The following is a 70631-nucleotide window of genomic DNA, read 5'->3' on the forward strand; positions in this document are numbered from 1 at the left end:
AGTGCTATTGCCTGGCCCTTCCCTTCCCGCTCTTCTGCCTGGGGACCAAGACACTGACAGTATCTGTAGCTCTATCGTTGACAGGAAATAAGTGCATCCTTTTGGGGGAAAGACTACTTTAGGACCTTCAGGGCCGGACCCGGGCTCCGTCTGGAGGAGAGAAGCGGCCTCTCCGCCATTTGGTGGATGCTCTGTCTGGACCGATTGATTGACAGGCACGTCCCGCAGATATCCGAATCTATAGGGTACATGTAGACGCCTCCTTTTCCCTGGCTGAACTCCACATCGTCCTTACCACTGAATGGGGCGGCCGTGAGGGCAAAGACTCGGGTTTGGGACTTGGTCTACAACTGAAAGTCCTCGCCGTTGGGAACTTGTTGGGGATCGGGCGCGGTTTATTTACTTTGAGGAGCTGAGCCCAGCGCTCTCCGCAATACGGTAGGCGGAATTAACAAGTGGGTGGGGCTTCCCGAGGCAAGCGCAGAGCTCCACCCACCTCTGGTCACCTCGAGATTCCTCCATCCCAGCCGAGGGGACTGATTCCGGTCAGCCTAGCGGAAGTCCGCAGTCTTCGGTCAGGGCCACTCCCTATGGTTGCTTCTAAGGCAGTCAGGCGGGCCGCAGCGACAAACTACAAGTCCCATCATGCACTGTGACCTCAGAGAAGGCGGAGAAGGTGAGAGGCCACGCCCCCTTGCCTCTCCCAGAAGGCCGCGGGTGGAAGTTCGCCAGTGGATCCCGGGCGCTAGCTCGGACCTGGGCTTGGGGTCTAGCTTGCTCCGCCCCCTCCCAGGTCGCTGAGCTCCGTCACGGCAGGGAGCGCCATTAGCCGGGTCGGTTGTCAGCTAGCCCCGTCGGACCCCCGCCGAGGGTCTCCGTCCCCAACTCTCCATCGCTCGCGCTCACGCAGCCTCTACCTCCAGCAGTCCGACCCGGCCATCAGCGCTTTGGACTGGGCCGACTGGCGGAGACTCCGCCGCTGCCTGGGGCCGCCTTGCTGCTGCTACCACCGCCGCCACCGAGGTAGGTGACCTCCCTTCTTTGACAGCCGCCGCCGCCGTGGGCAGGGAGTTCTGGGCCCGGGGCGGCGGGGGCGGCCACCTTCGTCTCCCCTTCCCCGGTTCCCCTCTCCCCAATCCATTTCATGGGGCGGGGCCTGCGGGGAGGGGGGCCGAGGGGCGGTACGAGGGGTCACCAGGCCCTGCCCCGAGCCGCCTCCTTCCTTCCTGCGCCCGGGTCCAGCCTGTCCGAGATGTGGGCGGGTGGGGGCGTCTATGCCCCCCCCTTAATTCAGAATTAAAGGGGAAACCTCGGAATCAGGCGCGGGCCGGGCAGTGGCCGGCCAAGTAAGGGTTTCTGAAGGGGCTGGGGCTGGACTGACGCTCCCGCTTGCTGCCCAGACCTAGGGGCATAGAGAGGCGCCCATGGCGGCGGAGGGCCGGCGTGGGGATTCTGGCCACCCAAGGTTTTCCCTAAGAAGTGACAGACAGGCTGACTTCTAGGCTATGAGCCTGGGGGACTCGTGGTAGGAGAGGTGAGGACTCCGGGCTGTGCTCTCCAGTTTCAGAGGTTTATTGGACCCCCCCGAGGGCGATCCGAGATGTCCAGTTGGAGGTCCGCATAGAGGGAGACCCTACTGGAGCATCCTCAGCCTGCAGATAGTAGACCAGTAGATCCAGAGGAGCCGAAGTAGTCTGGAGGGAGAAGGGGGCAGGACCCTGAAGGACACCTGCCCAGGGGCAGAGAAGAGAGGTAGGAGGAAAATCAAGAGGAGAAAGTGTCCAGGAGGAGAGGTCAAGGAGGGAAGGGCTGAAAAAAGGGCTCCCTGATCCCTTTAGAGAAGGCCGACTGTGGAGGCGTTCAGAAGGGAGCGGAGAGAAAATGGAGGCGCCTCTTGGAGATATATAGGCTAATAGTTCACCGGGGATGGGAGGGTTGTCTGGAAGTGGTGGGGCGTTGGGCAAGTGGAGGGGGCCGCCTTGGCCAGGAGTAAGGCCGGCCACTTTGTCAGGTGAGGAGCAGGAGCTCCCGAGTGCCTCTAGAAGGGGAAAGAGGAAGTCAGTTTTTTCTTGTGAGCTATGAGGCTGAGAGAGTAGGGGGAGGGGGAATCATGAGGAGAATAAAGGCTTGGGAGAGGGCGAGTGAATGGATGAGGAAGGCAGAGTAGGAGGGCCCCCAGGTGAGGTTGTAGGATAACATCAGTCTGCAGTGGGCCCGCTCAGAACACTTGAGTGATTTTCCCCACCTTTGTTCAGTGCCCATGTGAGTGGTGGGAATGATCCAAGACTAAAGCTTAGCTGGACCAATCCGGGTGAGGGACCACCCCCAGAAAGGCCAGCAGAGAGTTGAATTGATTCACCAAGATGGAGAGAAATCAAGAGAGTGGTTAGGGCAAGGGAGATGACCTGGGAGAGAACTGAGGGGTTACTGTGTGGATGAAGAAGAGAATTTGGTAGGGGAAGGTGTTGGGAGAGGCAAAAAGCCAAGAGGTTATGATCAGATTAGGGGACTTCTGAATTCCCAAATGTACATTGACAGTGGGTACCACTGACAGCAAGATCCAGGGTATGACCATCTCTGTGTGGGGCTCAGGAGGGTTAGGGAGTTTGAGGGGGAGTCAGTATATTGGTTGAAGTTCCCTAGTATGGAGTCGGGAGTTGGAGAGGAGAAAAAGACTGTGAGCCATGGACCCAACTCATTGAGGAAGGGGAGTGATGGGGAGGGGGGTCGTGTGGACAACAGTACCAGGATTTTGATTGGGGGCAAAATGTAGATTGTATGGACATCAGTAGTAATTATAAGCACGTGCTTTGTGCTAATAGCAGCCCTTTAGGAATATTACTTCATTTGATACTCACAACACTCCTGGAAGGTGAGGTGAATTGACTTGTCCAGGGTCACACAGCTCAGAAGGATCTGAGGGTCCATTAGAAGTCAGATGTTCCTGACTCCAGGCCAAATGGCCCAAAAGAGAAAAGGTTACTGAGGGATGGAGATGGATGAGAACCTGGAAGTGGCCATCTTTTGTCTCTTTCCTTCCTTCTGCATAGCGTAATCTAGAGTCCAGCACCGTTGGCCTCCTTCTCCTGTACTGCTCCATCCCCAGATTGCCTTTTCCTGGTTGGTGCCCATGCCTGTGATGGTTTCCTTGACTTCCTGCTGCTTGTCCCTGGGTCCCACCCCCACTGTCCTACTCCATTTCAGGATAAACTTTTTGAGAGTAGGGATTGAGTTTTCTCCCTTAGTTTTACCAGCTTGGCACCTAGCTAGGGTTTGCTAAGTGTTTCATTGGTTGATATTGATTGAATTCTAAAACATTTCTTCTCCCCCCTCCCACCTCCCCTCATGGTAGTTTATTTATTTATTTATGTAACCCTTATCTTCTGTCTTAGAATCAATACTGTGTATCCGTTCCAAGGCAGAAGAGCGTAAGGGCTAGGCAATGGGGGTCAAGTGACTTGCCCATCTAGGAAGTGTCTGAGGCCAGATTGGAACCTAGAACCTCTAGGTCTGCCTCTCAATCCACTGAGCCACCCAATCCCCCCCCCCCCAGTAGTTCTTTAAAAAATACTTTTGGTGATGCCAACACTTGCTCAGTCCCATCCCTTCCATGCTGGTATCCATGGCAATGGTTGTATCCTTTCAGAAAAACAACCAAAGCTTGAGCTGACTAGACGGCTTATGTAGCGCCCCCCCCCCCAAACTCTGTAGTGTTCAGTGTTCAGGACCTGGCGGGAGTGGGGGCACAGGACTCAGTTCAGTAGAGTGGTCGAGTGGTCGCTTGCCTTGAACAACTTGGCTAGCTTCTAATGATAAGGGTGGGCTCTGTTTGGACATCTGAACAGAAACGTTGGGTTCTTGTCATTGCGGTGAAAGGCCAGTTTTGTTCTACAGACCTGAATGTTGGCAGTGTTTACAAACCCATTCGAGCCCTTTCTGAATGGCTATGGTGGGGAAAGACATCAAGAGAAGCCCTTTTAATACACATAGCAGACCAAGAATGGCCTGCCCACCTACTTGGCCCTAAGTGACATTTGGCCACTATTTGCGGTGCTACGTGAGCTTTGATGTGCCTCGGAATCCATACTGCCAGCTCTTTAAGTTACAATAAATTCACTGTTTCTTTCAAAGCTCTCTTACGTGTCTGTGTGTCTTCATAATGAATTTCCTTCTCTGCATTTAAAACTCGTTTCAGTGGCTAGTTTTTGCCAAGCTTCCATCTTCTCTCCAATACCCCCATCCCTTATTAAAAACAAAACTAGTGGGGGCAGCTGGGTGACTCGGGGAACTGAGAGCCAGGCCTAAAGAAGAGAAGTCCTGGGTTCCAATGTGGCCTCAGACACTTCCTAGCTGGGTGACCCTGGGCAAGTCCCTTCACCCCCATTGCCTAGCCCTTTCCCCTCTTCTGCCTTGGGACCAATGCCATCTCTTTTAAGACAAGAGGTAAGAGCTTTAAAAAAACTGGTAACCGATGAGCATACTCCAACAGAAGGAATCCCCACCAGGGTCAGGTCTAAAGATCAGTGTCTCCTCTGAAAGCACCTTTTCCATCCGCTCCACAGTTCATATTGGACTCTTTTTGCAAACATTCACTTTAACCACTCATTTCAGTTAACTTCTGCCAATGGTCTTAAAGCCACCGAGTGCCAGATGCCCAGGTTACAAAGAAATGAGAGGTTTTGCCCAGCTTGCCATCTTCCCGGGGGCCGGCATTTAGAGGGTCCGCAAAGTTAGGCGCAATAATTTCCGAACAGGGTGAGTGTGCCTTGTGTCAGAGGTGATGGAAATGGATGGGTAGGAATGGACGAATGAAATGAAGCTTTATGAAGAGCTTATACTGAAGTAAGTCCTCACACATGGGGATTTCAGCATACACGTTGATAGCCAATAAAAACACGTTACTCCTGGTTTCTCAACTTATTTCCTAGGACCTACTTCTCTACCCTGCCTCAGCTACCCAGAGATGGCCATGCCCTTGACCTTGCCGCCACCCACAAATGCCCCATCTCCATCTTCACGAATTCCTTTTTCTGATCCCAGTCGCCTATCATTCACCACCCTAAGCCCCTTGCTACGACCTCTTTTCCACACTTCCACCTTTCAGTTCTGTCCTAAGCCATCGGCCCTACACTAGCTCCATGCTCCTCCCTTCCCCATCATCAAAGCCCCCTTGGGAATGAGTTTAGCTCTCCAGCATCCTTTTCTCTTGAGTCCCTTGCTGCTTACAAAGCTGGAAAAATTTACAACCGTGCCTTGAACTTATGTCCTATAGCCTCAACTGGCCCTTCACTGCTGCTTGGCAACCCCCTCTGTCCCTCCCTCTCTATACAACAGCTCTTCCAAACTTTCTCATCTCTCTTCCAATCTCCCATGGTGCCTCCTCCCTCGTTCTCAGTTAAGAATACTAACGTGTATGTTACATTTCCTGGAAAAATTGAAGCCATTTTCCAGGAGTCCCCTCTTTTCCTCTCTCCTCAACTCACATGTCCCACATATATTCTGCCACTACTTCTGTGTCTACGAGTCTCCTGTGAAGAGGTGTCCCCTCTCCTGGCCCAGGCAGACCTCTCTACATGCACCCCTGGTCCCATTCTATCCTGTCTTCTCCAGCAGGTTGCATTCCCCCTCCATACATCTCTCATCTCAGTCTCTCCTCATTTTCTAATTGCCCTTGCTTTGCTGCCTTCAGGAAGCCCTCACTTGATCCATCTATGCCCACGAACTGTCATTCCAGATCTCTCTTCCCCTTTGTGATGACACTCCTGTATATGGTAGTTGTCTCAACTTCCTTTCTCTCACTCTCTTCTTATTCTCTGCAGACTTGCATCTGCCTAATGGATGTGTCCAACTGAACATCCTGTATACATCTTAACTTTAACAAGTCTAAAAAACCTTTAGCTTTCCCCTCTTCCTGACTTCCTTCTTACTGGTAAGGACACCAGTATCCCAGTCACCAGGACTGTCAACTCAGGAGTCATCTTCACCTCCTTTCTTGCTCTCAAATCTGTCGCAAAGTTGATTTTATCATCATCTTGTGCTCTGAAGGACTCCTTGTGTTTCTAAGCCCATTTCTTTGTGACTTAGTCCAATTTTTAAAAATTACATAAGTGAAAAAAGGAGAAAAGAAAAAAACAAAGTGAGGCAACAATAGCTATAGTTTTTCTTCTTTGATGCACATTTAAAAATAATAGCAACTGGAAAAGTACCTTTAATACATAGATATATTTAAAACTCTTTCAATAACACTTATAAAATAAGTTCTTATTGATAGTCTCTATTTTTATATATCACCATAGCTAACCCAAGAATCCCTCTCTTTATGCTTCCCCTCCCAGAAAGCCATCTTGTAAGACAGATAGTATTTACTAGAAAAGGGAGGAGGGGGAATCAGTGCAGCTGATCAATACATTGAAAAAGTTGGAAAACATATTGTGTGTGTGTGATACCTGTGGCCCTCCCACCTCTACCAAGCTTTTCTGTTAGACTTATCCAATGCCGAGAGAAGGATACTGACATCTCCTGACACTGTCATGTTACTACTGTGTCTTCTTGGGGATTTTTGAGGGCATAAAAGTTTATCACCAATATTGGTTTGTGACCTATGGTTCCTTTCATAACATAAAATAGTTCCCTTGGGTTTTTTGAAACATTTGTTTTGATTTGCCTGATAGCAACTCCTACATTTTTGGATTCATTTGATACATTAATTTTTTTTTCCTATCTTCTCAGTTTCATTTTGTGTTTTTTATTTCATTTTGGAAATAGCATTGCAGGGCTTTGTTTTCTTTGTTTTATCAGATTGTTTAATCCCAAGGCGTTTATAAGAGTTTGGGTTATATTTTTCTCCCTCTTTTTATGTAAACACAGTCCTCGGGCCTGGAGGTACTTACTTTAATCACTTTTAAGGTGCCCTATTTCTTATTTCTGCTGGCTCTCTCCTGTCTGTGTCGAATTACCTCCTGCCATACACTGGAGGGTTTTTTCTTAATCATTTCTTTTTCTCTCCTGCTTTTTTCTGATTGAATAATCTCACTCCTCTTTTTTTCTTCTCAGTCAAGTAGATTCTGCCTCCCTCTTCTCCCCTTCAACTATGAGCCCCTTTCCAAAAAGAATTGCTCTCATTTTCCACATTATGCATCTTCTTCTGTCTCCCCTAGATCCTCATCCATGGCCCCTATAATCTATGATCCCTGGTCTCTTTCTTTTCTTTGTATTCTTCATGCAGTCAGAGTTTTCAAGGTAGCCATTCTAGGCTCTGCCCTCTAGGTGCCTTCTGCTATCACCTTGTAGGACTGCCCTCAAGGATTTTCCCTTTCCTTGTACTTCACTCCCAGAACAATGCCAATTATTGCAGGGGTCTGAGAAAACACTGCTCTATTTTAGGGCTCCTCCCCAACTATGTCCATCGTTATAAAGGCCATCACTTACCTATACCCTCCCACATTACCTTTTTTCCTTGGGTCTGTGCCCTCCCACTCCCCCAGGTGCCCTAGGGGTTCCATCTCCCTCCCCACCTATGTAGGATATGTAGATTTCTTCCTAGCTCCAAATCTCCCAGGCTGCAAGACCTGGCACATGGTCCCAGAATAGCTTTCACCCCCAGGAGCATTCTTCAGTGGTGCCCCCTCCCACCTTCAAAGTGAGACCTTCTTCCTTTCCTCCCAACTTTTCAGTCCTCCCCTGCCTTATCTACTCCCCTGTAGGCTACTCTCTTTTTGAGATCCCAAGTCACCTTTCCCTTGTTGCTAGCCCTTGATTTGGCCTCAGCATGTCACCAGCTGATCTCTATACTCCCCCCCTCACCCCCCCCTGTGTAGCAATGTAGCCCCCCAAACTACAACAAAAGAATTCACCTGGAGGAGGTGACGTATTTCCAGGTTCTGTCCCAAATGCCCACTGGCCCCTCTTCACTGATGCCTCTACTAGATTTCTGCCTTTACCCATTTCTCCTGCTGTTACTATGTTACTGTTGCTGTCCTTGGCTGCCACATTTATTGACTCTTCTTGTATTGTTTGAGAAGCAAACTTATCTCTTCGGTTCTGGTTTTCTTTCTAAAAATGTATTTGAACATCTCTTATCATTGAACCTCCTACCTTCATTCACGTATACTTTCTCTCCGATTTGCAGGGAAACTCACTGAGTTATGGCTCTTCAGGACCGTCTGTCTAGCCCTCTTACATTTTCTAGTGGGTGCAGAACAGCCCTGCCTTATTCACCCTTCCTTTGCCTCGCATTTGAAGGCCTTTCTCCTGATTCCTTGCAGAACTCCTTCCTGAACTGAATCACCTACATACACTAGGTGTAGCCTTAAAGCTTGGGGTTCCATTTTTCTCTTCTGGAGACAATTTCTGAGTCCTTTTTGTTGGTACTTCATTGTTCATATTCAGCAGTTCTGCTCAGTTGTCTCCCACTGTTGTCTGCTTTTGGCTGTTAAAGGTTTTGTCCTGTTGTGCTCTTCTGAGAAACCTTGCCTCTCTCTCTGTGTCCTATCTTTAAGGTCCAGGGCTCGCTTGCATAATGAGCACATTTTCTTTCAATGTTCTTGGGTTTTGCTTCTCTTCTTCTGGGCCATCTTTCACTTCTCCTTTTTTGTGTTGCCGATCTATTGTTCTCTTGTTTCTTTGGGGAGGCTGCCCATGGCAGATTCTACTTATCCTTATTCTGCCTGTGATTTCTGCTGTGCAGGCCATCAGTTCTGCTCTCATAATTCTTATTTCTCTTTTGAACCACTCAGGGCCTATGTTCCTAAACTCCATAGGTTCCTCTGCCTTGTCCAGCGTCGGATTGTTTTCCTTTATTTTGCAGGATTTGTTCGTGGATGGCCGAACTCACTTACTGGATCTGAGGACCATCTCTCTTTTTGCTGATTTATCTGCTTGTGTTCAAGGCCTTTGAGTTTTCATCTTTCTGAAATCTTCGATAAGTTTAGTCTCTTTTTTAAAACCCTCTCTGTCTGTCTTAGAATCAATACTGTGTATCAGTTCCAAGGCAGAAGAGCAGAAAGGGCTAGGCAATGGGGGTTCAGTGACTTGTCCAGGCTCACCCAGTTAGGAAGTGTCTGAGGTCCAAATGGAACCCAGGACCTCCTGTCTCTGGGCCTGGCTCTCTAGCTACTGAGCCACCTACTTACCCCCCCCCCCCATTTCAGTCTTTTTTTAAAAAATAAAAATCAGAAGACCCTTACTCCCCTTGCATTCACTTATTGACTCCTGTTAAATTTAATTGTGGTTGGACCAATATAATTAATTAGTGGTGGTCACCAGGGATTTAATTTTTAAATCCCAAAATGAATTACTAAAGGAAATATAATTTATGGTAGTTTATTTACAATAGAGAAGATATTAAGGAATGAGGGACAGAGAGAAAACTCCAGCTTCCTCTGAGCCAGGTAGAAATTTTAAGGCCCTAATCAGGGAGAAGAGTCTCAAGATGATGGGCCTTTCTTGAAGGTTCATGCCTCCAGAAAGGCGGAATCACTAAATCAGCCTTTCACTCACCAAAGGTGACCATCTAAAAGGAAAGCAGTCTGAGGTCTCCTGCACAAGTTCCCCTAGGGGTCCAGTTCCATAGCCAAGTCCGAGTGTCTGTCTTCCAGTCTCTCCTCAAGTGTCTGTCTTCCCTCCAGCTCCGAGTGACTGATCCTTCACTCCAAGCCTAGGTGACTGATTGTCTCTTCAGCCTTTGTTTCCTCTATTTAAAGACCTTTTTCTCTTGTGTCACCTCCCCTAAATTTCATGTCTACCAATCACAGCAGATTCTCCAGGACTGCCCACTCTTTCACATGTGGGTCACAGACCTCCCACTCAATGCATGAAATGGGTGTTTATACCTTTTTGTGGTTAGTTATACCTTTTGTGTTTCATTAACAATTTTTGTAGTTAAAATGGGTAGATCTACTTCAAATACTGAGTTACCACCTTTTGGGGATTAAAATCTAAAAATAGATTGTGGATTACAATTCAATCTTCCCAATAAAGGAAGAACTAAATACCTTCATTCTTACAATCAGGGGGTTACAATTTAATCTTCACAATAAAGGAAGAGCTAAGTATCTTCATTGTAACTGTCAACATGGAATCTAGGAATCCCAAACTTGTTACCTAGTGAGATCTGATGAACCCCAATTTTCAGGACTAGCTTGTAGATTGGAGACCCCAAAGCTTGTATCTGTTCCCTGTTCCCATGGAAATCTACCCTGAAGGGAATCCCAAGTTAGCAGTTTCAGACTGGGTGGGAGACCCTTAGGGGAATGACAATCCTGGTTGGGTGAGATAAGCATATGCTAAGGACCCTCTTTGTTTTAGGTAATCTCCTCTATTGTATTAGAACCTTTCCCAAGAAGATCCACACCTGAGCAGGAACCATCCTTTAGTATCTATTGTTAGTGGCCCCTTCTCTTACACCCTAGCCTCTAGCTATGATTCCTTTTCCAAGCTTGGTTGTATCCTGTCAGTGTAGTTTGAACACTCCCATTTTCTTTGTAGCTATAGTAATGTCAATCATCTTTCCCTGCCCCTGGATTCCCCAAATGGTCTATAGGTTCCCCAAATTCTTTTGTTCCTCAGAGTCCATCCTGAGTCGGTGGCACTCCCAGGGGTCAGTGACCAGAGCGACCAAAGTTCAATCTGGATTCTGTGTAGTCGCCAGGAGTGAGCAGCTCTATTGTCATGGCCTATTAGCGCTGAGGGTTTTTAGTGCCGAACCCCTTTAGCCCTTAATTAAAGAGTGATTTTGGCTATTTAATAGTTCTGTGTTTTTTCTAGTTGACATTAAAATCAGGGGGTTACAATTTAATCTTCACAATAAAGGAAGAGCTAAGTATCTTCATTGTTATAATCAGGGGGTTACAATTTAATCTTCACAATAAAGGAAGAGCTAAGTATCTTCATTGTTATAATCAGGGGGTTACAATTTAATCTTCACAATAAAGGAAGAGCTAAGTATCTTCATTGTTGCAATCTGGAGATAGCTAAATCCAATCTTCACACTCCCTTCTGATGGTGATTTCCTATTCACAGTTCACCAGTCTAGATGTCCCCTCCAACTGACTTCCTTGAGGACTGACTTGGTCCCAGCTGGATGCTATGCTTTTTCTCTCAGGCTTGGTGAAGTATTGTTACACAGGCTCTTCACATTTCCAACACTCTCTCTCTATCTCCCCCCCCCCCATGTCTGTTTCTCTTTCTCTTGTCTCTCTCTTTCCTTCTCCCTGTCTTTCTCTGTCTCTGTCTTTATCTCTCTCTGTCTCTCTTTGTGAATGCCTCTCTCCCTCTGTCTGTCTCTCCCCCATGTCTGTCTCTCTTTCCCTTGTCTCTCTCTTTCCTTCTCCCTGTCTTTCTCTGTCTGTCTTTATCTCTCTCTGTGTCTGCCTCTCTCCCGTCTCTCTCTCCCTCTCTCCTCCTCTCCCTCTCTCCCCTCTCCCCCTCTCTCTTCTTCTCTCCCTTCCTCTCTCCCTTTCCTTTTCTCCTTGTCTCACCTTCTCCCTCCCTCTCCCTATCTCCCTCCCTCCCCCTGTCTCTCTCTCTCTCCCTCCCCTCCCCCACAAATACACTTCCACAGCCTGGATTTTGGGTCTCTCCAGCACTAGAGGGGGGGGGAGATGGTTGCTGGAGTGAGTTTGGGGTCTGCTAGTTTTGAGTCTTGCACACAGGAAGAGATTGGAGATGAGTGAGAGAGTGGAGATGATGAAGGAAGCAAAAATCTATGAGAAAAGACAGGCTGGAATGAAATCACTTGTGCTTATAGAGCGAAGAAAGGACCTCCTGCCTCATGGGGGGAGCCCAGGCTGAAGGAAGAGGTGATAGAGGAGGGCATCATCCAAGTGATGTGAGATGAAGAAAAGGGAAAGAGAGCTCTCAACACACAGCCTTACATTTTTCCAGCAGAATGTGAGCCTAGGTTCTCCACTGCGAAGGTCTGGGAAGAGGTGATCATCTCACTTCAGTGATGGCCCAGTTGAGATTGTGTAATATAAATCTATGGTGGTCTCTGTCACACCCCGACTTTCCAATTTTGCATTTGCTTTGCAGTCACTGAGTATCATTCAGCTTTCATCCTGAAACTTATACTGATTTTTTTAAACCTTTACCTTAAAAAAATTAAATTAAAAAAAGACCACTTACTTTCTTAGAATCTAAGTATCAGTTCTAAGGCAGAGGAGCAGTAAGAGCAAGGCAATTGGGATTAAGTGACTTGCCCAGAGTCACACAGCCAGGAAGTGCCAGAATCCAGACCTGAACCCAGTTCTGGTATTCTATCCTTTGTGCTAACTAGTTACCCCTCCCTGATTTCTTCAATGTGAATTATTTTGCCCAGCTTGTACTTAAATCACTGATACTTTTTTCTCCTAGTTCTGTGCTTTCTTTCCTTTACCACACAGTAAGTAAATAATAAATGCACATTTATTGATTATTTAATGTGTTCTCAATTCAAAGGCAAGCAAGATTCAAAGTGTCTCCCTCCTCTTCCCAGAGATGGTGAGCAATTTGACCTGGGTCATACATGTATTATCCCACAAAATATACTTCCTCATTGGGCATTGTTGTAAGAGAATACTTCTAGAAAACCAAAACCCCAAAGTAAAAACAGAAACTAACGTGGAAAACAGTCTGCTTTGATATGTGTTCTGACTCCAACAGTTCTTTAAAGCTCTAAAGGTCCTTCCCCCTTTTTATTGATTGATCTCTGGGCTACAGACCTAGTAGTGGCATCACAGGATCAAAGGGCAGACAGTCTTTTAGCACCCTTTGGGCACAGTCCCAAATTACCCCCCAGAATGGTTGAATCAGTTCACAACTCCACCAACAATGCATTAGTGTCCCGACTTTGCCACATCCCTTCCAAAGTTTATCATTTTCCTTTACTGTGATTTTGGCTAGGTGTGAGGTAGTACCTCAGAGTTGTTTTCCTTTTCATTGCTCTAATCAGGAGGAATTGAGGACATTTTTCATGTGATTATTGATAGCTTTGATTTCTTTGTCTGAAAACTGCTTGTTCATATTTTTTTACCATATTTGTCAATTGGGGAATGGCTTGTCTTATAAATTTGACTTAGTTCTCTATTTATTTGAGAAATTAGGCCTTTATCTGAGAAATTTGCTATAATTCCCCCCTTCCCCAGTTTATTGTTTCCTTCTCTTTATTTTTTAAATTAAGTTTTATTTTTCCAGCTTTCAACCATTTTTTTTGTTCCTCCAAGGTTGGGAAAAACTCTGGAACCAAATATACCGCCAGGTAAAACAAATTCTCATGTTGGTCCTTTTCAAAAATGTGTCTTGTTCTGCTTGTTGTCTCTCCATCAGAAATATTGTTTCACCTCCCTTTTCTTTTATCAGATCGAAAGCATGGCTATCCTTTTTGCAGTTGTGGCCAGAGGCACAACCATCCTTGCCAAGCATGCTTGGTGTGGCGGAAATTTCTTGGAGGTGACGGAGCAGATTCTGGCTAAAATACCATCTGAGAATAACAAGCTCACCTATTCACATGGAAAGTGAGTCCTACTTGGGAATGGTGGAAAGGTGGGAAATGAGTTTCATAGTGATGGACAGAACACCACTTTGGATGGGTCTGCCAATTGGCTGCCAGTAATAACCCAGGACTGATTTGTAGATCAGAACAGTGTTTCCCAGACTCATTTTGCCACAGGTTATCTCTGTGCTTGAATATATTGACAGGATTTGGGTTGGAGGGAGGGCAGGAAAAGTCTGGAGGAAAATGGAAGAGATTCAACCTATTTTCACACCAAAAAATTGGCTGTATATACATTTTTTTTAAACCCTTACCTTCTGTCTTGGAGTCAATACTGTGTATTGGCTCCAAGGCAGAAGAGTGGTAAGGGCTAGGCAATGGGGGTCAAGTGACTTGCCCAGGGTCACACAACTAGGAAGAGGCTGAGGCCAGATTTGAACCTAGGACCTCCCGTCTCTAGGCCTGGCTTTCAATCCACTGAGCTACCCAGCTGCCCCCTGTATATACATTTTTAGATCCATAATTGATCCAGATTGAGCATTTTAGTTTGGGAAATGCTGGGTTCTAGGGAATCTTTGGGCCAGGGTGGTCATTTAGAAGGTAGTTGCAGTAATAGATGCTGTTTACATTGGTGCTTCATGCACAGCAACTCATTTGTTGGACACAACTCAAGAGGTAAGTGTGCCCTAGATATTCTTATCCTCATTTTATTTTATTTTTTAACCCATACCTTCCATCTTAGAATCAATACTGTGTATAGGTGGCAAGGCAGAAGAGCAGTAAGGGCTAGGCAATGAGGGGTAAGTGACTTGTCCAGGGTCACCCAGCTAGGAAGTATCTGAGATCAGGTTTGAACCCAGGACCTCCATTCTCCAATCTCTCAATCCACTAAGCCATCTAGCTGTCCCCTTATCCTCATTTTAAACTGAGGCTCCCAAACATAGCTACTTGGTGACATAAGTACAGGCCCACCTGGTTTCTCCTGACTATAGTTCACACTCTTTACCTTATACCATTATCAAAGTTTTCATATTGCATTTCTTTTCTCTCTCTCTCTCTCTCTCTCTCTCTCTCTCTCTCTCTCTCTCTCTCTCTCCATTTCTCTCCCTTTCCTTCTTTCTTTCTTCCTTCCTTCCTCCCTCCCTCCCTCCCTCCCTCTTGCCATCCATCTGGGCAACCCTGGGCAAGTCATTTAAACCCTCATCGCTCTTCTGCCTAAAACAGGAAGTAAAGGTTTAGAAAAAGAAAAGAAACCATGTTACCAGTTGAGCTGTTCTATGCTTTGGTTCCTGTTTGGTACAACTTACGTGTTGTAAATCAACATTTTCCATATGAAACATTTTCTGTACTTTACATGTTAATTTAAACATACTCTCTCTTCCCTCCGAAACCTGAACAAGAACACATTTCTCTGCAATTCCTTTCCTCTTCCTCTTCATGCTTCTTTGAAATAATGAACGAGACATTAGTCAGCACACACGCGCGTCAGTGTTCTAGGGCAGGGTTCTCCCTATTTAAAGAGACCGTGCTGTAGGAATGAGTTGGATTTCTTTGTGCTGACTATCTGGGCAGCAGACACAGGGTGCCCTGGCCTTAGCCCAAAGTCAAGAACCCTAAGCCATGACATGGCATCGAATAGTGTTGTCTGTCAGGAGAGGGCTTCAGACCTAAGCCGTATTTTACATATTCTCCAGCATGGAGAGAAAGAGACTTCTTTTTCACTTGGGATGCTGATAACTCCAGTTCTGTTTTTCCTTTGCCTCTACAGTTATCTCTTTCACTACATCTGTCAAGACAGGATTGTATATCTCTGTATCACAGATGATGTAAGTACCTGCTCGTGACCCACATGCATTTCCTAATTCTGTCCCAAAGCGCTTTGATTGCCATCTAAATGGAGGGCTGACCACGGCATAGATAGAGAGAGAGAGAGAGACTTGCCTAAACTGACTACAAGATTAACAGAAACTCAGCCAGAATTCAGCCATTTAGAACGTGTTTTCACTGCAAATATGGCACAGACAAATGGCAGCAAACAACGGGGGTTGGCTTTTTTGGGATCCGCTTTGTCTACAGCCCAGTTGAGGGTTGTTTGGGAGGCCTCCTCTCCCTGCAGATAGATTGTCAGTCTCCCAAAGAGGATTCTGTCCTGTTCATTGACCTGTGCGGAAAGATTTCCAACAAAGCTTTTGACTGAGCGAGCAATCGGAGACCCCATTCATTCCCCAGTCATTGCAGTTGATGAGATGTGGGGTTTCGGATCGTCGTGCCTCTCTCCCTCTTCTCTGCCTCCTCTCCTCGGAGCTGTTGGTCAGATCATTCCTTGAGACTGTGCCATGTGAGGTGGCCGTGCAAAGCCATCCAGAGACAAACATTTTCCCTGGATGGCTGATTGAGAAATTGACTGTTTATGTGAAATCAGGCCAGTCCTCTGTCACCCCCATTTCTTAGCTTCTGCTGATGGTATCAGTGAGTTGATCAGCCAGAGTGTTATTTCTGCACTCTGGCCTTTGCTGGGAGAGTTTGGTTCGACTTTAATAACACTTTTCTGATATTGGACCCGAGGCAGAGTGCACAGGACATGACAGCTGCCTTCTCGATGCTTAAGCCATTTCCCCCCAGATGTCAGTTCCCAATTTATTATTTTGTTTTGCCTTTTTAACCCCTTCCCTTCCATCCTAGAATCAATACTGTGTATCAGTTCTGAGACAGAAGAGCGGTGAGGGCCAGGCAATGGGGGCTGAGTGAGTTCTCCCGAGTCACCTAGCTAGCAAGTGTCTGAGGCCACATTGGAACCCAGGACCTCCTGTCTCCAGGCCTCACTCGCTCACTCGCTCGCTCGCTCACTCCTGCTTTCATTTTTAAAAAAGAAAAGGAAGGAGAAAAAGAAAAGCCTTAAGTGACCCTTCCTTCTGAGGAGATTGTAAAGGAGAGTTTCTAGTGGGCAAAGTCAGGACTCTCCTTTTGGCTCTTTGGAGACTCTGATGTAGCGATTGAGTAGGCTGGGGATGTGGCTTTCGCTGGGCGGTCATCAGAGTGGACCTGGCAAGGTCTTTACCAGATTCTCCCTGGAACAGGGCTTGCTCATGCTACTGTGTGGATGTGTCTTTTCAGGATTTTGAACGTTCCCGAGCCTTCAGCTTTCTGAATGAAATCAAGAAGAGATTCCAGACTACGTATGGTTCAAGAGCACAAACAGCCCTTCCGTATGCCATGAACAGTGAGTTCTCCAGCGTTCTGGCTGCCCAACTGGTAAGTGCTTTCTCAGCATTGCCTTCCGCCGCCTCTGAGTATTTCCCCTCCACACTTGTTCAGTGACGAGGTCTAAGTCATCCAGAGTTTGTGGTCTCTTCTCAGGAATCAGCTCCTTGTCAGTCAGACAAATGGAGGCAGACGATGGAATGTAGCTGCTTTCGCTCCCACTGTGGGAACCCGCCTGGCCTCAGCACTCCGGGCTCTGGGTCACACATGTTGCTAGTAGTCAGGCAAGCTTAAAGTTCCTTCACTTAACGCTTCTTTTCCAGTCATCGTGGCACACACATGATTGACTTGAGCGTAGGGTTGTTGTGGTTAGCTTTCCTTGTGAACTTCTCAGAACTACACACACCTTCTTTTCTCCTGGCCTGAACCTGGTGCCAATAGCCCGGGTGCCAGCACTTAAGTTAGAAGCCACTGAAGAACAAATAAAGGAATGTCCGTGGCCTTGCGGAAATAGAGAGCTCCAGCTTTGGGAGGGAGAGACTTCTTATTGTTCAAACTGTTTTCCCATCATTAACAAAGCTGAACATAATCCTCTGGACTGCATTTGGCGAAAGTTTCCCCTCTCAGTCTTTTTTCTGTCTTTTTCATTTGTCCTCTTACTTGCTTAGCAGCTATTTTAAGATTCAGATTTCCTTCTTCCCGGCCTTCCCAATGCAGCAAGTCTACCAGTGAGTTTACCGTAGCACCCACTGACTCAGTTGCCATCAGAGACAGTCAGCACAGTCCTCTTCTTTGCCAGGAAATGGGTCAGCAGCACAGTGTGCCAGTCAGGGAGCCAGGGTCAGAAGGGCAACATGGCAGCCTCTGGAGAGTCCTTGCTGTTTGGTCCTGGTGAATCTACACTCCGCTCTTTGGGATCTCGGCTGTTAGTGATCTTCCTAGAGTGCTCTCCCATCACATCAGCCCCTTGCTCAGTCAGCTCTGGGGACTTCCTCTTGCCTCTAGACCCTCCTCTACCTGGCCCCTTCCACACCTTACTCTGCTCTATCTCCTCTGTGACCCAGTGTCAGCAACCTCCTCCACCCAAGAAATCCTCTCATCTTTCCACTGGCTATTCGAGGGCTCTCCTTCCCAGCCCGAACCTCAGGGCTTCTTCCAAGCCTCTGTTCCAATGCCCCCTTCTCCTGGAAGCAGAGGCCACACTCTGTATCCTCAGTCCCTAGCACAGTACCTGGCCCAGAGCAGGCACTCGATGAATGCGTGTGTCTGTGTTGGGCAGAGCTATTGAAATGAGCAATGGTAGCTTTTTTGGGAAAATCTAACAGGAACGGCTTGCAGGACACCTTGGCTGGAGGGTGAGGTCCGCATCCTTGTTCTGGCGCTGGCCGCTTGCCTGGGCCTGTCCCATTTCGTTGGCACTTCGGAAGGTCCTTAGCGTGAGCAGGAGTGTGGACCTCACGAGGTGGAGGTCAGGAGGCTGTCACAAGTGCCCCATGGGGCCAGGAAGGCAAGGGGTGAATCAGTTAAAACTGTTGCCCTTGCACAACTCTCCCTTCGCCCTGATTTCCACCTGCCTCCCTGCCAGTCCTGCTGCTTATGACATCCAGGGCCTGGCACAGGGGGCATTGCCTCATCTCCCTGGCCCAGTTCACTCAGCAGCTTTGGGAAAAGTCTCCTTCCCTTCCACTTTATTTGGGGTTAGGGTGAGAGTCCCTCTATACAATTGTTTTTCTCACTTTGCTTCTTCAGATAGTGCTCCAGCCTCTTGAGTTGCCATTTGGGAGAGAAGTTGGGGGATCACTGGACTGTTTGTGGGAACCAGAGTTGACATGGGTAGCCTGGTGTGGATTTCTGGGCCTCCAGGTGTACGTCATTTCTTAAGGTCCAACTAAGTGGGCAGTGGCTTAAATGGCTTAAGTGGCTTAAAGTTAAATGCTTTTCGGTGTGCCACGTGTGGACTGTGCGAAGAAAGGCCAAAGGAATCTCCATTCGGGTTATTCTACAGAGGACCCAAGATCACCTCAAAGGGCAGGCACTAGTTTCCAGGGGACAGTTGAGTGTAAGACCTCCTTCACCAAGGATGGAGAGTATCCTACGAATGGAGATGGGTGGAAAGCAGAAAATGACCAGGGGACAGAACAAGGAGGAAGCCAGTGTCTTGGGATTGTGGAGTATGTGGAGGAGAGTGAAAAGCAGGACATGAGAGAAGACTGGAAAGGCAGGACAGGGCCACTCCATGAACTGCTGTGGCTCCCTATGGCCTTGGGACTTAAGCTTCAGGAAAATCACTTAAGCGGCAGAATGGAGGACAGGCTGGAGTGGGCAGCCATTAGAGACAGGCAGATCCATCAGAAGGTATTATAGTACTTGAGGCATGAAGCTGTGAGGGTCTGTATTATCGGGGTGAATGAATGAGTGAACAGAAGAGAGAGAAAACTGGGAAGACAAAATTGGGTGCCTGGAAGGATAAGGGGGAGTTGTGGGAGGCATTCCTACTCTTTTGTGTCATCCCAGGCTCTAGGCTCAGCCCCACTAAGTGGTTTGAATTCTAAAATGATGGGCCTGGGGGAAGGAAAGAGTGTCAGAAATAGTTTCTGGCGCTCGCTCACACTGCCTGTGGCTGACTTCCTTCGGGCCTGACTGGGAGGCCTTCTTTCTTCCTTTGCTGTTCTTGTCTGATTTCCGTTGTTAATTGGGCTTCTGTGGTTCATGAGGGCTACCTGAAACCCGCTGGGCCATGCCAATGACTACCCAAGCACTTGGTTTGTTTGTGTAAAATTCCTGTTGGAAAGGGGGAAGGAGGCTGTGGGAAAGGGGGGCCCTGAGGAATGGATTGAGCAAAGGCAGATTTTTTCCCCAGGGACAATGGCCTCGCTTTGAATGGGAGGTGCTGGAAAAGGAAGAGGCTGAGCGTTTACATGGTACCTGTTGTGTGCCCAACACTATGCTAAGCACTTCGTGAAGAGTCTCTCACACCAACCCTGGGAGGTAGGGGCTCTGTTTTACAGTCGAGAACACTGAGGCAAGCAGGTAAAGTCACAGCTAGGAAGTAGCTGAGGCCAAGCCCATGCTCTAGCCAGTATGGACCGTAGATCCAGATAATCATGTCAACGAAGAAATGATGGATGTGGAGGTGACTCGTAGGGTGTGCTTAGAGTCTGTTGGAGAAACGTATCGAGTGAGTGACCCCAGCATCCTGGGGGCTGCCTAGGCTGCCTAGGTTCTTGGAAAAACACATACTAATGCCATCTATGTTCTGGTGTATTCTTGGTTTTGTTAGCCATTTCCAGTGGCATTTGGCTTTATTTCTTTTTAATAAGCCCTTGCCTTCTGTCTTCGCAGCAATTCTAAGGCAGAAGAGGAGGGATATGGGCTAGCCAGCTGGGGTTAAATGACTTTTCCAGGAAGTGTCTGAGGGCAGATTTGAACCCAGGCCCTCCCGACTCTCTCCCTCTCCACTGAGCTACCTAAGCTGCCCCAGCCCTTAATTGCATTTTATCATACATTGAGCTCAGCAGGTGTGTGAAGCAGAAGCAGCTTCCAGATGACTTATTCTGGCGGGATTTACCCTTCAATCCTTTTGCAGGTGGAAGAAAATAGGGAGTTCTTTCCCCTTGGTCAGTGGAGGACAGGGACCAAAGTAGATGTTTGCTAGATGGGTTTAGGCAATTCGATTTTGCCCCTTCTCCATGACGCCCCCTTCCTCCTCTCCCTCCATTTTGGATTTCACCCTCCCTCAGAGGTGGCCAAAAAGAAGGATTACCAGAAGAAAGAGGAACTCTGGCAGTCAGTGAGCATCTGTTCCAGTGTCTTCCTCCCTCCCTTGGAGAATGGGGTGAGACAGCAAGCCGTGCCTCCTTGATCTTCCCTCCCTTTGATTTAATCAGCGCCGGAGTCCAGTTTTCCTAGATGGCCGTGCTCGGCTCGGTCCAAAGCCATGGGAGCACGTTTTCTGCATGTCCTAGCGAGGAGAGCACTCCCACCAAATCTTTTCTAAGAAGAGTCTCTTGTGGGACTCTGTGCACTCACCAATTTAACAGAGCAGACTTTTTTCCTTTGAGCGATCAGCGTGTTATTGGAGGACGCCGCTGCCGCTGCCGCCACTGCCCAAGTTCATGTGATTGGTAACTGCTGCCAGATGAGTCTGCCACAGCAAAATGGACATTGATGGAGAGAGAAAACCCCAGGTTCAGGAGGTAGAAAAACAACCCTGAACCAAGGCAGGGTTCACTGAGGCCGTTTAGAGACCACAGTGATGTCAGAGTCCGAGAAATAAATGATCTCAACAGTGGCGTAGGCCATCCAGCTCACACAGGCCAAGCCACACGGATTCCTGCAATGAAGCTCGAACCAGCCAAGTAGAACAAATGAGTCACCAGACGGTTACAGATGTGAATCCCACACTTGGAAACCTCCAGGAAGTCACAATTGGGCCAGTTGAGAGGAAGGGATTTCCACGTCACCTTTCTGGGCACACAGGACTGTAAACGTTGGAGGGACTTCGGGAACGAGTCTTTCTAAGACAAGCACCCGTGTGAAGACTGCTTTAACTGCAGGATTCCCCACCGTGCAGAAAGGGCAGGACTGCCAAATACAACAGGGCTACCAGGTTATAGTTCTGTCAGCTCCCCTTCAGTGGCTCCATAAGAGTTCTGTAGTCTTGATGGGGGCCAGACAGGTACCAAGGGTAGGAATACTGTGCTCAGGAGGAAGCACATGTTTCCTTAGCCCATACCCTCATCCTGCTATTGCTAGAACTCTAAGGGTACCACCCCCTCCTTCCACAATGTTCCTGCTTCTCTCTTAACTCTTCCTATGCCACTCTCTCCATCTTCTGGCTCTCCTCGAGACTTGGCCCCCTCCTCATGAGCTGTCCCGGGCCCCCTTTACAACACTGGCTACTACACTCTTAGTCATTCCCACCCCAACTCACTGGTTCTCCTCCCTCTTACCCCTGTTGCTCAGTAGCCTCTCCTCCTCTGAGGTTCCCTTGATCCCTGCCTAGAGCCAGTCAGCATTCTTATAGTTGCTTTCTGCAGGCCTTCCAGGCCATTGGTGAGTTCAGTACCTGGTTCACGAGCTCTCTTGCCCATCCTGCCCTCATACTAGGGGACTTCGCTGTGTGTGTTGGTACTTTCTCAAACACCCTTGCCTCCCAGGTCCTCAACTTGCTTGCTTCCCATGAGCTGCTCCTCCAGCCACCTCAGCCATACACCAAGGCGGTCCCCTCCCCCAGATGTTCCACTTCCATGTTTATGAACTCAGAGATTTGGCCACAGTCCTGTCATTCCACCTTGCCCTCTAGCCTATAACCCTAAAACCCTATTCTTTGTCGTCTTTTCCTTTGACCCCACTCCTGCCCTGGCTGAATTCCCGAGTTCTTTGCCTTCTTATCCCATCTCAAATCTTGTCTTGCCATGCCTCAGCCCTAGAGACCTCCATCATCTGCTATCTTTGCTCCTCTACACGTCACTGAACAAAAACGAGAGAAGTCACACAACCGTGCTTACTGGGTCCAGTGCCGGTTTATTTTACACACCAGCTTATCTGGACCCTGGAGGTTCAAAGGTAGTCTCCCTCACTGACTTGCCAGCCCACTCCACAGCTGCTCTTCAGATCTTTTCACCCTCAGACCTCCCAGAGTTCCCACTCTCCCAGCTGAGAGCCTTGCCTCATATTTTACAGAAAAAATTGAGGCCATTTGCTGTGAGCTTCCTCTCTTTCCCTCTTCCTCATCTCCTGTCACCCAGATGCTTTCTGCCTCCTCTCCTCCTTCCCATCTTGGACTTTACTGCATCATCCCAGGATCTAATATTAAATGATATCCGGCCCTGAAGGGGAGGGCTGGGTGCTCAAAGATACTACTTTCTCCCAAGTAATGGGTATTGAAGGAGACACTATATCAGATTTCTGCTGGTCTAAGTAACCTATGTGTCCAGCAAAGAAGGTGGCTGGGACCTGGTGATTACTGGGTATTGAATAGAGTAGTTATGTCAGTTGCCATAGCTGACCCTGATCTTGCTGGAGTGTAGACCACATAGCCCAGGCCCCACATGAGTGGCGGGAGGTTATTATGGCTGAAAACACTTGGGACCAATATTTTCTTGGTAACTGAGAAGGAGTCAAGTATACTTTGACCATCCTTCCCTGGGGGTCTCTGAATTCCCTTTAGAGTTGCCACAGTTTAGTTGGCAATGAATCAAAGGAGACCCCACTTCTGAGTGCATTGACATCCACCATTATGTTATGGTGTCACACTGACTGGGCCGCCCAAGCCTTTGATTTGATAGTAGCTCAGATGAGAGCTAGGAGTGGGAGATAAGCCCAAAGAAAATCAAGGCCTCATTCTTCCTTGGCCAAGGAGAAATTAGATAATTGCATGGGTCCTCCCCATGCTCCCCAAAAGGCTTACAGGGCACTTCAGGCTTTAGAGGATCCATATGGTTCTTTCTACATTGAGGTGTTGAAAGCCTAGCCCCATGGTGGCAAACCTAAGGCATGTGCCACAAGGGGCACTCAGATCCCTCTCTGTGGGCATGCGTACCATTGCCCCAGCACAGAGTTTGCCAGAATTTGTTCCTAGAAAGCCAGAGGAACATGGGGTTGGATGGCTCCCTTCCCCCTCTTCATGGGCACCTAAGGGCATCACCCACTCCTCTAAAAGGTTCATCATCACTGGTCTAAGCTGTCCCCTAAGGCCGCCTCTTTTGTATGCAGAACCAGAACAGACTGTGGTGTCAGGAGACTTTGAGCAGGCCTTAACGGCCCTGTGGGGCCTGTGTTCATAAGGACCAGATTGAGCAGAGCCTTTGGCAGGCACCCCTGAATCAACCACTTGTCATACTCCTTTCCCGGAACTCTCTTTCAACTTAGTGGTCCCTGGTTACTATTGAAAGACTGACCCAGGGCCACATGTATTACCCTTCATCCTAAATTACCCGTCAAGAGTTAGGTGATGCAGGGTGGACCCTTTCTTTTTGATTAAAAGAATAAGATTCACGAGCTGGTGGGGCCTCCAGTTCAACCCTATCATCCAACAGATGAGGAAACGAAGGCTAGACAGGTTAAGGCCCCATCCAGTGGTACATCTGGCCTTTGAACCAAGGCCTCTGTCTTCTAGACCAGTCCACTTTGCACTGTTCATGATGCCGAGGGAAAGCGTGGTTGGCTTCAGTTTATCTCCTAAAGTTCTGAGTCAGCAGCAGGATGTGGGATCCCAGTGATCTCAGGCTTTGCCTTCCAAAGGGCAGTTTCCAGGAATAAGGAGGTGAGTGCCCATCCCCTTGTGTTCTGCCCAGACCTCATCTGTACTCTTGGGTTCTGTTCTGGGAGCCACAGTCTAGAAAGGCCCTGAAAGCTAGACCAAGGGTTCTCCACCTTGTTGTGTGTCATCATTCACTTCAGCAAGTCTGACGATGCCGGACCTCTGCTCAGAATAAGGCTTTTGAATGCACCAAATATATAGGATTCAACAAGATTGAAATCACTCCAAATATTCTTTAAAACAGATTTGTGGAGCCTCACTTAAGAACCCCTCCGTCTGATGGTCCGTGAGGTTCGTTCCTGCCCTTGGGCCTCAGCCTCTGCCAAGGGAGGCTGTGACACATTTCATGTTGGACTCTTTTTTTCCTCCTCTTTCATCATTATATCATCTGTTGTCCTGCATCAGTTCGCCCATCCATGTTAGATGGCCGAACAGCGGAGCTTCTCAACTCTTACTTCATTGCTGATCTTTTCCTCTTCCTCTGCCTCCCAGCTATTTTTGTGTTTTCTATTCTCGGCCCTAGTGTAAGGTGCTCTTTTCGTACCATAATCATTCCTTTTCTGTTTCCTGTAATGTCTCTTGTGTTATAATGAGCAAGACATAGGCTGTACACCCCGCAAAAGGCCACAGTAGTTTAACAGCGTCAGAGATGTCCCTAATAAGTAATAAAAAAGCAAGAGTCATCCTTGCCAGGGCTCTGCAGTGTACAGAAGTCTCACCCAAAGCTTCTTTTCTTATAGAAGCATCACTCTGAGAACAAACATGTGGACAAAGTAATGGAAACTCAAGCCCAAGTGGACGAATTGAAAGGAATCATGGTCCGGAACATCGGTACGTCTTGTGGGAGCCTTGCATGGGGCCAGGGGGACTTCGCACTAGCTCCAAGGATTCTTCCTCATATGATTGCCCTCAGGCACAGTTGTCCACTTGGGGAGATCATGTATGATCCTACCTCCATGTTTTCTGTCTGTTTTGCATCAACCAGATGTCTCTGTCAGGCTAACTCTCCCAGAAGACCACATTAGTTTAACAGTGTCAAAGATGTTCCCTTGGTAAGCAAGCATAAATCTAGAGTCAGGTAGACATCTCCTTGCAAATGTGGAACTGAAACTATCTCATCCTTAGGAATACAAGTTTTGGGGTGCAGCTGGGTGGCTCAGCAGACAGAGAGTCAGACCCAGGGATGGGAGGTCCTGGGTTCAAATCTGGACCCGGACACTTTCTATCTGGGTGACCCTGGGCAAGGCTCTTACTCCCCATTGCCTAGCCCTTAACCCTCTTGTGCCCCAGAACCAATACATTGTATTGATTCTAAGACAGAAGATAAGGGCTCAAAACAAAACAAAACAAAAAAAAGACAAGTTTCACAGAGAGAAGACTACATGCGAGTGTGTTTCAGTGCTTTAAAAACCCAACAATCTGCAATAATCTCCATCCTTTTGGCCCGACTCTCTCTCAAGTCCCACTCATTCTCCCAACCCGTGTCAGACTAGGTTACGTGCTAAGTGAACTGTTTGAATCCTAACTTTTCCTTGGTGGGACTTCCAGACAGTACTGTTGAGGAGGGGTCTGCGTTTTCGTCCCGAAGCCCTGATGGTCTTGGTTTGTAGACATCTAGGGAGGTATTCGAGAAATTATTGAACATGGTATTTCCGTGGCTCCCTCAAAGAGCAGTTATCTCTGTAGATAAAGAGAGCTGCTGCTTTGGGGTTTCTCATTCCTTCCAGCGATTAACGAGTGCAAATGGCTTTGTGGGGAACCATCAGACATTCAAGAATGCCCTCCATGGAATCAGACCCGTTTAATTAGAACTGAGAACTGAAATGACTGAATTTTAATTGAGCCTTTTTCTTTCTTTTCTGTTTCCGTTTCCCCAATCTCCCTGTTGTCCTGCTACTCCCTTCCTCTTCCCTCCTTTTCCCACTCTCAATCCCCCCAGATCTAGTGGCCCAACGAGGAGAAAGACTGGAGTTACTAATAGATAAAACAGAACATCTCGTAGATTCAGTAAGTATTTTGCAATTAGATTAGATCTGACCACTCACTCATTGGGGGAAATTCCAGAGCATGCTTCCCTAACGGATTAGTCTTTATTAAGTAGTGACTACTGTGTGCCTAGGCAGTGTGCTGGGGAAATAAAAAGATGAAGAAGATGAATCCCTGGTGTGTTAAGGAAAGACATGTATACAGATAAGGGAGAAATTGCTTTCAGCTCCAGGGATCTCAGGGACATGGTGACGGGGAAAATATGGGGGATGGAGAGGAATTCTAACTTGCCCTTGGCTTGCTCCTAAGAATGTGGAAATAGTCTGAGCTAAAGCCAGAAGTGGCTAGAGCAGTGATGGCAAACCTTTTAGAACTTATTTGGGACCCTGTGCCATGTCCTGCCCCCTGACTTCATGTGGTAGAGGGCGACTAGAGTGCATTCAGGAGCCCTGGGCTGATCATGCCCTGCCACTGTGATGGTGGAGGGAGGCTAGAGTGCCCCATCCCCTGCATTCAGGGGCAGGACCGGCCTCCCAGCTGGCCAAGCCAGGGACCTGCATGTGCCCACAGAAAGGTCTCTGAGCACCATCTTTGGCACACATGCCATAGGTTTGCCATCATGGGGCTAGAACAAGTCTTGGGAGGCCTTGAATGTATACCTAAGGACCTCAGTCTTTATTGGTATGCCTCTGTTAGCTTAGGAAGAAGAAAAGCCTTCCTTTTCAGAAAGAAGCTTTCTGGCCCCAAGGGCAGGGATCCCTACTGGGATGGGGCCCTGTAACAGCTAGTGGAAGTGATTTTGTGTGTGTGTGTGTGTGTGTGTGTGTGTGTGTGTGTGTGGGAAGGAAGGGAGATCATTAAAGTCCTCCTCCCATGCCTCTTCATGGTATGGAGGTGACACCAGGTTCTCAAAGGCTGTGCAGGCTCCGGAGGGCCAGGCCTGCCAAGATGGAAAAGCTATGACAACAGACTGGGTGTCTGTTATCTGGGGAAGGTTGGTGACCAGGTAGGTGTTTGGGTTGGGGGTTAGGAGGGATTTTGACCACAAAAACTCAAGTTTAGAGCGGTGTCATCTACAGCAGTGGAATGAGTGTCCACGCTGGTGAGGCCACTGTTCTTTCAAGCCTTCCTGGCCCCCCTCAGATTGTGTCAGCTTGGCTGATAGCCCCTTCCTCGATCATGTCTAAGGCTGGCCTTTCCTGGACCAGCCTTAAAATAAGAAAGATTCAGGACAATGAGAGTCCCTTGGGAAAATCACTGGCCTTCTGCAGGGGCTCCCATTCATTTCCTAAGATTTTTGAGAGCTACGTGTATGCCATTGAGCTTGCTAACTTATGTGTGCCATGGAAGCATAAAAGGTGCCCATCTAAGGGAGAGGTGGGAAGAAGCACCACAGCCACCAACTTGTTCTCTTCCTTTATGTAAAGCTCTAGACTGCCCAGGAGATCCAGCATAGGGCCCCCTTTTCTCTTATCCAGGCCTTTTGGCCATCTCAGGCTAAAGCAGCAGAGTGTGTTCCCCTTAACTCTTTCAACGTGCACACTCATTTGTCCATGGGAGGCTCGAGAGAATAAAAGAAAGACAGTGTCCCTCTAGTTACCATGACTCCACCCCAGGAAGAGTCCATAAAGATCGGCTTTTGAGGGCTCCCGTATTATGGGGGAAGAAACTCGAGACGGACAGACAGACACGTGTCAGACTGGTCTTGGCTCCGTGGGCCATTCCACGTTTGGAAAATGAGAAACCATGATGTATGCCTGCTATTTTCGAGGCATTCCACAATCTGCCACCAACTGGCCTTTTCAGCTTGAGAGAACAAGTAGCTGCTTGTTCCATATGTACCCTGCCCTCCAGACAAGCTAGGAAAACGGTTTAGAGAACCTTGGGACCTTTGGATCTGGCCTTGTTGAGGTTCGGCTCAGTTGCCATTTTTTTCATGAAGCCTTCCCCAGTTTCCGCAGCCACTCAGTGATTTCCAGTAGTGCGTGGCTCTCCTCTGGGGCCCTCTTCGTGTTCTGCTGAATTGTCCACAGCTAGTTTTATGTAAGCAGGACTCTTCCCCTAATGCCCGGCACCAGTCATTACACGTAATAGGTGCTTTAGAAATGCTCGGGAGATTTCAGGAAAAGGCCCCACGCTGCCAAATGCCAGTAAATCTGTGTGGCAGATGTGAAATAGAAGAGGGTGTGGGTGGGTTGGTTACCAGATTTAGGCTAGGATTCGTTTGTTTTTTTATAGAGAAACATTGGAGGTTCGTTCGGCAGAATGGACATGAAATAGTGCTCTCTGATACTGTAGAGATTTTTAATGTCTTGCTCTCGTTTTGAATCAACTTGGCTTTGGATAGGTTACCCTGACTTAGTTTAAGGTAAAGTAGTGGAGTTTCTTTGTGGATAAATGAGAGCAAGAGCTTTGTGGTTTGAACAGAAACCCTGATCAGTGCTTTCCAGATGGGCAGTCAAGGTAAGCCACCACTCAGGTTTGTTATCTTCCAGTCTTCAGATGGATCTGTGCAGCTTCCAGCACACCCATGCCTGCCTGGCCCTTTCAGCTCCTTCCTCAGTGTCACTGCACGTGGAACGTGGACATCCAGCCATTCGCCTTCCCACATGACCAGCCTGGCTGCATTTCCCCATTAACATCCTTTCCTTCTGTTTTCCAACTTCTTATTCCTTTTATGGTGTAGCTTCTTCACCCCCGCCATGTGGTTTTCCTTTACCCTTAATACTCTGTTTTGAGTCTTTAAAAGCAACTGTGTTATATGTTTCATCCCTACAGAAGATTGGTGGTATCTTGGTACTAAAAGAGACCAAGAGACCAAGTGTGGGCTTGCTGATTTTCTGAGGGTGATCCAGCCTTTCGATTGAATTCGGCACCCACCTCAGTGTCCATCTGTACTGTGCATCCCAGTTATCATCTCAGCTGTGTGCTATAGACAGCAGGCATTCTTCATCCACTTGGGTTTTTTCTGTGTGGATGGTTTGTCCAGCCTCCTGTGCATTGTTACATAGTGCTTCCCAGAAGCTCCAATAGCGAATGCCTCGTGTTTTAAGGCTGATCGGCAATTATCCCTGTTGTTTATCTTGAAAGGAATCTTGAATAATAATTTTGATCCAGAGAGAGGAGATGTCTTGTTGGAAGAGATGGTGCTTTGCTCCATCAAATCAAATGGTTTTCATTGTACTCTCACTATTTTCCAGTCAATTGCATGAGAGTAAAAATGTGGTGTGTGTAGGATATCACAGAAGAAAACCTGCCTCTTCCCTTTAGGCTCATTTGAACCCTTGATCGAGACCTGGAAGCAGCCTTACAGGGCATCTAGTCCAACTCCTTTATTTGGCAGATAAGGAAACTGAGGCTCAGAAGTTATGTACCATGTAGGGAGTAGGTAGGTATTAGAGTGGGATTTGAACTCAGGTCTGAGGACTCCAAATAATCTCTGTGGTCTCACACTGTCTCCTATAATATTCTCCCCACTACTCTGAGTGTACACAGACAGTGTCTTCAGTAGTACCATGGAGCCATTTCTGTAACAAATCATTTCCTGTCAAAATCCATTTAAATTTCTGTGGCATTACTTAGTGCTCATCACATCTAGCGCCTGGTGATTCTCGTCTCAAAGAAAGAAAGCATTTACAATATGGAGGCACGAGGCTTCTGGGTACTGTTTCCAAGTCTTCGACCTGTCTGATTCCTTATTCTTGAACTACGTCCTTCACTGTCCTCGCCAGCCTTGCATTTTCACTGAAGGGTCCCAGTACTAAAAGCTCTGGTGACTGACTTAGTTAGGAGGATTTCATCGAGTTCCCTGTAGAATGTCTCTCCCTCTTCATCCGTTACAGTAACTGTTGGTGTCTGAGCTGCAGTTACATACTTATTGTGAGCTGACCGGTATGGGGTGGCCAGGAAAAACATGGTGGGCCTTCGGTCAGCTCCACCAGTTCCTCTCTTTGCCTCTCTGAAGGGGGCCCGAGAGCCCCCTTTCCACTTAGTGGCAACTTCCTGCTCTCTGTTTATAGCCAGAATGTCAAAGTTCATAGGATCCCAGTCATCGGCCTGTCAGTCCCGGGGCAAGGAGTAACCTCGGCCAAGGGAGAATTTCCAGACAGTTGGAAAACTGGGCTTCCTAGTAGCCCCCTTTGTCGTCACCAGTGGCCAGCCTCTTGGTGAGGACCTCCAATTCAGACTCTGCATTTTTCCAAGCATTGCAGCATGAGCATCTTCGTTGTCGAAATAGCATCTGGGGACGAGGGAGCCCCTCTTGGTTCAGCCAGCCTCCTTAGTCTTAGGTGTCACTGAGGAGCCGTCGGGCCTGTGTCCTCCTTGGAGGGTCTTTAAGAGCTCTGACCAGAATGGGGTGTGGCAGGGAATGGGAGCCACACTTTTGTGGCTGGATTTAGTTTCTTTTTTTCCAAACAACTTGCTTGCTCCTGGCCCTGTTTAGGGCAGACGCCATCTTGGTCCTCCTTCCCATTTCTCTCTCACCTTTCTCTCAGATGTTTTAGGGAAACAGTGAAGAAAATGTTCAAGTCTAACTTTCTATGTGTGCTCAGCAGAGCTTTCGGGGAGAAGCAAGCTATATTTGAGGAGTGACTGACTGGGAGAATGGAACATTGCCTGTTACGGATCAAACTCTTCACTCATTTTCTTCTAGTCGGTCACCTTCAAAACTACTAGTAGGAACCTTGCCAGAGCCATGTGTATGAAGAACCTCAAGCTCACCGTCATCATCATCATAGCGGCCATGGTAAGTGGGAGGGACGGATGCCTCCGCTTGTCTTAGAGAAAAGAAACTGCTGAGAAGTGCTTTAGAGTCACTAAGTGGGAGGCTGGATGTTCTGGTGTAAACATGCAAGATAAGGAAGATTATTTCTGGGGCCTCTGTGATCTCACGTGGCTGTACAGGTCCTCCGGATGGATGGTGGACGTCATAGTCCATCCATGGCCACCTGTCTCGTGGAGCCCACATCTCTCCATAAATCCACACAAAATGATGGCAGTTCCTGGACCTCTTGACATTGGAGCTAGACAAATGGAGCCCCCAGGTTGGCCATTGGCTATCCCTTGTTCCCTCCACGTGACTGGCTCCCCTTTGTGCTGAGTCTTTAGAACATCTGTAAACTCTAATTTAGCTGTTACTTATTGGTCCCGAGTCTGAGATAGCAACACCATAACGAAAACTCGGCAAGTTCTACCTGGAATTTTGGGTCTCAGGGGGAAAAGCACTTAAGGAAGAGCTCTCTTTCTTCCGGGTGGTGACGGGATGACTTTCAGTGTATGTCATGGGTCATGGGTCAATCAGGTCAGTCAAAAAGCATCTGTTAAGTACCCTGCTCTGTGCTAGGCACTTGGGAAATAAAGAATGGCAAAAGTTATTCCCTGCAGGGGCAGCTAAGGGGCTCAGTGGATTGAGAACTAAGCCTAGAGACGGAGGGGTCCTGGGTTCTGGTGTGGCCTCTGATGCTTCCTAGCCATGTGACCCTGGGCAAGTCACTTCACTCCCACTGCCTAGCCCTTATTACTCTTCTGCCTCAGCCTTGATTCCAAGACAGAAGGTAAAGGCAGTTTTAAAAAAACAACCTAGAGCAGAAATGCAGACCTTAACAAACAAAAACCATTTGTTTTGATTTCGGTTGCACTACCGATTCCACACAGGGTTGGGAGAACATAAGCCTTAAAGCATTTTAGAAGTAGGAATCTCTCCCATCTCTTACTCCAATAATAGCCTGGCCCGGCCCATCGTAGTCCTTTGACAAGATCTGAGCATTGTGGGGCCTTCTGACCGCGTCAACCTCCTTCTCTAGCTTGGCCTAGCTAGTAAGTATCCTGGCTTTCACTCATCTCTCTAGCCTAGTAAGTCAGCTGTCTTGGCTCTGCCCATGTCTCCGCACTCCGGGTGAGCTAGCTTTCTTCCGTGTCTTGTCCACAGCCTGCGTGTTAGCCCTGGGAAGTTCTAAACTAGCCACGGCTAGAAGGAAACTTACTCTTTGCCCTGGCAGAAATCCCCTGCCTGCCCATGCTGACTTGGGCAGCTGGGACTGTGCAGAGCTATGTTGTCTAATCTCAGCTTGGTCCTCACTGAAGCACGGCAATCCTTCTGCCTCGTCTCCCTACTTCCCATTCTCCAGAGGCGTTTGTCCAAACCCCTTCTCAATCTCCTGTGACTCCCCTTTCTCCCACCCTCTCAGGTGACACCCTTGCCTTATATTTTACTGAAAAAGCCAAGGACATTCACCCAGAGGTCCCTCTTCCATCATTCACCATCTCCTCCTCCACTCCTGCCTCACCCAAACTCCTCTACAGGCACAAGGAAACTCCCGTGTTCTCCAGCAGATCGCACCCCATTCCTCTAATCAGTGCCCCTCTCTCCCTTCAGTCAGTCTCTCCTTGCCTCCTGGCTGCTTCCTCACTGCCTACAGACATGTCCATGTCTCCCCACCCTCGAAAAACACTCACTCCATCTATCCATCCATATGTCCCCTCTCTACTGTGACTTAACTCTTTGAGAAGGCCCGGTCTGTCTCAATGCCTCCACTTCCTCTCTCACTTTCTCCTTAAGGCTCTAGCCAGCTTGTCCTGAAGTGGCTCTCTCCATAGTCTCCTGCTTGCTAATTCAGTGGCCTTTTCTCCATCTTCATTCTTCTGGGCCTGTCCTTTGACACCTCGGTCTTTGACAGTTGGCCACGGTTTCCTCCTCCATACTTTCTTTCCCCACATTTTTGGGACACCAACCACTCTTCTCACCAATCAGAGCACTGTTTCTCAGGCTTCTTTATTGGACGTTCGTCCAGTTTGTATCCCTAATTAGAGGGTTTCACTTGATGATCTCATTGACTTCCAAGGATTTCGTTATCATCTCTTAAGTTGGTGATTCTCAGGCCTCCTTAGCCAGGCCTGATGTCTATGGAATGTGGGAATTTTGTTTGCTGATGATTCGCTACAACCACCTACCTATTAGACATCTCAAACTCGATTGTGCCCAAAATGGAACTTCTCATCTTCTCCCTTAACCCATCCCCCCTTCCCAGTTACCGTGGAGGTCCCCAGCATCAGCATCCTCCCAGTCCCTCGGCCTCACAACATAGGAGGCATCCTCGTCCTTCTCAGCCCCCATGTCCAAGATCTTGTTGAGACCTATTGAATTGCCTTTGCGCCATCTCTTGAAGATGCCACTGCCACCCCCTGCTGCAGGCCCTCATTACCTGGGGCGCCAGGACTGTTGGGATAACTGTCTCTTGCCCTCCTGCTGAGCAAATTGCAGTGGCTTCCTATCATCCCTAGGAGCAAAAACAAAGTCCTCTGGTGTTCCGAGTTTCTGCACTTAAAGAAGCGCCTCTCTCCCCTTTTTCTGGTCTTCAGCGACTCCAGCCTCCCAGCTGGTCTGCAAACAAGACCCTCTCCCTATCGGATCTGAGCATTCTTTGTGGCCATTCCCCCAGGCTAGCATGCCCTCCCTCCTCCACTTTGCCTGCTGCCCTCTCTGGCTTCCTCTTAAGTTCCAGCAAAAATCTCACACTCTATAGAAAGCCTTCTCCAGCCACCTTAACTCTTGTGTCTTCCCTATAGTTAGTTCCCATTTCTCCTGTTTGTACGTATTGCTTTGCTTGCCATGTCCCCCATCAGACTGGGAGCTCCTTGAGGGCAGGGCCTGGCTTTTTGCAGTTCTTTGTATCTCTAGTCCCATGCTTGGCACTGTCTACTGACTGCCCAACTAGCAGAAAGAGTAGGAGACTGTGCTGGAGATTTCAGGTTGTCACTCCTTGAGCCTTGGGCCCATTTCCTTGTCAACTTACCAGGCTTTCTTTCACCGTGACCTTTGTCTTGCCTTTGCTTTCATTCTGTGTATTCCCTGATTCCTTGCCTGCTTGTTGGCACGATGTTCCTTTTTTGGTCCAACCCTTAAAGTATCCCTTGAGGCCTTGGGAAATCGGATGAGGGAGGCCACAACCTAGAAATGGATCCATGTTGGAAGTGTTCATTTATGTGGAGCTCTGGGAGAAAATAGCCCATAAACCAGGCATCAGAGGTCTTCCAGCCATGGCGTCAAGGGCTGAGCATCGAGTTCATCGTACAGTCAATAGGCCAATTGGGCTGGAACCATGCTGTGACAGGCTTGGAGTACTTCAAGGCAATAGGGTATTGCTGAAGGGTGTGGCCAGGTCTAGGCTAGAGTCCAATGAGAAGCTTATTGCGAAGGCCCATGTGAGTGCTGCTGATGGCTTGTATTAGAGAGGTGGCCATGAAAGGGGCCAGATGCCAGAGAGATGGCGAAGGAAAGCTCCCCAAGACTTTGGGTGACTGGCTTTTCCAAACCTTCGACTCTCCTGAGCTGGACTTACCCCTCTTTTGGGGGGGGGGGACTCTTCCCTTCCATCTTTACTGTGTATTGGTTCCAAGGCAGAAGAGCAGTAAGAGCTAGGCAGTGGGGGTGAAGTGACTTGTCCAGGTCACCCAGCTGGGAAGTGTCCGAAGTCAGATTGGAAGCCAGGATTTCCCATCTCTAAGCCTGGCGCTCTATCCACTGAGGCATCTTTCTTAATGATCTACATCATGACACAGTTGGAGTGTGTTTGGCATCTACGATATCAAGCTGGAAAGGTTTGCTCAGTGACCAAAAGATATAGACAGGCTTTCTGTCCCATTTCCAAATGCCTCAAGAGTAGCAGGCCAGATCACCAGGATCCAGAACATTATGATGGGCTGAAATAGAGATTGGAATCCAACTTCAATTTAGCAGGGACAAATGTAAAGCCCCGTGTTCAGGGTGCGAAGAGAGGACAACACAAAGGACTCTGAGCTTTAGTGACCTCAAAGGGTGCTGTCAGTGTTGAGCGATGATCAAAAAAAAAAAGGACGTGACCTTATGCCACTAGAAGAGGCCCAGTGTCAGCCCTGCTGGCCTCTGCCCTGGTCTAGACCACATTTGGGGTGTTCAGTCTTGGCGAGCTCATTAGGAGAGACATGAAAACCTGTGACACTTTCGGAAGAAGGTGAGTAGGCTGGGGGAAAGGGGGGACCCTAAACTGTGTCATGGAACTGCAGTCTATCCTAGAAAAGAGACAGCTTGGGGTTTGGATTGGGGAAAGACTAGGTGATGGTTTGCAAATGTCTGCAGGAACATACACTTCAGAGCCTGAAAAGCCATAGGACAGATGAGCAAACTGAGGACAAGAAAGCTTCAATAACTTGTTTGGGCTCAAGTGGGAGAGTCCACGTGAAGGTTCTTTGGTTTGGCCTCAGGTGGCTGCACTAGGACTAGGAGATAGAAGTCACATGGGGCAGACCTTGTTTTAATAGAGGGGAATTCCTAACAAGTAGAACTGACCAGGAAAGGGCTGGCTGCTGCTGTAGCAAATCCTCTCTCCCTGGAAGTCCTGAAGCAACAGTTGGAGATTCTGTCAAGTAGCATCTGCTTCAGGGAAGGGTTGAGATAACTGATAGGTGGCACCACTTGTTTGTTTGATCACTGCAATCGAGTACCCTCAGTTTGTATAGGAAGAAGCATAACTTGAGAGGCACAGAAGTATCAAAAGAGCTGGCCTTGGGGGTCAAAAGACCAAGGTCTGAGGTCTGGCTGAGTGACTGTTGGCGAGGGGTCACCTCCCTGGGATTAGAAAGGGTTTTTTTAATCCTTCCCTTCTTAGAATCAATACCAAGTATTGGTTCCAAGGCAGAAGAGAGATTTGAGGCAGTGTTGCCCAGGGTCACACAGCTAGGAATATCTTAGGCCAGATGTGAATTCAGGACCTCCCGTCTCTAGGCCTGGCTCTCCATCCACTGAGCCACCTTGCTGCCCCGAGATCAGAATTTCTGACTCACAAAATGGGTATCAAAAGCCACCTCATTGGGCTCACTGTGAGGGGAGAGCAGTTTGCAAACCTTCAGGGACTATAAATATAACTTGTTCTTGACTTTCAAAATGATAGGTCACTAGTGTAACAAGGTGATCACCTTTGTATTTTGTTCTCCCCAGATCTTCATCTATGTTGTTGTCTCCGTTGCCTGTGGTGGGCTTACTTGGCCCAGCTGTGTGGCTAAATAAATGCAGAAAACAATCTTAAGTCAAGAATCAGAGGGAGCAAGGATTTAAGAAGCAACCCAAGTAACTTCCTCCTGACTGCTACTGCCCATCCCTTCCTTCCGCCTTTCCTCCATTGTTCCCAGATTGCACTTTTCTTTGTGTGTCCTGGCGTCCCCCAAATGGAGCCATCCAGTCCCTGCTTCTGCACCACTGCCGCCTTGGTTGGAAAGGAACTTGTCACTTTGAACTCTTTGCTGTCACCCAGATGGAGCCACCCAGCTCACCAGCTGTTGTGGAGAATAAAGAGGGCCTCCGTATCGGTGTGGCCATATACACCGAAGCATTTGCACTTTAATGGAATCCAAATGATGCATCTCAGCCTCATCCCCTCCAATGAGTGTGGATAGGCACCACTCCAAGGGGGGGGTTGGGGGGGGGATTCTAGGATCGGTGCCATCTGTTCATTCACATAGAGCCCACTCAAGACCGTCTGTTGCTGACCCCATGGGAATCAGATCAGTGACTGATGGAAGGCACCTGCTGGAATTCCTTGGGTCCCATTCGTCCCGTGTGGTATTTGGTGGCAGCCGGTTCGGAAAAATGGACCAAACTGTTCCTCTCCTTTTCTGTTGAAACGGTGATGGTTTCATTGATTCCCCAAGTGGGAACACTGTAGCCACTTTCCCGGTTTGTGTTTCAATATGTTTGTCCTCTTGGTGGGGAGGGGCCCTTCCCAAAGTGTTGGTTAAGCATGTTACAAAAAAAGAGACTCTTCACAGAATGACTTGACTTGAACATCTTTTCCTTATGGGGCTTCCTAGTTGTACTGCCTTGAATGACTAAACTGCGTCTCGAGTCAGCAGCAGAGAGGACCTCTCTGCATCCCCTATACTGGGTTTGATCACTGCTGAGCCACAGGCTGTCCATCCTAACAAGGTCAGGTCTGGGCACGGTAGGACAAAAGACTTAGAAAGTCCTTGGCCAGAGCTCAGGTCACCCACAAAGCACATTTGGTTGAGGAAACAGTGTTCGTTCATTAGGACATTGGCAGGAAGGGGGGAATGCTGAAAAAAGTCGCTTGCTTAGAGCAAGATGGAAAGGAAGCAAGTAGTGTGGTGCATCCAAGGAGCAGGAAGCAGTGGAATGTGCCTGTCTCGGAGCCCAGCTCAAGGTCGTGTAGTGTAGGAGACACACCTGGTGTGTCAGTGTCTTCAAGGGAGTCGGAAGTATGTGTGTATTTCTTCTTCAGGAAGTGCCCTTCAGTGAAGTTCTAGGAAGTTCTGAGCCCTTTGGCCACTGAAAAGTACACGTCCACTCCATTCTCTTTAGATTGCAGCTTCTCTTTAATTAGCCCAGCCATGTGCCTTGACTAATGTACGTATCACGTCATGTGGCTCCCGGTGCCTATCCTTCTCAGTGCATTCCATGACTCACACTCTTTTATTGCTCCCTTTCCCTGACCCAAAGTCCACAGCAAAAGTGTTATCGTCTTCCCCAGCGCTATGGATGCCCATCACAGGGCTATTTGGAAATCTTGGGGTGGGGGGGGGGTTCTACTACTGGTCCAGACTGTAATTGTGCATCCTTGGGTAACAACCACCAAAAGAGCTTTACTCAGAAGCAAATGGCTTCAAAGTCCAATTCCCTTTTGTGTCCACACTTGCACCTAACTGTGCATGTTTCAGGAATTGACTTTGCTCTTCTGTGTCTAAAACCACTTTAACAATGACGCCCTTGTCTTAAGTTAGATGCGTTCGTTGATGGCGTTGATCATTGAAAAGCTTCCCCTCTTGAAATAAAACAGCACAGAAACGTGAGTGGCCTCTGTTTTTGAAACCTTTCCTGCATGGCTTCGTTTTGGCTTCACCTCTGCCAGAGTGGGCACTGCTTGGGCACTGAGTAAAATCCATTCTGAAAGTGCGGTCGCCCGAGCAAGCAAAGGGCGGCTGAGCCATTGGGCGCCATGAGCAAAGAGGCTTGCTTCTTCCAGCTAGTGAAGATCTGATGGGACAAGAGTGCCTACACACAAAGGGCAGATTTCACTGGACCCAACATGGAGCCCCTTTTCTCCAGCATTCCCAACAAGTGGCTGTCCAGTTGCCATCTGATGGCGACCTTACCTACAGAGACAAAGCAAGGATAAAAGTGGATCTGGGACCTCACTGATGCTGATGTCCCTCCAACCATGCAAATTACAACCCCTCCATAGCTGCCCACCCAGTAGGACTCCCCACCATGGCCTTCAGGAAGTTGGCACGTTTTTCTTTCAGCTCACCTAAATCCTCCTCTGTAATTTCAACTCAACCCACTGTTCCTAGTTTGGCTGCCTTACCCCTCTTCTACTTGACTAGTCTTCAAACATTTCTAGGATCAGAGAACTCGAACCCCTTCACCATACAGATGAAATTTGGGGCTGAGAAGTCAGGACTTGCATTTGGTTCCTTTGACTCCAGACCTAGAGCTTTCCCAGTGTTAGTATTTTATGCCAATACTCTATGAACTTAGAGTGCTTAGAGGAGGGTTTGCAAAGCATGGCACATGTGTTACCTCATTTGATTCTCACAACAACTCTAAGAGGTGGGTGCTGTTATGATCCCCATTTTACAGAAGAGGAAAGTGAGGCAGGTGGAGGTTTACTGACTTGCCCTAGGATAGGATCTGAGGCCATATTTGAACTCAGGTCTTCCCAACTCTAGGCCTAGGGCTTGGTGCGCTGTGGTACCCACTCCTTCTAGCCTCTTAATGAAGCTATTCCTTAAGCATCCAACCTGGGCCAAAACTTTCCTCTTTCTTGGTTTCAGCTGCCACCTTTACACAGATGGCTTTGATGCCCTCAAGACCTGCACTGGCTCAATTCAGCCAAGCCTTCATGGAGATAAAAGCACACAAATGAAAACTGCCTCCATCTTCTGCTGGGAGGGGGTGGGGGGAATCCAGGCCAACCTCATCACCTTACAGTTGAGGAAACTACGGCCCAAGGTCTCATGGCTCCCAGATGGGATTTGAACCTGGAGCATCTGTTTGCGGATCTGCTGCACAGATGGGGAAGGCCAAAGAAGCCAGTTTGAGTTGCCTCTCTGCCTGCACCAGTGTGCTCTTCCAGTAAAACAACGTTTTCCATGTCCTGAGGGGTTACTCGCACTTTAGGGAGCCCGTTATGGGCCCGGGCCCTGTTGTGTCTCACACAAAGAACCCCAAGATCCCAGTACATTTTCCTGGAGTTCTGTGCTCAAAATGGCAGCCAACCAGTAGCTCTCAGACTACATCCAAGTAGCTCTACAAGCCTGCCTCTGGAGCAGTGGAGCAATTCTGGTCTTTTCCCCACTTGTTCACGCACCCCACCTCCCAAGCTTCTACATACACGGTTGTTATGGGCAGTCCCTGAGCCCAGCCAAATTGTTCTACCTAATTAGACTTCTTCCCACTAGCGCTCAGTCCCAGCCCTTAGAACCGGCTATGTTGTGGCATGTACACACCCCTACCAAAGCCCACCGTCTACCATTATGCCCTTCATCCCCTGACCTGAGGCCCACTAGTTCTCCCCCACCCAGCAGGGTCCATCATGTTCTATTCATCCCAGAGTCGTGGACTCACAGCAGCTGGCTACAAGTGGTAATCTGGCCGGCAAGCGTCAAAGGATATGAGTAAAGAATTCCCAAGAAAAAAGGAAAAGCATGAGCAATCCCAAAAGAACGCCCCAAGTCAGCCAGCAGTGCAAAGCACGTTGAACATGATGGGCAGAGGAACATGCCAGGGGGAGCTGGCAGTTGGGCCAGCTATTGTGAAAAACTTGAAGAAAAGTGGCCAAACTGCTCAGAGCCTTTGACCAGACCAGACGGTAGCACCAATGGGCACGTACCCCCAAAGGTCAATAGGATGGAGGGTGCAAATTGTGAAATGTAGTTCAGAGGCACGAACTGACACTCTGTGTGTCTGTCTGTCCGTCTGTCTCTCTCTCTCTATAAATAGAGACTCTCCATATACCAAAGAGTAGCAGCAGCAGCAAAAAAGTAGAAACCAAATGAACCCCCCTCAGTTGGGGATCTGGGGCATAGAAATGGGATAAAGCACCATCGAGTTACAGGAAAGAATGGGAAGAGGTCAGAGAACCTTGGGCCCACCCGAAGCCCTTGTCAGCCATGACCCCTTCCTACCCGTCTAGTCTTCATACAGCTGGCTTCCACGATCCCCAAACACTGGCCTCACACAAGATATTCCATCTGCCGACTTCCTTTTCACTGGCCCCTCATGTCCACCTCTCAGCTTTCTTCACTTCACTCAGGTCCCACCTAAAATCCTACCTTCAGTGGGAGCCCTTTAAACCCTCTGAGATGACCTCCAGTTCATCCCATACAGATAGACCGTGTCATCTCACATATGTGTGATCCTGGGCAAGTCACTAACCTCAGTTGCCTTGCCCTTACCAGTACCTAGTATTGATTCAAAGGTTTTGAAAAAGCTTACTGTGTATGGATTGGACAGAAACATGGGGACTATTTATGCTGGGCAAAGTAAAACCAGGTAACAAGCCCAGTGATGATGATGTAAACGAAGATCACATTGAGACAGCCTGATTCTGATTAGAATGGGCTTTGGAGAACTAACCCTCATTCTGACTCTCCGTTAGAAGGGTTCTCTTGGGACAGGAGACCATTTTGGGGAAAGCTGGGGCAAAAAAGTCGAGGAAAACCAGACAGCCCAGGCCCAGGTGGATTGACAAGTACATTCTATCTTGGGAGACTAATTAACGAATTGTTTGCAAAACAAGAGGAAGAAAGCATCCTGCCAACCACCTTCCATGCCAAGTGTAGTCCTGGTACTATAGATGACTGATATCTAAGGGATGAAGAAATGTTGACCAAGAGGCTAGGCAAGATTCAAAGGAGCACAGAATCCTGGGCCGGGTCACTACTGGGAAAGCTACAAACATGGCCGACCATATTAGTGACAAAGGCTACACAATGGTTCGTAGGCCTTTTTCAGAAGCTTTTGATAAAATACAATCGAAATGGAAGAGAAAAAATGTGGAAGCCCAGGAATAAAGGGACCCTTCCTCTTCGGGGCGATTCTAAAGCCCAGAATGAAGAAATGCTAAGGACTAGGAGTAAGGCAAGGACACATACTCACACTATGATATGGTTCTAGAAATCATCGCTGTAGCAATGACAAGACAAGGTCAGGAGAACACACAAGTTCTACCCAATTCCAACTTGTGGATGATGTATTGTTTTCCTTGGAGAACTGGAGATTCAGCTAAAAATTAAAACGGCAACTTAGCAAGGCAGCAGAACAGAAAGTGAGGCTACCAAAACTTCTCATTCTTCTGTACGGTACCAACAAAACCCAACAGGAAGAGATTTTTTCCAAAACAAAAGTGGAGAGAACTGCAGACGACCATATAAAAGATACTGCACCTAACCTACCAAGACACACCCGCACACAAACATGGGAATGCAACTACAAAACAATTAGCTTAGTTGCTCATGGTTGGACTGTGCAAATGCACTAAAAATGACAGCATTACTTTAATATGTGCTCTAGCAATCAAACTACCAGAGCTTATCCTCTAGAATTAGACAAGATGGTAACAACTTTCATCTGGAGAAATAGGAGATCAAGAATCTCAGGGGAAATGATGAAAGAAAGTGGGTAGGGGACTTAGCAGTACCAGATCTCAAACTGTACTACTAAGGCTAGTCATCAAAACTTCTTGGGATGGACTAAAAAGTTCTAAAGTTGCTCATTAGAACAGATCAGGCACACTAGGCCCAGAAACCACAGACTAGTGTTTGATTAATTCAAGAACATCGACAACTCAGATCTCAATAGGGTCCTGCCCTCCAACAATAGGGTCTTGCATCTCCAACTGCCTATTGGGTTGGACTTCTTGCATCCTTCTGGAAGACCGTTAGTCCATAAGTTGTTCCCACACATCTTATCTTTGAAATCAAGATTTTTCTCTTTTGCAGGATAATACATGTACAACCCAGATTGAATGGCTTGTCAGCTCTAGGAATGGGGAGGCAAGGGAAGGAGAGATACAATGTAGGAAATAAAGCTTTAGAAAACTTAAGTGGAGATATGTTGTTTCATGTAATTGTTAAAGTAAGATATACAAAAAGCCCAAGTTAGTATTTTTCTTGTATAGAATCCAGTTTCCTTTGAATGTTACTCTTGTACTTTTCATCCACTTTGCCGTTTTTCTCTTTAGTTCCTTTGGGGAGACTTGCCACTGTGGATTCAAGCTCTTCTATTTTGCTGATTACTCCTGTTATGAGGTCCATAAATTCTGCTTTCACAATTCTTGTTTCTCTCAAAGTATTCAGGAACATCTTACTGTGGTTCTCTGCTGTTCCAAGACTCCATAGAGAACGTGCCTTCACCACTCCCTCTTTATTCTACTGCCTTTCTTCCCTTAACTGCTTCCTAGTTATCCCATCTATAGCTTGTTTGTATCATCAATCTGATTGCATGTTGTCTCGCCCATTAGACTGTGAGCTCCCTGAGGACAAGAACTGTCTTTTGCTTCTTTTTGTATCCCCAGTGCCTAGCACATTGCCTGGCCCATTGTAGGCACTTAATAAATGTTGATTGGCTGATTAATGATGCTGCATGTTTAATATGGAAACACTGGCAGTTCCTTAAGTATAGGGATGGTCCATCTTGCATCTACTGTCATGTAATGGCATACAGGCATTGCCTAATACTGAGAGCCCTGGATACAGAACTAAGGACACTGTGACCAGAGTACCCAAAAGAGCTGTGAAATGACTGGGCTCCCCTACAATCATCTAGTAGGCAAGGTTAGCCCACGAGAACAAGAACGTACTCTGTAACCTGCCAGACTCGTTCTCTTGGCACAGTCCCAGGAAGGGGCAGGAAATGGCAATTGGATTTTCAATCTCCATCTGAGGGAGTGTTGCTCAGCCTGAATGGGCAAAGAGGGCACCTCGGCCACAAATGGGGGGAGGGGGGCAGACAGACCAAAATTAGGAGCCACCAATATGGATGAAGCTGTCATGATTGTATCTGTGTAGGCGACAGAAGGCCTATTTCCTAGGTCAGAAATAGAATCTTTGCATGGGGGAAGATGGGGATCGTGGCCCAAAGTCTGAGTGCTACCAATGGGCAAAACCAAAGTCAGCTATCTCAGCAGAGATACAGCAATGCTCCATGTTGTGGAGACACCGTCTCTCCAGGGAACAGGAATGGGAATCTCGGAATACTGGCATCAGAACTATTATGAGATTGGCAAGCGCACACTTAGAAAAGAGGAGCAGATGGCGGCTTAAAAGGGCCAGATTCGGGACCTTCCAGAGCTGAAAGACAAAATCATGTGGCAAATCTGTTTGTGAAGACTAAACAGACACTATAATGCTAATGGGACACCGCTGGCAAGCATGGACTACGTCCAGCAAATGTACAAATCAGAACAAAGCCAAGATCCCCTTTGAATTTGATTCATGTGAGCTCCACAGTCCAGAGATGCAAGGAATTATGGGGGCAATGGCACCGCCTAATGGATTATGTTTCTTCAATCCCTTTGTGCTACCACGATCACCACCCTCTGGGAATTTCAGGCCGTGCTTACGAAATCTGCAGTAGCCCCCAAGCGTGCACCCCGACTTCCCATACTCTATGTGGGGTACCCCCCATGGTCCTGGGATCCTTTGTCTGGGGGATCTCATTGACAACTTGGTCAGCTTCTTTTCTAAGAGAAGGTTCCATTTCCTCCTCTGGTAGCCTGGGCACGTGTTTAGGGTTCTGTGAATCTCCATTTCACCTAGACTGTTGGTTGCTTGGCCAAAGCAGACCCTGACCGGTGCCTTACTTTTGGGTTCTTCATTTGGTGGTACTCTTTTTTTATTCAAAACAAACCCTTCTCCCTTCCATCTAAGAATCCATACTGCGCAGTGGCTCCAAGGCAGAAGAGCGGTGAGGATATAGGCGGTGGGGGTGAAGGGACTCACCCAGGGTCACTCAGCTGGTACGTGTCTGAGGCCAAACTGGAACTCAGGACCCTCCTGCCTCTAGGCCTGGCTCTCCACCCACTGAGCCACCCAGCTGCCCCCTTCTACTTCATTTTTAATGTACTGCATTCTGGTCTGAGAAGGGTGCATTTACTCTCTCTGGGTTTCTTGCATTTGTAAGGTTCTCGTGCCATAGTACATGGTCAGTTTTTGTTGAAGATACATGTACACCTGAGAAAAAGGGGCAGGGTTCTGAGTGCTTTAAAAAGTTCCATGCTTCCTTTGCAACAACCCTGGGAGATAGACAGGTGCTGCTTTCATTATCCCCACTTTGCAGTTGAGGAAACCGAGGCAGACAGGAGAAATGACTCGCACAGGGTCACACAGCCAGTCTGAGGCTGGGTTTGAACTCGGGTCTTGTGACTCCAGGTACCACTTCTCTGGACCAGGCTACTTGCATGTTGGAGATCAGGGTGAACCAATGACAACAACTCTGGTCATCCTAAGAGACCTTCCCAGCAAGGACTGGAGTGCAATGGAAATGCAAAGTGGCTGACATTGCTATCATCCCCTCAAGATGGCGGTGGCTCAGGTTCCGTCTACTTCCGTCACTCCCTGATCACCTGGTTTGGCCAGGGTGTGGCCGCTGGGTGCCCTCCAGCTCCCTGAAGCCCCAGGTGAAGGCTGGGTGACAGATGGATACTGAAAAGGGCAGGAGGGTTAAACCAACAGGCACATGAAGACTTCATGCTACAACAAAGTATAAGGGCTTAAAGGGGGCAGGGCAGCTATAATGGATAGAGCCTCAAGACAGGAGGTCCTGGGTTCCAATCTGGCCTCAGCCACTTCTCAGCTGGGTGACCCTGGGCAAGTCACTGAACCCCCACTGCCCAGCCCTCACCACTCTTAGGCCTTGGAATTGATAACTGAGCCAGAAGGGAAAGGTTCAGGAGAGGGGACATGGCTTCCATCCTCAACATGAGCAGATAAGAACACTTGGTCCCACCAGCCACGGGGGCGGCTGAAGCGGACGCCATGGGGAGATTAGCTGGGTGGGGAAGACGTCAGGGTCACCCCCTGCATTCCAAGTCAAAGCAGTGCCCAGTGGCAGCAATCCTCACATTGTGCCATTGTTCCTCTTGGAGTAACATCACCAGCAGACCACTGGGCCCGGGGAGGCTGTTCCGGCAAGCACGCTCGGCGCCTTGAAGGGCAGTTAAAGGCACAGAGGAATGCCGGGCCTTCAGCCTAGGATCAAACCCAAACTTGCAGACAGCAAAGCCAAAGACCCACATTCCCCACTGGACAAGAACTGCTGAGCAAAGTGGAAGTCGGCTTCCCAGGAAGTGCGCTCCAGTAGAGCCCCACCAGACGCCAGCTTATGTTTTCAACTAGACACCAACACGCAAACATTTCTAGCTGTGGGTCCAAGCAGAGCTCCGATATCGCAGCTGTTCAAAACAAATGAGAAAATAATAGCAGCGACAGCAACCTGGAAAACTTGCAGAGGCAAACTCAAAGGTCTCAGAGTGGCTACTTTTGGCCGAAGTACAACCCTGAGAGACAGATAGGTGCTCTTTTGGATGGCGTCAGTCATTTCTTAGCCATGCCCAACTCTTCATGACCCTCCTTGGGGTTTATCTTGGCAAAGACACTAGAAAAGTTGGCCATTTCCTTCTTCAGCTCATTTTACACATGAGGAAACTGAGGCCAGCAGGGTTAATGGGCTTGCCCAGAGTCACACAGCTAAGAAGTATCCGAGGTCAGATTTGAATGGAGGAAGATGAGTCTTCCTGAGCCCAGGCCCAGCACTCTGTCTGCTGTGTCACTCAATTGCCCCAATGTGCTGTTATTAGCCTTATTTTACAGATAAGGAAACAGAGGCAGGCAGAGGTGAAGTGCTTTGCCCAGGGTCACCCAGATTTGATCTCAATCCTTGCTGTCCAGTGCTCTAGTCACTGTGCCACCAGCTGTCACTTGGGAAATTGAAGGGTAGGAATCTTTGGATGAAATATCTCTGCTAAAAATCCAAGATCCACCATGTTTAGGAAATTGTCCCAAATACCTAAGACCAAGAGATCAGTGATCAAAAGCTATAAGGCAGCTGTTTTCAGAAGAAGAAATTAAAATGATCAATAACCACACGAAAGAATGCTCCAAATCTCTAATCAGATGGCCATCAACAGGAAATGTTGGAGACACTGTGAGGAACCAGCTGGGAATTGGGCCAATCACTTAGGAAAACAGTCTGGAAACCCACGAGAAGTCACTAAGCTGTTTAGAGCCTCGGATCTGGTAACACCACAGCTGAGCACATACCCTGAGGAGATCCGGAACAGAAGGAGAGATCCCACATACGTCAATATTTATAGCAACACGTCTCATGTTAGCAGAAAGCTGGAAACGAGTTTCCCCATCAACTGGGGAATGGCTGAATTCATTGTGGTATGCGAATGTAATGAAATGGTCCTGGGCTGCAGGAAAGAAAGCATCGGAAGAATTCAGAGAAACTTGAGAAGCTCCGTATGAATGAACACGGAATGAGACAAGAAGTGAGGAAGACTACGAGAACGATCTCTACACCAACCTCGTCGTCAACTGATCTAGTGACTCCAGAGAGCTGAAGATGAAGCAGAAGAAGTGGAGGGCCACAGAAGCAGAAGGAGGCGTGCGCTTCCAGGCATTACTGACATGCTGATTTGTTTTCCTTTGCTATGAAGGAGGGGGAAATTGGGAAATATCTGTGATATTTCCTAGAAGCATGAATTAAAAACATTAACTTCGAGTGGATTTAAATACTGCACCCTGCTATATACCTTCATACCGGCTTCAGGTAAGGAAACATATGAATAAAGGTGGTGAAACCCACTGGAGTTAAAGAAGAGAGAGAATAGGTCTATACTCCAAAGAGATCAAAGAAAGAGGACACAGAAAAAGAAAGTAACACCGAAATATTTCTAGCACCCCTTTGTGTGCTAGCAAAGAACTGAAAAATCAAGAGGATGCTAAACAAATTGTGGCTTACCATCATGTTATATATAAGGAATGACAAAGGGGATGATTTCAGGAAAACCTGGGGACATTTGTGTGAACTGATGCAGAGTAAAGTGAACAGAACCAGAAAGTTGTACCCAATAACAGCAATATTGTAACAACAATTCACTGTAAAAGATTCAGTCAATCTGACAAACATGATGACCTACCACAATTCTAAAGAATTCTGAATGAAAAATGCTATTCACTTCCAGTTAGAGAACAGATAGATTCAGAGTACAGATTGAAGCATTTTTCTTTCTTTTTCTTGTTTTCTTCCCCAAACTGACCAATGGTGGAAATATATTTTGCATGACTTCAAAGGTACAATGGGTATCATGTCTCTTGCCTTCTCAATGGATGGAGGGAATGAGAAAATTTGGAACTGAAAGTAAAATTGAACTTTAAAAAAGAAAGAACAGGATCTGGAATAGAGGCTTAAGCTACATCCTCAGTTAGGAGGTGTAACCTGGAGAATGAACCATCATAGGACACTTAGAAAGAACAGACAGATAAGAGAAGAACCTGCAGAAAAACTCACAAAACTTATTAATCTATAGCATAAGACCCTGTGCAGATAAAAAATTAATGAAACTATACTTAGAACAAACTACTGGATCTGGCAAAGCAATTCAGACAGAAATCAGTTAAGGAATCAAGGACCTGGGTCTTTGAGTTTACAGCTTTGATGCTGAAAATCTTGTACTTGAGACCTACTGAACCACTCAGAATCATAGGATTATAGAACTTGAGAGTTATAAATATCCATCTAATCCAAACCATGCCCAAAAGAAAGCTCAGCTTTAATATACCTTCTATGCCTCTGCTTGCATATTTCCTTTGGGATGTCTCCGATTGTTTAAAAAAAACCTTTTCATCATATGGTCATGTGACCAAGATGCAAGACTTAGCTTTTTCCCCAGGCCCTACTAACTTTCCACACACACACACACAAACCCAACTCAAAAGAATTATGTGCCAGATCCAAAGCAATTGAAGCTGAGTCCATAGGACAAGAAAGTGAGAGCTCCAACAAGATAAAAGCCTTAAATGTTAAGGAATAAAAAGCATGAATTCTTGTAGTAATTATTCTGTACCTCTCCCTCACCAGCCTCCTTGTTCCTAGGCAGATACACACAAACTGACCTGTGCACTTATGCCATTGAGATCTCTTCCTACTACAGAGAATTTAGCAATGAACAGCTTCCCACCCTTAATGCAGACACATGAGGAAGAGGAGAAATGGGGGGAGGCATGCTGCCTTCCACCTTGGTACAGCCAGTACATCAGAGGCCCCCACAAACGCAGAGATTCTGTCCAGAATGCCCTCTCTGCCCTCCTGTATCCTGAAACCCCCAGAAACATTGATTTAGCATAGCCGGAAGAGGAAAGGGCAAGCACCCAGAGAGGGGTCCAGCAGAAGTGGCTGCAGCTGACATGAAGGAAGGTAATCAAGACCACCTGGGGCCAGGCTCTGAGGCCAGTGAAGTGGAAATCCTCCAGTGTGGGAAAAGCTTTCCAGTCTAGCCCTTGGTCGTACTCACCATTAAGGAGGAAGAGTCAGAATGTGGGAGGAAGACATAAGAACCAAAATGGCTGCCACACCAAGAATTTCAAGATGGAGAGAATTCAATGAAAACCTTGGAGCACAACCAGTCAAGTTATCAGAGAAGGTCCTCAAGGAAGGAAGACTACGAAAACCTCAGAGATGATGTAACTTTTTTCAATGTAACAAGATAAGGGAAAATGAACCAATGCCTGATAAAATATAGAACAGTGTATTTCACAGGATACCGCTGTGGCTATATCCCAAGATGGTATGGAAAAACAGAAAGAAATTCCAGAATGATGCAAAAGAGAAATTAAAGCCATAAGAAAAGAAGTTAGGAATGAATAAATAGCTTAGAAAGCAGAAATTGTTTTAAAACTCAATGAGTAGATTAGAAAAAATAATTGAATAATTAGTGGTAGTTTCACCAAAAAAAATGAAATCAGTTAACAGATTTTGAATGCAAAAATATGGAAGGAGAAGACAATCTGACAGAGAAGCAAACCCAATAGCATGAAAAGAGTATATGATCTGAGGGCAAGAGTGGCTCAGGAGATAGGCTTAGAAACAGGATGTCATAGATTCAAATCTGGCCTCAGAAGCTTCCTAGCTGTGTAACCCTGGGCAAGTCACTTAACCTTCACTGCCTAGTTCTTACCACTCTTCTACCTTAGAACCAATATACATTATTTATTCCAAGACAAGAAGGTAAGGGTTAAAAAAAAAGACCTATGACATCTTCTAAATGGGGCAGCAATGATCACATGGGTCAATGGGGATATGATTGGGGATGCAGACTCTAAACGATCACCCAATAATATGGAAATGGGTCTTGATCAATGACATGTTAAGCCTAGTGGAATTGTGCAACAGGTACGGGAAGGGCGTGGGGCAAGGGGAGGGAATGAACATGAGTCTTGTAACCATGGAAGAACATTCTAAATTAACTAATTAAATACAACTTTTCCCCCAAATAAATAAGGAAACAAATAAATGGGACAGCAAAAGGATAGATAGATAGGTAGATTTTGTACAATATGGAACTTTCACAAAAACTGACCACATACCATGGCACAGAGTCACTGCAAACAAACGTTAAAAGGCAGAAATAGTCACTACATCCTTTACAGATCATAATGCAATAAGCATAGAAATGGGTTCGAGGGTCACAAACAAACAAAAGACACAGACCTAAATGGAGACAGCAATGAAATCAGAGAAACTATAAATAACATGTAAAAGGAATGATAATGAAGAAACAGCATAGGAAAATGTCTGCAATGCAGCTGAAACAGTGGTCGGGGGGCAAACAATCCTTACGATCAATCACACGTGAACAAAATAGAAAAAGGGAAGCTTACCGAACTGAATGTGCAGCATTGAAAATTCAAAAATCCACCAACAAACCTAATAAGCCCCCAAAGGAGATGTTGAAACTAGAGGGAAAGTCTATCAATTCTGGAAACAAAAAATCAAAATGATAAAATTAAAAGCTGTTTCCTTGTGAAGACGAATAAAAACGACGACGACGACGACGACGACGACGACGAGCCCTTAGAAGGTCTCACTAAAAAGAAGCAAACAGAAAGTCAAACCCACAAACTACAAATGGACGATGCAGCTTACTTCCTAGAAAAATGGGATAATCAGAACACATTATGCAGTTAGAGAACCCCAAAGAAACTGAGAAATGCCTTCAAAAGTATAAGATACCTCAAAAATGAAAGGAAATACCCAAACTATCAGAAGAGACCGGAGAGAGCGAGAACTTCAATAACCTCATCTCAGAAAAGGAAATCGATCTAGCTGTGGAAGAATTACTGAAGGGAAAAACCTCCTGCCCTTACTGGGTTCCCAAGAGAATCCTCTTAAACTTTGGAGAACTCAGACTTCACAAATTATTCTGAAACACTGAGAGAGAAAGCACCCTACCAGAAGTCCTTTTTATAGCAAGCACAGTCTTAATACCTAAACCAGGGGAAGGTGAGACTGATATGATTCATGAGCAGTAACAGAAATTTATCCAAGAAATCATTTGTTCTTCAAGTGGGACTTAGACCAAGCATGGTTCAACATTAGGCAAAGAATTCATACCATTAATCACATTGAAAACCAAAACATCCCAAACCACATAATCATCTCAGTAGATGCAAGAAAAATCTTTGACAAAGAAGGATGCTAAAAAAATCCCTTCAAACAGTCCTATATTTTTTAAAAAGCACAGAAAGTGTCTGTCTAAAGCCAAAGCAAGAATACTAGGCAATGGAGACCCACGAGAACCCTTTTCAGGAAGGAGGCCTCTCCACTATTGTGTGATATAGCTCTGGCAATCAGAATAAGAGAAGAGAAGGGAATGAAAGAAATAAAGAGGAGATACAACTATCCCTATCTACTGATCACATGGTACTTTGCTTGATTTTCCAAGGAATCGGCCACGATACTGATTGAAAGAATGAACAGCTTCAGCAAAATTACAGATTACAGAGTAGATCTGTAAAAGCCAATCGCTTTTCTACTTCAAAATAAAACACAGAATCAGCAATACGAAGAGGAATCTCAAATAAAATATCAAGGATCAGCTTCCCAAAGCCCATAGATGACTTGTCTATGTTCAACTCCAAAGTGCTCCTTAAAGAAATAAAGAACAGCTGAAATGGTGCATGGTCAGGCCATGGCAAAACAACAAAAAGAATGATTCTAACAAGCAAAATTAATTTACACTTTTAATGCTGTATCAACCAAACTATCTAGGGCACACTTTTCAGAGTTTGATAAAATAATAAGAAAATCCATGTGGAAGAGAAAAAATGAGAAGTGAGGACCAAGCAGCAATAACACTTCCAGACTGCAAACTATATTCTAAAGTAGCAGTTATTAAATCAATAGGACAGACCAAGAAGATGCAGAAACAAGAGCACTCCATCACCCGGCATCTGATAGATAACATGAAAAATGCTAGTCGTTACCTGGAGAAAGTCTCCTTCTCTGATGAAAGCCTGGAAAGCATTCTGGCAGAAATTAGGCTTAAACCAACACCTTATACCACATTCCACGATACATTCTAAAAGGACATTAAAATTCAAAACAAAATTGTACTATAAAATATTAGAAGAGAAACAGATCCCATACCTCTCCCAGCTATAGGCAGGAGATGCGTTCTCAAATAAATGAGAGATAGAAGGGATTACAAAAGATACATTTGATTATTTGAAATAGAAAAACTTCTGCACAGAAAGTATGAATGCATCCCGAATAAGAGTGGAAGTGGTTGAATGGGAAATTTTGTATTCAATTTCTCAGATAAGATGTGTAAACAATAAATGAATGAATGGATGTATGCGTGCAAGCATACATGTAATAGCCATTCAACAGATAAATGGTCAAGGAACATGCACAATGGTTCTCAAAAGAACAGCAAAGTACTCACAACCACCTAAAAATGCACAAAACCACTAATAATATGAGAAATGCAAATTAAGACAATACTGCAAATTGCAAAATGACAACAGTCAATCCTGGAGGAGGGAAGACAACCATTTTGGAAAGAAATCTGGAATTATGCAAATAAAATTACTGAAGTGTCTGTATCTTTTCAGAATTACTTATTTAGAATATTTTTACATGGTTATATGATTCATGATTCCATCCCTCCCTCCCCCCTCCCAGAGCTGACAAGTAATTCCAACATGTATCATTGTTCAAAACCTATTTCCATGTTATTCATATTTGCAGTAGAGCCACCCTTTAACATCAAAACCCCAATAATATCCCCATTGAACCATGTAATTGATCATATGTTTTCTTTTGTGTTTCTGTTCCCACGGTTCTTTCTCTGGGTGTGGATTGTGTTCTTTCTCATAAATCCCTCTGAGTTGTTCTGGATCACTGCATTGCCACTAATGGAGACGTCCATGATATTTGATTGTACCACAGTGTACAATGTTTTCCTGGTTCTGCTCCTTTCTCTCTGCATCACTTCCTGGAGGTTGTTTCAGTCCCCATGGAATTCCTCCACTTTATTATTCCTTTTAGCACAATAGTATTCCATCACCAACATGTACCATAATTTGTTCAGCCATTCCCCAATGGAAGGGCAGCCCCTCATTTTCTGATTTCTTGCCTCCACAAAGAGCGCAGCTATGAATATTTTTGTGTTTTTCCTTTTTCTAAAATATATTCTAGAAGAGGTCAACTCGAATTTTTCTTGAAGACCCAGAGGTAGGAATCCACTGCCTGCTGAAGTAGACTACTCCACTTTGGGCTAACTCTCTTGTTTAGAAAATCCACCTTCTTTTAAGCCTAAAGTCATCTCTTTATAATATACGGATATTTGTTTTGTTTGACTAGGCAGATTCCATACAGCAAGGCTTTTGTTTTTTATTTTTCCCCACTAGGGGAAAGGTAAGAGGGAGAGAAAATGGGTGTTTATTAATTTTTAAAATAATAATTAAGCAGTATTCAAAGCAAAAACCAAACTTCTATCCATTGAAACTAGATCTGCTCTTTGAGACCAAGCAGAATAAACCTGATGCCTCTTCCATATATGACAACCCTTCAAACACTTGAAGACAGCTAGAATGTGGCCCATTAGTTGTCCCTAGGCTAAAAATTCTTAATTATTCCACATAGCTTTCTTTTTAACCCTTACCTCCATGTTCAAATCAATATTGCATATCAGTTCTAAGGCAGAAGAGTGGTAAGGGCTGGGCAATGGGGGTGAAGTGACTTGTCCAGGGTCACAAAGCTAGTCTGAGGCCAGATTTTAATCCAGGACCTTCCATCTCTATCCACTGGCTACCTGGCTGGCTCTCTATCCCCGTAGCTATCTAGCTGCCTTTTCTATCTTTTCTAGTTTCCTCACTATTCCTGGCTACCTTCCTCTGGATGGTCTATGGTATAGCTTTTCTGTTGTTACTTGTGTTGAGTCATTTAAATCATCTGACTCTTTGTGATCCCATTTGGGGTTTTCTTGATACTGGAATGATTTGCCATTTCTTCTCCAACTCATTTTATAGATGGAGAAGTTGAGACAAACAGGGTTAAGTGACTTGCCCAGGGTCACACAGCTAGGAAATGCCTGATACTAGAAGAGGAGTCTTCCTGACTCTCAGCCTGATGTTCTATCCACTCTATTCACTTGCCACATTCTCTTTCCCCAAAGTGTAGTCCTGGGCCAGAACACCCCACGGAACATGGGACCTTAGCAGGGATAAAGGGTGATCATATTCACAGGTCTCGCCTATTCTCCCTTCTCCCAAGAGAAAAGCCAGACAAAAGCATTAACCCAGCTCAGCTGTTCCCTGATCCATCTCTGCAGCTGGGCCCCCACCCCTTGCCCGAGGTCACCTGCTGAAGCCCTGGTCTACACGAGGCGGGGGCCGCCCTTTGGAGCCGGGTCCCTAAACCAGTCTCACCCCTGTGCTCTTGATCCGCTGGCAAACACTGCGTTAGTCCTCCGGGTGCGCCACTCTGGCCAGCGTTTGCCTCTCTTCTAGGGATGAGTTTCCCTTCCGTCCCTGCCTGCGGTCCCGGCACGTGGCCGCTGCTTAAGAGACATTCGCTGGTTGAACTTCGCTCCCGGAAGAAAGAGCCGCTGCCGCCGGTGTCGCGGTCGTCTTCCTCCACCTAGTGGCCAGCCGTTTGAGCGCCGGAGGAGGCGAGGACCCTGCTGCGGGCCTTTCCCAAGGGGAGGGAATGTCGGGGCTCCAGCCTATCCGGGAGGCGGGGCAAAGCCGGCCTCTGCGCGGCCCTCTGCCCAGGGACACCCCCTCCTCGTCGTCTCGGGCTCCTTCCTGCTTCTGGCCTCCCAAGCCAGGGTCGGGACCTGCTTTGGGGGGGCTGAGAGGAGAGCCGGGGGGAAGGGGCCCGGCGAAGGCCACGGAGGGCGGGGGCGCCGAGAGGAGGGCCGGAGAGGCTCCCGGGGCAGGGGCTACTTGGCCCCACAGGTCCCGCGGGCTGTCTCCTTCGGGGAGGGCCTCCTGGGCCGGGTCTTTGGCCAACAAGGACCCCACCCCCCAGCTTCCTCCACCCTAATGTTCCTGGGACATTCGCCACCCTGGCAGCCCCTGCCCTGCCCCCTCACACCGAGACGAGTCTAATAGCAGCGGGGGGGGGGGGGGGGGGGGGGGGGGGGGGGGGTCTCTGCCTCTGTCTGCGGCCCTGGGACGCCAGGCCTCGCTCCCCCCCCCCCCACACGCATTGGACCAATAGCCGTGCTCCCTCTCTAGTCTTCTCACAGGTGCACCTCCCCCAAGACTGGGCCCCGGATCTGGGCACTTCCCGTGCCCCCCCATGCCTGGGATGCCCCCCCATCCCTGCTTCCCCCCCATCCCAGCTGGAACACCCCTTGAGGCTACACTGCAAGACCCTCGAGGGCAGGGGATGTCTTCTGCTTTGTACCTCCAGGGCTTGGTGCAGTGCCCAGCACACAGTAGGGGCTTCTACTCGTTTGCCGACTGACTCCGCTCCCAAGTGAGTTTGCTTCGCAGTGCTGCGGCCTTTGTGCATCCTCCCGGGCCATTCTCTAAATGAGTCTCTGCTCACTTCCAGCTTGGAGCTGCGATTCTTCCTGTTCTTCCCTTAACTCTCCCTGCAGGACAGAGGGGTCGGTCCTGGCCCACAAAGCAGATTTTCAGGAACACTGGCGGGCAAGGCCAGCTTCTGGCGCCTTCCGACCCCGCCCAGGCCCTGAGCCCATCCTCTACCCGGGAGGCCCCCACCTGCGGGAATTGGGCTTGCTCGAAGCCTCAGGGCGAGATGGACCCTTAGCTGGCTCCCCTGCTTTCTTGTCACGAGGCCACGACATGCAGGTGGGACCCAGGACTGCGCAGAGCGCAGAGGGGGGGTCATGTTTCTGAGTGGGTCAGTCCAGAGGCCGAATCCCCCGACTGGATCTCTGCCGGCTTTCCCCAAACAGTTCTCCTCAGACAGAGTAGGCCCCAACTCGACTGAGAGAGAAGAAAGAAGGTCTCGAGGACTTCCAGGCATCCAAACAGCTCTGAGGTCGTTGAGGCCTGACGCACCCTGCAATGCTCTGGCAAGGCACCAAGACGGAGGAGGGCCCCCTGAGAAGAGGCCATGGGGAAAGGGGGAAGGGACTTGGCAGAATGGATGAAGGCAAACTAGCCACAGGAGCAAAGTAGCGGCCTAAAAGATGGGGGACCCAGGGGCACTCCTGGGATGTCAGAGCTAGAGAATGGATTAGGCAACCCAGCCAAAGGCTGCGGCAAGGTGGGGGGGGGGGGGGAGAAAACAAAACCTGATGTTCTGTTCTTTGAGAGAAAGACATCCAGAAGAGTAAAGGCACGCCCAAAGGCTGGAACCGAATTGACTCTGCTGCTGGCCAATCAAAAGGAAGAAAGGCAGGCCCTTCCCAGCTGGGTGACCCTGGGCAAGTCACTTGACCCCCACTGCCCAGCCCTCACCACTGTTCTGCCTTCCAAGCAATACCCAGTATTGACTGTAAGAGAGAAGGGAAGGGTTCAAAAACAGAAACAATCAGACAGGGCCAAAATAAATATTTGCACTATTAACCAATAAAGAAAATACATTATGCTTAAAGGAACCACAGGCTATTATTATATACGAAATTCATATGCTCTAAATGGCATATAACCCCAATTTATAAAGACAACCAGAAATCACTCCCAAATGAGCTAATAACAGAGTGATACTCAGAGACAACAATGTTTCTCCCTCAGGTTTAGACAAGCCTAATAAAATGATTAACCACAAGGGCAAATATACAGTTGAATACTTTGTAGGGGACTTGGGGTTAAAAGATTAACTGCATTTGCAATGGGACCCCGTGGAATATACATATTTCTCAGCATCAAATGGTGTTAGAGAAATTCCTCCTCAGGCTGTGCTAGTCTTGTAGTTCCTCTGCCCCGCCCCAGGAAGCATATTGCTTACTGTTGTGGAAGCTTCCTCCTATTTCCAGATCCCATCCCCCTTGGGACTGTATGTCTTCCCTTTGGTGAAGTCATGAACCCTCAGACCTCCATTTCAGAAGGGAGCACAGCTCAGACCTTTTCATTTCTCACATGGCTCCACTATCTCAGGACTTCCCTCACTTCCCTGCTGTTCCCTTGCTTCAGGTACCTTCTGTACCCATCCTGCCTCCCCCTTCCCAGCTCCTCCCCCCCCCTTAGATTGTGAGCTCCTTGATAATAACAACAGTCTTTTGTATTATTTGTATCCCCAGCACTTAGCACAGGGCCTGAGACAGAGAAGGTGCATAATGACTATGTACTGCCCATTGACTGTCTGAGAGAAACTGCAAGTATAAAAGGGCAGAAGTTCTAAATATCTATTTAAATATAAGAATACAATCAAATATGTATAAATTTAAGAGACATTGGAAATGTCCAGACTTACAGCCAGACTAATTGAATCCTAAATAAATGAGTGGGTCAAAGAACCTCCCGGTTACAATGAAGAAGGATGTGAAAGATGATGGTGCCACAATTTCTGGTACGCCGCAAAAATAGAAGAAAAATCTAGGAAAGATGGAGGAACTCCCCTAGTTCTCCCCCGTTCAAGTCCCTAGCTAGCATAGGCCCACGGAGTGTCTTCTGGGCTACTGTGAGGTATCTGTAGGGATGTATTTGTTGTAAGGTAGGCGTACTGATGGCAAGTCTTTCTATTCCAATGTCTTCTCCTCTTCAGTGTAGCCCTACCCCTAGCACACTGGGTCAAAGGGAATGGCTCCCTGTCACCTTCAGGATCAAACATAAAATCCTCTGTTCAGCAGACAGATCCTCTCATAATCCGCTTCCCCACTGGCTTACCTACCTCTTCCTCGCTCTGCTCCACAGTCCGTGGTCCAGCTGTCCTGCCTCCTTGCTCTTCTTCCTCCAAGGCATCCCATTGCTTAGCTCTGGACCACTCTGCTCCTAGATTCCCTCACTCACCTATAAAGTGCCACCTTCTTCTACATGAAGCCTCCTTTAGCACCCTCACTCGATTCATTCTGTTGTTGTGCTCCCCATTGGACTGAGCGTCTTTTACCTTCCCTTGCATCTCCAGTGCTGAGCACAGGGCCTGGCACTGGCTGAACTAGCAAACAAGCGCCTGGACCTGGGCCCCTCTGCCTCTGCCTCTGCCTCTGCCTCTTGTGTGCCCAGTGGCAGCCTCCTGATGGACGTTTCCAGGCTGCAAAGCAAGCTCGAGTCCAGAAGGTGCCATGACGGATCTGGGAGTGCAGTGATGAGGAAGCAGCCTGGAACAGCCGCTCGGCATGTGGTCTACAGAGGTTCCAGTCTGGGAGTGGAGCAAGCCCCAGTAGTGAGTCTAGACTGTCTCCCAGTCAGTCAGACTGCTGCGGGTTCCATAGTAGCCCTGCACTCCTGTGATGCTAGCTCCCGGATTCCGTTATCCAATCCTACCCCGGGTTCAGTCTTGTCAACATGTCGAGAAGCTCTTTTACCGTCCGCCTTCTGGGGATCCCCTAGGCCTGGGGAACCAATGGGAGGGGCGGGAACGAAGCCCCTGCTCATCAGAGATCAGCCTTCCAAGGACTAGTTCACCCACATGGCTGGGTCCAGGACCAAGAGGCTGATCACTCCTGTTCCTGCAGGTAATTAATTCAGTGTCGGGGGAGGACCCAGGAGCCCCAGACCACCAGAAGATCAGCAGAGCTCAAGGTGTTTGCTATGTGACAGCACAAAGGTGGCATCCCTCCCCAAGATGGCAGGTCACAGGCAGGAAAAACCCCAGCCAACTTTTCTAGTCACCCTCCTTCCACAGCACAGCATGCAGTTTAAAGGGGAGCCCCGCCCCCATCTCTCATGTCCCAGGTCATTTCTCCAGACTTGGTAAAATCCAATTCCAGGGACCACAATGCCCCAGAACGGCGATCACAATAAGGTGAGTTTGTGGGACAAGGAAGAACGGAAGTCGCCTCAAGGGCCAGGCAGTGCACCAGGCCTAACTGAAGGCCAGTCCTGCGCTTATCTCTACCCTAAGCTTCATCAGATGGCCAAGAAGTGGAAGAAAAAAGGCAGAGATGCAACTTCACTGCTACTCCACATGCCGCATGTATGTCGTCTCCCACCAGCAGAACCATGCTCTTGCTGGGCAGTGGCCAAAGGGGTCGCTCTGAACACAGCCGAGTCTCCCTTCAGACACAGACATAAGCCTTGCTCCACAAAGATGAGATGGCCTAAGTCTCCCCTGTCTACCTCCTCTTCAGCCTTATCCAATCCTGTTCAATGAGCCACCCTTTAGTGAGCAGACGTATGCCGCCTCTGTGGGACTTAAGACCTATTTAGTGTTGGGACTCATTCCTTGGTACCTCTTTGAGCACAGCCTCAATCCAAGAGATGTGCCCCAACTGCTCTGATGGCCTTCACTTGGACTGTTCTCTCCCCATCACTAGTGGGCTGATGGACTTCAGTGCATTCTGGTATGGACTAGTAAAGCCCCAGCTCCATTTTTCCAGGAGTTTCCCCCCATTTAAAGTTCTCATTCCACTGGACTTACTGGGTATGTGGTATTTGATGCATGTCTAGATTTCTTTTCTGCCCAATTGACAACCAGTCTTCCCAAATACATTCCCAGATCAAGCATTCTTTCCCCAGCTTTTGTTTTCCAAGGATCTATCAAGCACTTAGCTGGATGTCTGGTGTATGTCTCTACTTGATTCCATCGATCTGCTCTATGGTTTTTGCTCAGTATCAGAGAGTTTTTAATTTTTTTTATTTTTTAGAGGCAAACAAGGTTAAGTGACTTGCCCAGGGTCACACAGCTTGGCCAAATTTGAACTGTCTTCCTGACTCCATGCCTGGTGCTCTATCCACTTCACCACCTATAACCCCTATCACATAGTTTTATTGCTAATTTCTTGAAGTTTTAAAGACTGAAAGAGCAAGGCCCCCTAGCATGAAGAAGATTCCTTTAGGCCCCAGTGGTATAGCTCAATGGTGAGACCATCAAACATCTGGTCCATCCATGTTCATCTAATCAACTGCAAGGGATTGACAGGCAGGGAAAGGCTGGGTTTGCCCTCCAAGAAAGAAGTGACATAAGAGGAAATTCCCCATCAACAGCCCAGGAGAGGGCTAGAGAACTGCTCCTGTGACCTTTGCAGTGGCTACAAGCCTGAGGATTACGGGCCCCTATTCTGTTGAGATCGATCGATTGATCTCTCTCTCTCTCTCTCTCTCTCTCTCTCTCTCTCTCTCTCTCTCTCTCTCTCTCTCTCTCTCTCTCTGAATTATCTTTAGTGACTTTGTTTCATTTTTACCTGCCATTTTGTGAAATTAAGTCTTAACTCCATGTAAGCTGCCTGGTTCCCCTCCCAACTACCACTTGGCTTGAAGAATGTCATAGGTTGGGGCAGCTGGGTGGCTCAGTGGATTAAGAGCCAGGCCCAGAGACAATAAGTCCTGGGTTCAAATATGGCCTTAGACACTTCCTGGCTGTGTGACCCTGGGCAAGTCACTTTACTACCACTGCCTAGCCCTTACTGCTCTTCTGCCTTGGAACCCATACACAGTACTGATTCTAAGGTGGAAGGTGAGGGTTTTTAAAAAAAAGAATGTCAGAGGAATACCCCCCTCTCACCTCAGTGTGTCCTGACCCCCTTCCACCTGAGAAACCAGATGTCTCGATCCCTATCATCTTGTGCTTCCTGTTTTTCACTCCCTATAAATTGTACATTAACTGAGAGGAATCAAGCTTCAGGTCCTTGGCTACTAAGAGTTTGGGCCCCAGATTGTTTTGCAATCACATGTATTGCCAAATGAATCATCATCTACACATTGTTATTCGGTTTCTTGATTCCACCTGCCTGAACACCTGAATCAATAGTATCTGTCTCTCCTCCAACCTGAGTTTCTTCATAGCCTGATGGCTTTGAGTTCTAGCCACCAGTATAATGTTTGAGCTCCTGGATAGAGCTCTTCCACTTTAACTAGCCAAGCAGGACTAGCACCTCTGCTACAAGGGCTTGTTCGCACTGCTCATTAGCTTTTGGGGTTCACCTGCCACTCAACTCTCACCTGTGGCTCCAAGAAGCTGTAGCATGTGAGATGGCCACACTCCAGTAAAGCATCTCAGCACACAGGTTAAACCAGGTTGAGGGTAGCCAACAGGCCTCAAACCCATCGATGAGTTCGTGTCTACACTAGAGACGTGAAGACTTCCCTTGATGAAACGGGCACATGACAACAATCTGTTCCAATGGCCACAAAAACGGCTAAAGTGGGTGCTGTGGAGCAATCAGAGCTTGGTCAGATATTGAAGATGCCAAGGTCATCCACTGCATCCCGGGCCATCACCAGTTGTCCTGACTTTTGTCTGGCCACTGGGCTTCAATGACGCTGGGAGAGAGTGTAGCAGTCCAGCCCATGGGTATTATAAAGAGACAAGGTTTGTGAATGGGCACATGGCCATTCTGCGCATGGCAATGAACTCGGTTCCCAGCCTGGCTGAAGTTAGGTCTTGAAAACCTGGCTTCTCTTGGTCTCACTCACCTGAGGATAAAAACCCCACCTTCACTTTGTCGTAATTTGCAATTATCCAATGGCAATACACTATGTATTGAGGCATCATGTAACTTATCAATATGTATTGAGTTCATTTGTGTATCAAAGAGAATAAATTGGGAAGCCGTGGCCAGATCCTCCCTCTTCTTCTCCCTCTCCTTCTTCAGCTCCTCCTTCTTGGACGAGCTACAGGTTTGCTGTCCTTCCACCTTTCTCTCTTCTATCTTTACCTGAGGCCTGGCCTTCAGCCAGGTGTCTCTCTTTCTTTTCCAATGCTAATACCTAGCATTCTCTAATTCTTTAGTCTCTATTTATTCTCCCAGCTGAGCTATATCATCCTCTGACCAGGGTAGTGTTAAACGGGCGGAAAATAGCCTTCCAGTAACGTCCATTGATCAGAGCGTGGCTGCGGCTCCCAAATATTAATAATAATTGATTACTGACTCATTATTGACATCTCAAAGCTTAGCTCCTTCACGCCCTTCGCGGGATCAAAAACTTCTGTCCCTTTTCTATTTTCCTACCATAAAGCTTCTCGCTGGCGGGAGGCTTTAGAGAGAGGCTGAGGATTTTGTGCAACTCCACCTCACTGCAGTCTGGTTGATGCACAAATCAAGAATCTCCCTGGGATGTCAGGGTCTTAGAAGACAAAAGACCACAATCAGCTATGCAGTGCTTTCACTCCTTTGTGGGAAGCAACTTCTTTAGACCCTGAGAATAGGCTATGGAGAGGTATGATGTGGTGAAATTATGGACAATATATACCCACCACATCCAGAAAGATAATTAGAGAATGTCTCAAGGTTCTAGTTAATGGTATAGCCTGTTTTTCTTTCATGGGGAAGCAATAGTAGTCCTGGATCCCTCTAGTCCCATGTAGGCGGACCCATGGCACAAGTGCTGGAGTGTGCCAGAGAGGGCTTCTCCCTTCCCCCTCTCCACATACACCTGAGGACATTTCTCTCATCACCTGCCCCACTGCCCAGCAGCTCAATGGGAACACTTCCTCCCTCACCTGTCTGGGGTAATGGGGTAGGTAGCTCACATGTGGCATGAGGGTTGCAGTTTGGGCACTCAATCTCTAAAAGGTTCGCCATCACTGCTCAAGTCTGAGAAGCAAAGCTGATGGTGATACTGCTTATCCAATACAGTATTGGCCAAAGCTATCTGGCCACTTTGGACAGGAAAACCCTCCAGCAAGCAACCTCCTGGTCAACCCAATTACTGGCAGATGAGCCAGTGTTCAGTTTGTGATGCTTGCCATGCACAAGGTAGTGAAATGCAAGCTGGGAAAATTTCTGCCTAGTAATAGAAGGGAGACAACCACTGTTCTTGAGGGCAGGGATGATTTCATTTTCACTTTTGTATCTTCAGTGCCTGACACAGAGAAGGATGTAACAGATACCTATTACTGATCCTTTTAGAGTTTTCTAGAAGTCATAGTGGGAAATCTCCATCACACAGGGACCAGAGCATCTCAAATGCCAGGATTTGGTGAATACCGAGGGTCAACAACTATTTGGACTCTTTTCCTTCAAATGATACCCAATTTGGGGCCAGTATCTTGAATAAACATGTAATTTTGTGAGTATGTTGATTCACTAAGGGCCGGATGAAAGGGAATTGAGCTGGGTGCCTTGGGACATGTATGGGTCACCAGTAGGGTGCATGTTACCTCCCTCCTCCCATTCCACATCACCCTGATCTTTTCCCTCCCTGGGCATACGAACTGATCTGATGCTACTGGCATTGAGCTGCTACAAATTTTGTGTAAAGATGAGCCCAGTCCATCCTTTTCTCTCAGTGGAAACAGCCCCAGCTGGGCTGCAAGCCCTTATCACCTCTTACTTAGACTATCACAATAGCCAGACTTCTAACTGATCTGCCTGCTTTGAGGGTCTCCCACACCAATGTACCCTCCACTCAGCTGCAAAAGTGATTTTCCTGCTGGGCAGGTGTGCTCAGGGCATTTCGCAGCCCCATTTCCCCATCACCAAGATCAAACAGAAGCATTCAGAGCACCAGCTTCCCTTCCCACTGTGCCCTCCATGCACCCTATAACAAAGTTCTGCTATTCTGCCAGCTGCCCTTTACACGTGACACTGCAGCTCCTGGCTCCCATTTCTGGGCCTCACCAGTGACCACCTCCTAGATCTAGAATGTTCTGGCTTCCTTCCAGACTAATCTTTTAGCTTTGCAGAGGAGCCCCTTCCTGGAATTGCCTCAAGAGCTGGTACCACCCGCTACCCCGCCCCAATTTGATCTTCCATTGAATTTGCATTTCTCTTCTATTTTATGAGTTGTGTCTGTTCATATGGCAGCTTCTTGAGGGCTAGGGCTGTTTGGGCTTTCTCTTCCAATGTCAGGTGCTTATTACCGTGCCCCACCCACCCCTGGCCCATACGAAACACTTCATAAATGTGTGTTGGTTTGCTTGATCTTAGTCAAGTTCAACCCCATATTGACTTGCCAAAAGAGCAGCTCAAAAAGTCCAGTTTGGGGGACGACAGAGTAAGGAACACTCAGGCTTCAGGTTCACATTGAATACATAACTTTATAACTTTAGCAACCTTTTTCTTCTGTTGGCAACAGTGTTCGCCCTTCTAAGGCTTATCAGAGAAATTGCTGGGCTTCGTTGGCTGAAGAGACCTGTTTTTAAAAAAAGCAATGATTATGCCACCGAAAATTGCAAGAGCCAAGGCTGGGATGGGCACTGCACCTATGGCACTTGACAAGACCAGTGCCTCAGCCTCCAGTAGGACTCAGCCAAGGACAATGAGGAAGGGGCATGGAAGGGGCACGTAGCTGCAGCTCTCTACACAAATGCCAGTTTTCTGTATCTTACTTCCTGGGCAACTGACTGGGGGCTGGCATAAGAGGGTTGCCTAGAAAGAGTACCAGAAGGGAGCAGCTGGATGGCCCAATGGATTGAGAACCAGGCCTAGAGATGGGAACTTCATCTTCAGTTCAAATCTGACCTCCAACACTTCCTAGCTTGGTGACCCTGTGCAAGTCATTAATCCCCACTGCCTTGCCTGTAGCACTCTTTCTCCCTGAAACCAATATATGGTATTGACTCTAAAGGGGAGGGGAGGGATACTCTTTGTGTCTAAATCATGTACCCACTGGGACTTTCTCTTGGTCAACAGGAATATGGAGCTCCATGCCTGCTTTCAGCCAGACTGCTTTCTAGTTTTCCCAACTTTGGGGTGAAAAGTGAGCTCTTGGCTCAATAGCTGGGATCTTTCTTTAGCAAACACTAGGTAACCAATCTGTTCCACTGATGAATCTATTCTTCCCCAACTCCAAACTGCTCTAATGATGAAGTACTTTCTCATTTTTCCCACTCGTTCTTAACCTTTCTTCTTCCAGATGAATTGTATTCTTTTTGTCTAGCTCTATAAAGTCATCCTTTGGTAGTCTGATGGGTAAGGGTCCGAATACATTGATTCATTTAGGTAGAATGGTCACTCTTATTAGGCTTGGCCTACCTATGACTAATGACCATTTCCCCAGTTCTTTTGATGTCTATGTGAGTATTCTGTGTCTTGGATGGCAGACTCCAAAGTGTTGCATATTGGCAGAAGGTATTTTAAGTGGAATTTGTCCATCTTTTTCTCCTGAATTTTGTTGCAAACACTCCTAAATGCAGGCAATTTGTGGGAGGTTTTTTGATAGCTTTCAACCTCACTGAAGTTGTTGAACTGGGCCTGCAACTAAGAAAGAACTGAGAAAACCAACAAATGACAAACCCCCCATTAAACACCACAGTAGTTGGCCTATTGTAGCCTTTTAGTTTTCTCAAAAAAACAGCTTCTACGCGATCCACATCCAGAGGAAGAACTGTGGGAGCAGAAATACAGAAGAAAAAATAGGCTCGATCATATGCTCTGATGGGGACAGGATTGGGTTCTGGTATTCAAAGATGACTTTACTTCAAATATGAATAACCCGGAAATAGGATCTGAACAGTCGTGGAAGTGCTTGACAGCTCGGGAGAGGGGAGGGATCATGATCACGTAATCATGGGGACTATTCTAAATAGATCAATAATTTTAAAAAACAGCTTCTAGTTTTATTCTTGGATGGGATTGTCATTCTTTTTCTTTTCAAGAATTCCATTATGGTGTTTAATGGGGGATTTGGCATCCTTTGCTGCATGTCCATTCACTGAGCTGCTCTCTCTCTCTCATTAAGGAGCACATTAAGAGCTCATTTTGAAAGCATGTTGCCCCATTGGTATTCTCCTGAATGAACCTGTTTCTCGGATTGCCTCTACAATCTGGCAGCTCTTTCGCATGAGGCTATTTCGTTCCCAAAGTACTCTGCTAGGTCTTGCTGGTTGGTTTTTCCAGGTGCTAAGCCTGGCTCCTCTGTCTTCTGGAGTGTCATATTTCCAGCTCTCTGCTCACCATCTTCTGTGATCCTGACTGTAGTAGCTCCCTGGTACTTGTAGTTTTGCTCTCTCCATGTTTCCCTCTAGTAATTCTATGGCATTTACTGGACTACACTGTATATGTTTACTTCGGAGGGTCCCTCCTATCCTGGAACCCAAGTTTTCTTAACTTGGGCCAGATGGCAGCGACTGGTAATGTGAAGCTAAAGAATCTTCTCTAGTCTAAGGGAAGGAAGCCATTCAAGGCTCTGCGGGGATGGCAGCACCTACTTACCTGCTGGGTGGCTCCATTAACTTGGCTTCAGGAGAGGATGTTTCTGTAGCTGGTTTCCTCTCTTTCACCCCAAAACCTCGGAATGTAGTAGCTCCAGAAACAAAACTGGGAGGAGATAAATGTCTTCTCAAAGGACCAGGACTAAAGAGTGCTTCTGGCTTTGGATCCTTGGCCAAAGAGCTAGGTTTCATTGGCTGTCTCGGGTTCAAAACAGCACTTGGCTCAGCTTTCATCGGCTTTCGGATATTTAAGAGAGGTTTGCCAAGACTAGAAGAAAACTGGCTTTTACTTGGAAGCAAGCTTACTGTTGAGAGTAAGAGAGAAAAGGGGGGGGGGGGAGAGAAAACTTTAGAATATCAGCCAGCAAATGATAAGGAGATTAGAGGTCAATGTTTACCCTTGGGGCTAGTAAAAAACAACAGCTCCTCCACTCAAGAGAATCAGAATTATCTGAAGAAAGAATCCAAGAAAGGACCCTGACCCCAAAGCCAGAAAGGATGTCGGACTCAATATTTTTGACAAACCACCAACCCTTCAAGGCTTCTCAGCCCTCAAGAAAGGAATTATGGGCCAGATCCAGAGTCCTTCCAGATAAAGGGATGAAGGGGGATGAGACCTTCTAGGCAAGGTCAGAAATTAAATGTTTGAATCATAGCCTCAAGCTTGTATGTGAGGCTCAGTTTTCGGGTGGAGACCTTGGTGCCGACAGTGATTCTTCCTGACTTGCCAGCCATGAGGCTCAGTCTATGCCACAATAATTTCGAAATGCAAAAAACCATCCCATGAAAATAGACGGGAAGGGATCCAGGGCGCTTTACAGTGGTGGCGATGTCCTAGCAAGGGATTCAGGAAACTGCAAAAGAGATCGCTTCACTTATGTGAAAGTCACAGGCTTTTTACACCCACAAACTGCTACCTGGGGGGACCACTGCATCAGGCCCCTCTGATAAGACTCTGGGATCCGAGATCCAAAGGGAACTTGGAGACATGGTCAAAAAAGAATCAAAAGCAAAACTGCAGACTACTAGCAGTTATATGATAAATGTGGCACAGAAAGCAGTTGGTGCTGGAATATTGGGGGAAGATGCAAAATGTGTCCATTCAGCTCCAAGTGGTCCAGCTAGTCTAGAAGGAAACCAGGAGCTGAGTCATTGGAAAGTAATTCAAATGTCCCCCTTCTTTGCTCCAGAGGTCCCATTGCTAGGAATAAACCCTACAGAGAGAGGTCAAAGGTACTCGAGTAATAAACATTTACAGAGCACCTACTATGTGCCAAGCACGGTCCCTGCCCTCAAGAAGCTCACAATCTAATGGGAGAGACAACAAGCAAATGAATACAGACAAACCCACATATATGGTATACAGGATAAGTAGGGAATGAAGAAGAAAGGAGACACCAGAATTAAGAGGCGATAAAGTTTCCACAGATCCTAACTTGTTCAGGAAGCACTTTTATCCTATAAAGAACCCCAATCCTTCACGATCAAGTCCCAACTCTCCCTCTGCCTTCCCTTATTCTGATCCCTTGAGCCCTCAACCCTCTCCCAGGCCAGCTCTCCTGTACGAGCCACTTTCTTCTTCTTCTTCTTGGGGAACCAATGGGGGACCTCCTCTCTTGAAGCTCAAGCCTCTTGAGCTTTGGCTGATGGGATCCTGCCAAGCCCCAGCCTTGGAGTCCTCCCATCATTCACCACATTTGCTCCTACACAAATGCTGCGTACCCTCACAACTGGGTTCTCACTGCTGTCAGGCAGTGGCCTGACACATCTACAGGTAGAAGGGGAGGCCTGGATGAACACATAGCAAGGGAGACTAAAAAGAGCTTGTCAGAGAGGTAAGGAGAACCAGGAGACAGTGGTGGACCAAAATCCTAGAGACAAGAATATCAGGGAGGACAGAGTGGTCAGCACTGTCAATAGCCTGAAAGGAACGAGGACAGAATAAAGGCCACTGGGCCTTTATCCAGTGCCAACACTACCTCCCTTCCTAACTTGCTATTCCACTCTCCACAGTGGCTCTTCTAAACCTTTTCTTCCCCCTCAAAGGCTATTTTCTCTCTCTCTCTCTCTCTCTCTCTCTCTCTCTCTCTCTCTCTCTCTCTCTCTCTCTCTCTCTCTCTCTCTCTCTCTCTCTCTCTCTCTCTCCCTCCCTCCCTCCCTCCCTCCCCCTCCTTCTCCCTGTCTTTCTCCATCTCTGTGTCTGTCTTTATCTCCCTCTCTCTGTCTCTCTGCCTCTCTCTGTGCCTGCCTCTCTCTCCCTTTCCTTCCCTCTTGTACTCTGTCTCTCTCTCCCCCTTTCTCCTGTCTCTCTCTTTCCTCCTGTCTCTTTCTCTTCCCCACCACACCCCTTGCTCTCTCAGCTAAGAACCCTGCCATTAGCCCTGCTCTTTCTCTTGTTGGCTGCTCTTGCTGTGGTGCCTTGTGCCCCCACCTCCTTCTCTGGCCTTGTCTCCTCTGACTCAGTGGCCACCCCCTTACCCAGCCAACTTCTCTACTCATACGCCCTGTCTTATCCCCCAGCTGGACCCATCTCTCTGCCTCTGGCCTATCTCTCACTCATTTCCAGGCCCTCCCACCCCCTGACCCTTTCCCTGCAGAGTACCCATAATCCCCTGATGCTCCCACTCAGAGATAAGTCTCACTGGGCCCGTCCCTCTGAGATATCCCTGTATCTTTTGTGCCCTTTGGAGCTAAGCTCCCCAAGAAGGCAGTCTACACTCCATGCCTGCCCTTTCCTTGTGCTCCATCCCCTCCCTCTGCCTTGCACCCTTATCACATGGCTTCTGGTCTCCTACCTAGCAATAAGTGTTTACTGACCTAGGGATGGGGCATAGCATGGAAAAACAAATGGTAGTCAAGGAGGGAAACCATGACTATGAGGCCCCCAGAGAAGCCTGGGAAACAGTTGAACGGACGCAAAAGGAAGGGAATGGAAGCATGAAGGGGGCTGGGCCTCACAGTGGCCGCACAGGCTCTATCCAAAGGCCCCTCCTTGGCCCTTTTAAAGGGGGGGAGGAGCCAAAGTGAGAGGCCCTGCAGACACTATCCCCCTTGGGTAATGGGTTCAATAGGTTTTGGGGAGCTGCATCTGGCAAGTCACAGAGAAGAGGCAGACTTGCATTGGCAGAGAGAGTTTCTTGTTCCTGGAGAGCTAGCTCCCTACTCATACCATCCCAGGTAGGAAATGGTCCCTGTGTGAGGGAGGGGCACAGTGGCCGCAAAGGGGGAGCGCTGCCAAACACCATGAGAAGGAACACTTTCCAGGACACAGACGCTGTCCCTTCCACCCTAGAGGGGAGGAGGGGCTACCTGCTTCGGGAATCCTTGCCAAGCGGCTCCTCGGTGCCTGGACATCCCATTCTAGGTTGAGGCTGCTCCTCACAGAGCCCACGGAATGCAGGCCTGGCCGGATCTCCCTTGGCATGCTGGAGTACAGCTGGTCTGCAACAACAAGGGACAGACAGTACGAGAGACCACAAGGCGCAGGTGGCTGACTGGCATGGCACAGGGCACCACAATCTCTTGCCAACAACTCCAACATGGTAGGATAGGGAGTCAACTATCACAGAGGGGCCTCGGGAGGAAAGGCAGTATCAGGGCCAAGCCAGCAAGATAGAGACACGTGCTCTGAGTGGGCACGTGGCAAGATGGCAGGCTGTGAGGCCTCAAGGCAAAGTTGGTGCTGGAGGCACCCCTTCTCTGCTGCCACTCGGCTGCTCAGCTGCCAGCCAGTCACTTACCCAGGGACAGGGTGGGGGCTGCAGTAAAGCCCCTTCAGGCCCTACCACAGGCTACACCCACACCCTCTCATCAGCTCCCACTTCAGGCCCACCACCAAGGGCAACAGACAGCCACATCTGTAGCGGAGGGCAAAGAAATAAGACCAAGGCTGGGAAGACAGAATGCTTTTAGAGACACAGGGATGATGGGGAGACACAGAGAGATGGGGAGACACAGAGAGATACAGAGACAGAGATATGGGATGATGGGGAGACACAGAGAGACACAGAGACAGAAACACAGGGATGATAGGGAGACACAGAGACAGAGACATGGGATGATAGGGAGACAGAGAGACACAGAGACACAGAAAGATGCAGAGACACAGGGATGATGGGGAGATAGAGACACAGAGAGATGCAGAGACACGGGGATGATGGGGAGACATTGAGACAGAGACACGGGATCGATGGGGAGACAAAGAGATACATAAAGAGACAGAGACATGGGATGATGAGAGGACACAGACACAGGGATGATGGTGAGACAGAAAGATAAAGGAATGATGGAGAGCCAGAGCCAGCTGATATATCCTCTAACTCTAGTTCCTGCCCTAAATAGCTCTGTGACCTTGGGCAAGTCATTTCAATTGTTGGGAGACTGAGGAAAATGAACTTAGATCATGCTGAAATTTCTTTCCAATTCAGTGACAACAAATACTGCTTTAAGTGTGATTACCACAAAGGTGACAGACTCATATCCAGGCACACACAATTGCACATTGTGGGCACCACACCACCATATGTGTTGCTCTTAAGCTTGGCAATGAGGGAGAGCTGAAAGAGAAACCTGGAGAAATTAGGCTGAAGGCCCCCAATCCCTTTATTTCTGTCCATTCCAACCACAAGCAGCAGAAAGTTCCTAGCTAGCCTACCTTTGGTGTCTGCCCATTTCTTGTGTCCTTGTCTGGAGCTTGGTCCTGATCGCTTTGGTAGAACTATTGGAGGAGGTACTACTTTGCCGTAGTCCCCACTTGTGGATGCAGCTGGGCATGGAGGCAAACTAGGTAGAGATGAAGTATATTTGGATGTGCTGGGAAACAGCTGGGAACACTCGTAATCATCCTCATGTTCCCTCACAGTATCCAACTCTTGGTTGCCTCTCAGAGACTGGAAAGAGACACTGGAAATCTCATAAGGTGTGGCAGCTGATGAAGAGGAACGGTCCTGTAGAAAGCCTAGGGAGAAAGTATAACATAC

The 70631-nt window shown here is 47.6% G+C and overlaps 2 protein-coding genes across 5 annotated transcripts in view; one reads left to right on the forward strand and one right to left on the reverse strand.

Moving 5' to 3' along the window:
• The first annotated feature begins 509 nt into the window (after window positions 1-509).
• Window positions 510-37757, forward strand: VAMP7 (vesicle associated membrane protein 7). Of its 4 annotated transcripts, XM_056808982.1 has the most exons (9): window positions 510-1023; window positions 13200-13234; window positions 13336-13490; window positions 15237-15294; window positions 16583-16720; window positions 24674-24764; window positions 25873-25940; window positions 30574-30666; window positions 35893-37757. In XM_056808982.1, exons 3-9 carry the CDS (start codon window positions 13345-13347, stop codon window positions 35959-35961), a joined length of 663 nt encoding a protein of 220 aa, XP_056664960.1. In that variant the 5' UTR covers window positions 510-1023; window positions 13200-13234; window positions 13336-13344; the 3' UTR covers window positions 35962-37757. The 4 variants fall into 4 exon arrangements, with proteins under 4 accessions (XP_056664960.1, XP_056664961.1, XP_056664963.1 ...); XM_056808983.1 differs by lacking the exon at window positions 13200-13234 and having other exon boundaries at window positions 655-1023; XM_056808984.1 differs by lacking the exon at window positions 30574-30666 and having other exon boundaries at window positions 679-1023.
• A 25760-nt stretch (window positions 37758-63517) lies between these two features.
• The window catches only part of LOC103103098 (SLAIN motif-containing protein-like), a 12904-nt gene continuing 5790 nt past the window's right edge, over window positions 63518-70631 (reverse strand). Inside the window, exons 4-7 of the mRNA XM_007506913.3 lie at window positions 70307-70609; window positions 68962-69093; window positions 65654-65957; window positions 63518-63632 (exon numbers count right to left, since the gene is read on the reverse strand). Coding sequence (XP_007506975.1) covers window positions 63587-63632; window positions 65654-65957; window positions 68962-69093; window positions 70307-70609 — 785 coding nt within the window. The 3' untranslated portion in view covers window positions 63518-63586. The remainder of the gene's footprint in view (window positions 63633-65653; window positions 65958-68961; window positions 69094-70306; window positions 70610-70631) is intronic.

Source organism: Monodelphis domestica, chromosome X (assembly GCF_027887165.1).
Source record: "Monodelphis domestica isolate mMonDom1 chromosome X, mMonDom1.pri, whole genome shotgun sequence".
Classification (NCBI taxonomy): domain Eukaryota; kingdom Metazoa; phylum Chordata; class Mammalia; order Didelphimorphia; family Didelphidae; genus Monodelphis; species Monodelphis domestica.

Coding starts and splice junctions, on each gene's coding strand:
- VAMP7 (XM_056808982.1), top strand. CDS start 13,345: ATGGCTATCCTTTTTGCAGTTGTGGCCAGAGGCACAACCATCCTTGCC. Junction 24,765..25,872: donor AATCATGGTCCGGAACATCG/GTACGTCTTGTG, acceptor CAATCCCCCCAG/ATCTAGTGGCCCAACGAGGA. Junction 30,667..35,892: donor TCATCATCATAGCGGCCATG/GTAAGTGGGAGG, acceptor TGTTCTCCCCAG/ATCTTCATCTATGTTGTTGT.